This window comes from Helianthus annuus, chromosome 5 (assembly GCF_002127325.2).
Source record: "Helianthus annuus cultivar XRQ/B chromosome 5, HanXRQr2.0-SUNRISE, whole genome shotgun sequence".
NCBI classification, from domain to species: Eukaryota; Viridiplantae; Streptophyta; class Magnoliopsida; order Asterales; family Asteraceae; genus Helianthus; species Helianthus annuus.
Window position 1 is genome coordinate 154,601,841 of NC_035437.2, and position 50,764 is coordinate 154,652,604.

The 50,764-nt window shown below is 39.5% G+C and overlaps 4 protein-coding genes across 9 annotated transcripts; 1 reads left to right on the forward strand and 3 right to left on the reverse strand.

Annotated features, from left to right (window-relative positions):
* Nucleotides 1-2,763: 2,763 nt before the first annotated feature.
* LOC110941922 (shikimate O-hydroxycinnamoyltransferase) lies at nt 2,764-7,413 on the reverse strand. Of its 4 annotated transcripts, none has more exons than XM_022183613.2 (4): nt 7,323-7,413; nt 4,981-5,419; nt 3,119-4,075; nt 2,764-2,799 (listed from the first exon to the last, which is right to left on the reverse strand). In XM_022183613.2, the coding sequence occupies exons 2-3, from the start codon at nt 5,386-5,388 to the stop codon at nt 3,179-3,181; spliced, it is 1,305 nt and encodes a 434-aa protein (XP_022039305.1). In that variant the 5' UTR covers nt 5,389-5,419; nt 7,323-7,413; the 3' UTR covers nt 2,764-2,799; nt 3,119-3,178. The 4 variants fall into 4 exon arrangements, with proteins under 4 accessions (XP_022039305.1, XP_035846187.1, XP_035846188.1 ...); XM_035990294.1 differs by having other exon boundaries at nt 4,981-5,531; nt 7,323-7,411; XM_035990295.1 differs by having other exon boundaries at nt 4,981-5,471; nt 7,323-7,401.
* A 3,543-nt stretch (nt 7,414-10,956) lies between these two features.
* Nucleotides 10,957-13,830, reverse strand: LOC110941923. Of its 3 annotated transcripts, none has more exons than XM_022183614.2 (2): nt 13,676-13,830; nt 10,957-11,521 (listed from the first exon to the last, which is right to left on the reverse strand). In XM_022183614.2, exon 2 carries the CDS (start codon nt 11,473-11,475, stop codon nt 11,167-11,169), a length of 309 nt encoding a protein of 102 aa, XP_022039306.1. In that variant the 5' UTR covers nt 11,476-11,521; nt 13,676-13,830; the 3' UTR covers nt 10,957-11,166. The 3 variants fall into 3 exon arrangements, with proteins under 3 accessions (XP_022039306.1, XP_035846190.1, XP_035846189.1); XM_035990297.1 differs by having other exon boundaries at nt 10,957-11,529; nt 13,676-13,827; XM_035990296.1 differs by having other exon boundaries at nt 10,957-11,538; nt 13,676-13,827.
* A 5,317-nt stretch (nt 13,831-19,147) lies between these two features.
* LOC110943980 lies at nt 19,148-20,260 on the reverse strand. The gene has a single exon (XM_022185708.1). It carries the CDS (start codon nt 20,258-20,260, stop codon nt 19,148-19,150), a length of 1,113 nt encoding a protein of 370 aa, XP_022041400.1.
* A 6,129-nt stretch (nt 20,261-26,389) lies between these two features.
* Nucleotides 26,390-30,106, forward strand: LOC110943981. Its single transcript, XM_022185710.1, has one exon. It carries the CDS (start codon nt 26,390-26,392, stop codon nt 30,104-30,106), a length of 3,717 nt encoding a protein of 1,238 aa, XP_022041402.1.
* Nucleotides 30,107-50,764: the final 20,658 nt, after the last annotated feature.

Genomic DNA, 50,764 nt, shown 5'->3' on the forward strand with positions numbered 1-50,764 from the left:
AATTTCGGCTATTTTCAAAATTTGTTATCAATGGATCCTCCTCAATCCCCCGCCTTCGACCCGTTTGGTTTTCGTTCCCCACAAGTTCCATCTACACGAGGAAATGTTGAACGTCCTCTACCTATTTACGACGACGAGGACGAGGAGGTAGTGCCCGAAACTCAAAATTTGGGCGACTATGAAGATGACACCGGCGACGATAAATATAATGTGGATGAAGACGCCGGCAACGAAGAAGATGACGCTCGGGATAAAAAGGGAAAAATGGAGAGCCAAAAATGGACAAAGGTCCAAGAAAAGGCGTTGGCGAAGGCGTGGGTACATTGCTCTACCAACAAAAAGAAGGGCAATCAACAAAACCGCGATAGTTTTTGGCGTAAGATTTTAGATCATTTTAACGCCACCGTTGGTGGAAGTAACCGGACCGTGCATCAAGTACGTTCGGCCCGATGATGACGAAAATAAACTTTTTCAACGGCCTATACCAACAAGCGGTAAAAATTATATTTTTTAACGTTGTATATTTTTTAATTTTGTTTACTAAGTTCATATTTTTTTAACACTTATTATTTTATAATATGTAGGATCGCACACGAGGAAGCGGGTGTAGCGATCTCAACGTGATGAAAGTCGCTTTAAAGGAATTTAAAGATAAATATCCGAACGGTTTTCAACATGTCGAGGCATGGGAGGTCGTTCGAAAACACGACAAATGGGCCCAAGTCCCATTGTTGGGTGAGGAAGGGGAAGGTTCGGCACAAAAAAGAAAGCCCGTTGACGTGGACCCTTCCATACCCGATATGAACGAAGACCCCTCGCCACAAAGAACACAACGGCGAGACAAGCGTCAAGCGACATCGTCCGAGGGCTCGGCCGAGTTGGCGGCACAATTCAAAGAGTACACCGCCATGAAAGAAGCGAAGCACGCGATTGAATTGGAGGTGATTGAATTGAGGAAGAAAAGAGAGTCGGAGGCTCGCGAGCTCATATCGGAACAACGCGAGACGATGAGAAACTACAATTACGATCTATGTGTAACACCCCAAAACCCGAATGTTTATATTCGTTAAATGTTATGATATGGTACATCAAGAAATAAATGACTAGGTTATTTAACCTAGTTAAGAGTATGGTAGAAACAATTAAAGGATGAGAGTTGTGCCAATTATAATTAGTGGCAAACTTGAGGGACTAAAGTGGGGTAAATGAAAGTTGAATTTATAAAAAAAAAATGCACACATACACACACACACGATGGTGTGTTCTGGAAGAAGCCGGGAGCTCCATGAGAGCTCAAGAACCCTAAGCATGAAGAATCATCAAATTGAAGGGTGAATCGAGGTCTAAATCCATAAATAAACACGGATTAATGATCACCTACACGAGGAGAACACAAGGTATGTTTTAAAACTTAGATTGGCGATCTTGCACGAAGTAGGTTATGTTCTAATCCGTGAATTGGTATGAAATTGAGTATGAGCATGTGTTAGAATCATCATATATATTATTTTCACGAACTTAGTAAAATAACGTTAAAATTAGTGCAATTTCACTTTTGCCCTCCGAACGTCCATACATATATATTATATGCGCATACCGCAAGTGGGGCGAATATATGATGTTCAATGTTTATAAAAAAAATATATAATATGTGCAACATCTTAGGTAGCGTTCGTTTCATGGAATGGAATGGAATGGAATGGAATTAGGAAGTTTTTCTTTGTAAAATTGATCTTAGTTGGGGGAGGGAGGAATTTGAAATCCTTCACTCTAATGAAATTTGTGACTATTTCAACATTCCTTAGAAATCCTTCACTCTAATGAAGGAATGGAATGGAATGTTGAAATAGTCACAAATTTCATTGATTAAAGAAATTCATGGGATTTCAAATTCCTCCCTCCCCCAACCAAGATCAATTTTACAAAGAAAAACTTCCTAATTTCATTCCATTCCATGAAACGAACGCTACCTTAAATGTTTGTTATTAGAATCAATTCAATATTATGAATAAATAAGAAAGATAAAATACCAAGGGAAAGAAAGCATTATTTAAAAAATATCTTTAATTTATAACTTAAATTTGAAGATAATATATTATTAAAAAAATAGAATATTTATAGCTTAAATTTGAAGATAAAATATTATTAGAAAAAATAGAATGATTCTATCCGACATTCAAAGTAAGATAAGATTTAATATTAATTGATTATTTATTATTTAATTAATTGATATAAGATAAGTATGAAAAGGCAGAAAATTACAAATGTAGACGCCTTCAATGAATGACACGTTTCACTTATTGGTTTCTTTTATTACATAGTATAGATGAGTATACTTGATACCCGCGGGTATACCTGATACTGGATGGGTAATTACCCGACACATACATGATGGGTAATTGGGTATTGGGTTGGGTATGGGATTGGTATTACCAATACCCAACCTGAACCCGGCCCATTGCCATCCGCATCAGGCATTTCTTTCGTACGTCGTTGCATATATTTATGACGCTAATGTCTTTAACACCTTCATCATACAGAAAGAGCAAAGATGGTGAGAACCTGTGGTCACACGTTATATTACGTTGCACTTTGTCACCATGAACGTAAACTGGCAATAGACCAATCTAACCACTGAATATTTCTAAAGTCGGTTCTTTTTTACATTGAGCATGTTAACATGTATCTCTTCTCAGCGTTTGATAAGGCGAAGTCTGTAGATGTTAACATTTGTTTTAGCCAGTGGCTAACTTATTGTTGAAATTTTACAAATTAGTCAAGCTATATATGAGCAAGAAACTTAGGTAGCGTTCGTTTCATGGAATGGAATGGAATGGAATTAGGAAGTTTTTCTTTGTAAAATTGATCTTGGTTGGGGGAGGGAGGAATTTGAAATCCCATGAATTTCTTTAATCAATGAAATTTGTGACTATTTCAACATTCCATTCCATTCCTTCATTAGAGTGAAGGATTTCTAAGGAATGTTGAAATAGTCACAAATTTCATTGATTAAAGAAATTCATGGGATTTCAAATTCCTCCCTCCCCCAACCAAGATCAATTTTACAAAGAAAAACTTCCTAATTCCATTCTATTCCATTCCATGAAACGAACGCTACCTTATTGTTGCAATGAAGATACATACTGATTTAGTATTGCATACAACAAGTTGCCAGAAACTATAAACTACTGATAAAGCGATCGTTTATTGTTGCATATAACAGCTTGCTGAAAAGCTTCATTTGCTCAACTTCCAGCCCAACGATGATCGATAAGCTCCCATCATTTATCGGGCTTGGTAACACATAAAACCTACCTAGTGATGGGATCCCTACACGCCGCATGAAGATGGGTCGGCCCCATCCAAAGTCCACATCATGAATCGGGAGCCTAGTCCAACTAGTTATTATAAGATTCGTGTAGTTATAATTAACCTCCGGCTTTTGACAATGGCGTTGTTCCAGATAATCGAGTGCTGACCTTAGATAATCGTTATTCATCCTTGTTACAGCATCATGGATTTTACTTGCAGCGTACCAGATAGGTTTTGATTGAACGTCGCCTGCTGTCGCTGTAACAGCACCTCTGAAGACAACATTCCCAAAATAGCCAGGTGGAAGTGGCGGTTGTAAACGGTCCCGCCCATCGACTGCAAAGTGGAGCCTGATTTCCGCATTGTCTGGCAGACCACGGGCTTTACACACGCACTTCCAAATATGGGCCGAGAGAATTTCAAAAGAGCTGTAGCGGATCGTGTTACCTTCTTCCTTTGATTTTGCTTTGAGTAGATCGAGTTGGTTTCGCGTTAACTTGAACATTGAGAAGCTGGTTTTGGTTTTATCTAAGGGGGCTTGGAGTGGTGTTGGACCTGGGTGGTATTCGATGTGCTCAAAAACGGGTCGTGGTGGGTCCCGTGCACGGAGGAGGGTCCGGTCTATGAAGGGTGGGAGAGTGATGTCAAGGCCACGAGCCATATCGGACCATGTGTTCATGAAGTGAAAGAAAGACTTCCCATCTGAGACCCGATGATCAAAAGCATATCCTAACGAAACCCCACCACATTTGAAGTAAGTTACCTGCTCAGAGACAATATTACATATATATGTGTATATATATAAGTCGGGGTGGATCAAATGAAAAGATTTTTCTTGTAAGAAGAAAAATAAATTAATCTACCCCCTACATTTTTTTATCAATGGGTATGAATCAAGATTTCATTTGTGTCCACTTTTAATTAATGATTTAATTGATAAGGGTATAATAGACAATTTGATATAGAATATTAATAAATATTATAAACGGTTACTCAAATCTCATTAATACCACCATAATTTCCTCCTTCACCCCCAAATTCATCATCATTAACGTGTTGGGTCCAACACCAATTTTATTATAAGTGACAATTATTTTAAAGTGTTGGGTCCTGCACATATTATATTATGAGTCGCAAAATTATTTAAAAGTGTTAGGCCCTACATCAACACATTTACATAATCATACTCAACTTGATGTGTGTGAAGTGTTGGGACCTACACATATTTTATATGAGTTGCAAAATTGTTTACAAGGGTCCTATACATTCTATACCCTACACTAAAACATTTACTTAATCATAGTTGTTTTTGGTAGAACAATGGAAAATATAGGATTACATGCAGAATTGTTTTTTTGGTAAAGAAAACATTGAATATGTAAAGTGTAAAGGGTCATGATGTTTTGTATTGATTGGTTAGTAAGTTTTCTGTCTTCATGTTAGGCAAAATGATATGTGTAAGGTGCACAACTATGATAGACTCGTTAAATGATTAGGGTTATTTAACTTGAATAGCAAAAATAAAGGGTAGACTTATTAAATGATTTATTCAAATTATCTTTGTACCCTTTATTCTTTTTATTCGTAATTTGTAATTTATTTTCATTTGAACTCTACAATGTACAAGTCAGTTTTAAGTAGAAATAATATATGTAACATGTTTTATACCTGCAAGACCAGCAACGGATATGATTCAAATCCCAGCGAATTATCGACCACCTGAATGAGTTTCAAGTACTCCAATGTGGGTGAAAAGTCATCGAAATCATCGATAACACCATCGGACTCAGCTTCCAAAAACAACACCCCTTGTCCTTGACAATTGATCTCAATCCGGCCATCTTGGTCGCGTTTAAATCGCCCTGCCATTGGATAAAACGCAACCAACACCCTGCTCAAAGCGTCCTTCATCACTTTCGTATCAAAGAAGTTGGGAGCACCATTAGGCCGGTAAAAATACACCGACAGCGTATAAAAGTTAAAAGCAGTGAGATCAAGGCAAGAGTTCCATAGGTGTACCGCTGGTGTCTCCTCCACTGGCCTCACCATCGTCGATTCTCTTACCACCACCTTCATCTGCCTTTTTTCTTCGATTCCAGATGATGTTCTAAAATCCACCCTCAGTCAACAATTTATACATGCCAACATACTTTTTCATCCTACCATATATGAATGTATATTGTAGTGCATTTTATACACCTATACATATGAATCATTATCTACAACAACACAGTTCTTTGTCCAGTGACGATTCCAGAATTTTTCGTCAGTTGGAGCCAAAAGTGGGTCAGGTCAGAAATGATCGGGTTAGAACAAATAAGTCAAAAAACATTAATTCATAGAAAAAAAAAATCGAACTCTTAAAATTATGACATACAAACTACTTTGTAAAACACACCTTTTACATAAAAATACACCTTGAGCAAGAAGCAAAGGCACTTTTTACTACTTTAGTTCTACAAAATTAATATAAATTTGTAACAAATCCAATACTAATGATGTTGTACATGTGTAGTATTTGAGTTACTTAGATTGAGTTAGAAGTACAAAAAGAATGACTGCTGTTTATATCCAAAATATAACTTAGTCACACCTAAGGGTAAGCAAATTATCCACCATAACCGATAACCGAACCATAACTGATAACCTACATAACCAATGGGTATTGTTATGAAGCTTTGTTTAACTGAGGGGGATGGTTAAATCATGCATCATGTGGTGGCGTTGATAGCCGAAAGACAAGGGAATACATACACTAATTGGCCTTTGTAATTGCCAAGTGTTATGTGTCTTATGTCCAAGGCTTGATGCAAAACTACCATCGAGCCGGGGGTCTCACCGGAAGCAGCCTCTCTATTCCTACGGGGTAGAGGTAAGGCTGTCTACATCGTACCCTTCTCAGACCCTACCTTAGCTTTGCTATTGGTGGGATTTACTGAGTATGATGATGATGATGATGAGTAACTATATATATGTTTTTTTACTAAGATAAAAGTATGTTAGTAACAAGATGAAGAATTGAGGTGTTATAATCATATGAATCTTCCGTATAACATTAGAAAATTCCACCGTTCCACTTCGAAGTTTAAGTAGATTTTTTGTTGAGAATTAACTTATTATAATGAATCCTAGATCGGTAGTGTAATCTTAGTTAGGGTTGTAAACGAACTGAATGAACACGAACAAGACCTTGTTCGTGTTCGTGTTCATGTTCGTTTGTTAAAAAATATATGTGTTCGTGAATCGTTCACGAACACTTATCGAACAAGATTTTATGTTTGTGTTCGTTTGTTAAGGAAATGAACTTGTTCGTGTTCGTTTGTGTTTGTTTGTTAATTTTAGGAAACGAATGTTGACGGACAAAAATGAGCACAAACTAATGTTCATGAACACAAATGGAAATAAACGAACACAAACAATCGTTCATGAACAGAATATACAATACACTGACACTTATTAGATATTTAATTTGTCAGAATTTTGATATATTTAAATAAATATAAAAACTAAAAACACTAATGAACTATCGAACACAAGCGAACACGTTACCGAACGTTCACGAACATAAACGAACGAACGCGGCCTTTGTTCATGTTTGTTCATTTAACTAAACGAACAAAATTTCTTGTTTGTGTTCGTTTGTTTAATAAACGAACGAACACAAACGAACTTCTCGCCGAACGGTTCACAAACTGTTCGCCGAACATTTGGTTCGTTTACAGCCCTAATCTTAGTTGTTTTATAAAAAAGACCCAAGCTAAGTCCAGACTGTGCACACCCTTGTTTATTTCGAACTTTACTTGGTTAATTAACTAACATTAACCAAAACCGAACAAATCGACTTTATAATCGATTAACCGTAACCGAAGCTAACGGTTATGATTATGGTCAAAACCGAACCAAACCGACCCATGAACACCCTAATCACACCTAATGGAAACATATAAATACAAAAAGAATTGCTTCTACTTATATCCAAAACATAACTTAAAGATTTAAGAAAGAAATACCTGTGATTTGGTGAGCTTCAGATTATGCGATTTGAAGAGCTGTGATTTGGAGAGAATTGATAGTTTGATTCTTAGTTGATTTTGTCATACTATGAATGGGACATCCTGCAAGTGTGAACCTCTATAAAAATATAAAATATAAATAAATATACAACTCAATGATTGATATCTACACTCGATTTTGATTGGGCCGGAAAAAATATGGGCCATGGTGTTATACATCAGGTCAACGAAGTCAAAGTTGCTATGTTACGTTGTTTTCCCCTACAAGCCGTGATTTTCATGAAGGCCACTATGTTCCATTTATGTTATTTCAATTCCTTTGTTTTCATTTTCCATGCATGTGTCTTTTAACTTTTATTTAATTAAAACCCATGTTTTAGAGATCATGGGTTAGTGGGTCAGTTTGTTTTTTAGTTCCTAAAAATACTCTTATAACTGTTCTCTATATATGATCGGATGAAATGAAAAAAAAGAGGAGAGAGTTTTAGATTATGAACACTTTTGTGTTGATTTTATCTCGTTGGATTATGGGTTAAAATTAATGATCTATGCTAGCTCAACCGTAGCACGTTGGGTAGTGAACTTAGACACGAATTTATAACGGGAGTGGTGATTTCTGTATCTTCGGGAGTGATTCGCAGCCCTACTGTTGGTTTTGGTGGTGTATCTGTATCCAAAACGAACCATAGATCTATCTTTTATTTTACCGTTTTATTTGAACCGGTGATTCGGGGTTTTACTCCTATCGCATGGGCTTGTAGAAAGTATACAAATCTCATCTGTCCTAAAGGGACACCCCCATGGCGTTAGGATTGGCCGATGGTTAAGGTGTGTGTCTCATAACTAAAAAGGTTTAAAGTTCATAACCTGCGGAATGTATGTTGTGTATTTATATTGAAAAATCTAGGAATTATACATATGAATTGAAAGTGACGATGAACAGTAATAATTATTATTTAGGTATTTGTTTTAGCACAGTAATAATTACTATTTAGGTATTTGTTTTAATTGCTTAATAATATATTCATTGATACATTTGATTTTAAAGAGCCAATGAACACTAATGATTATTTTTAGGTATTTGTTTTAATTGTTTTTTTTTTTTTTTTGAACGGCAATTTGTTTTAATTGTTTTTTTCTTTTAACAGCAATTACCTATATATTAATTGAAGGAACAGTAACATCACTAAGTGATGAGTAAATGGTATCGGGTACCGGTATCGGTGTCAAATTTACCAAACCAAGTGTATTTTCGTTATCGGTTCGGCACCGGTATTCATCGGTTTTTACCCTCAAATACCGGTGCTATACCAGTACCGTACCGTACCAAGTACATTCGGTGGTACCCACTTTTGGGGATTTCGGCGACGGTATTTTCGGTACCGGTTGGTACCGAGCTCATCTGATCCTGTAGAAACGTAACAATGCAAGTAACTGCACCGTTTAGATTACTTTTGATACACACAGTAAGTAAACTGTATTTCGTTTGAATGAAGTTTTAGATACACAGCAACTAATTTTGCTTTCTTTTTTGTCATTTTCTGTAATGAATGAATTGTAGCATGTAAAATTAACTTTGATATTTAGATTATTGATAAGCAAATCATATCAAATCCTGTAATCAAACCGGTATCGTATCGGTACCAAATTTACTATACCAAATCATTTTTAGTACCAATTTGGTACAAACTTTTTGGCGTTTTCAGAATCGTTACTTTCGGTTCGACACCGGTCTAGCACCATACCTGTATTTATTGATTTTTATCTTCAAATACCATACCGTATTGTACCGATCATTTTCGGTGCCGGTACCTAATTTCGATGATTTTCCGGATCGGTACATTCGGTGCCGTTACCGGTACCGAGCTCATCCATATTTTAACGTGTTAGCACCGTAATAATTGAACTGAAAACAACCGAATTTCCAACGTGTAGGACGTGTGGGTCCTATTATTATATATTAGGTTATTTAAAATCGCTTTTTTAGGACGGAGTGACTATCTTTACCACGTCATTTTTATTTATGTTTTGATATTCGGTATCTGCTTGCCGTTGCTGACACACGTTTTGCAGTCATTGGGTCCCTGCCGCAACGCGCAGGGGAATCAACTAGTTATAGTTCAAGAAAAATATACAAGCTCATATGTGTTCCTGAGCTTAATAAAGGAAAGAAAAGGGAAGAAAGAAAGTATAAGGATAAAAGAAAGTTTGTCTTTCCAATTTGGAAAGAAACAAAAATTTTCCATTCTCCCACATCTCCGTCTCTTCCTCTCTTTCTTTCTTCCCATCAAAAAAAATCTCTGAAACACCATAACTCTTTTCTTTCCTTTCATATCTCTTCTCTTCTCTTGAAAATAAAACTCTGGAACACCATAACTCTTTTCTTTCCTTCCATAACTCTGTTCCTGAGTAGGGGTCTCACCTGAAGTTCACGATTTTTTTACCAAACAGGTTCGGTTTGAAATTGGTTTGTTTTAGATCAACAAAAGTCAAGACTGAATCTTGTTGAACTAGTTCGGATTTGGAACTGGTTTTGAAGGTGGAAACCGTGGTCACACGTTATCTTACATTGCAATTTGTCATCATGAATGTAAATTGACAACAGACCAATCAAACCACTGGATATTTCTAACTGGTACTATTTTTACACTGAACATGTTAACATGTATACCTTCTCAACTTTTGATAAGCTTAAGTGTTGGATGTTTTCACCTAGCGGTCAATACTCACGATATGATGCAAGGAGCTTATACATTGTCAAAATACACCGATGTAAACACTTAGGTGTTGTTTGTTTTTTAGAGGTAAAATGCCCGCAGTCTGCGGATCACATTTGCAGACATCTGTAGCAGAAGAGGTGGACCAAAGCTCTGCAATCTGCAAGAAGAAGACTGTTTGTTTTGGGTTTAATCTGAAAACAAACTTCAAATAATCATAAAACATACCATACCAGAATTGTGAAAACAAATAATCATAAAACTTCAAATAATCTGAAAACCAACAACAAATAATCTGAAAACAAACTTCAAATAATCATAAAACATACCAGAATTGTGTCGATTTTTGGCTTTGAAGGTCGGATTTGAAGAGGGTGGCCGGCTGTGAAGGGGGTGGCTGGTTGTGAAGTATGGCGGCTGAGGAGGGAGGTGGCTGGGGAATATGGCGGTGATACTGTCGGCGGGGATGATAACATCGGCGGCGGTCAAGAGGGTGTCGGCTGAGGAGGGAGGCGGCTAGGGGAAGATGGTCGTCGGTGGGGAAGAAGACGACGGTGAAGGGGGTGGCGGCTGGGAGGAGAAGGGTGGAGGAGAGGTTCTAGGGTTTTGATAAGAAATGTCTGTTTTTGAGATTAGGAAAAAAGAAGAGGTTGGAAGTGTTGGAGAGAGGGTTGGAAGAGGTGGGAAGACATTAGACCATGTCTGCGTGGGGAAGAGGTTTGAAGACATTTTTTTTAATGAAATGTCTTCTAAAAAAACAAACGGTCTGCAGAGCTAAACGTCTACGCGTGGTCTGCGCAGCGCAGACATAAGAGGCCGGAAAATGTTTTCAAGCCATGTTATGCTACTAAGGTTACATAATCTTTTAAACATCGGTCGCTAATTAAACAACATTATAGCTTAAACACAGATCATCAACCAACCAAAAACTATAACCACCTTAGAAGTGGTTATACATAAATTACTATACTTTAATCGTCAAAACCACCCGTTAACCATAGCCAACCGGACGATCAAATTTTACACGGTAACAACTTTCAATCCCGTAAAAAACAACACTAACTTAGTAAGGACACAATCTAGTTTCTTACACATAGACCACACTATTATAATTTCTTTGAACATTAAATAAATTTCAGTTTTCCTTTGGCTACTGTCTTTTTAACATGTTGAACATGACATAATGCTTTCTGAGTTCCGGTCAACCCTGAACACAAATCATCACCAGCCCCTAAAGTAACAGCAAAATAGAGATAAATAGTGCACAGGAAAGCAAGGAGGGCGAGGGCGGTTAATAGGAAGCGGTGCCGCCTGATAACTGTGGAGAAACTACCCAACTCATTTCCTGTTGTGAAATTCTTTCTGGATGAGTTTGAAGAAAACACTGTTTGAGTTCTCCGGTGAGGTGACGTAATTACACCATCTAGAGCCATTAATCTTGTGCGATATGGTGATTTAACGGCGGCACCGCTACATAACCTGCAGAACCAAGTACTCTAATTTTTCATTAAGCAGAAAGATCCCACAAAATCAAAAGACTCAATTGCACCAAAATGTAACGATTTTTAAACTTTTGTCATTGTGTACAACATACGTTCTTTTTCCCCATTGTATGCGACTTACTTAAATTTTAATGCATTGTATGTAATGACGCCTATGCAGTTAATATCGGTTATATATCGGTTATATCGGTCCCTTAGTAAAATATCGGTGTCAAATATCGGTCAAAATATCGGTACCGATATTATCGGCGATATTGACCAATATTTGACCGATATATCACTGATATTTGACCGATATATCACCGATATTTGACCGATATTACCGATATATCACTGATATATCACTGAATTATTGGTGTTAAATTGTTATATATATAAATTCTGCATTATATTAAAATTACCGATATCCCACCGAGATAACCTATATTTCAAATATCAGTCCTTGACCGATATCCGATATTTTACCGGAATAACTGCATAGAATGACGCTACAACATTGTATTTTACATGCAATTGCATCCAAATGTAAGCATGTTACATACAATAGAAAAAAAAAATTGTATACAATGACCAAAGGTGAAAGCATGTTTACCTTGATGCAATTATTTAAATAAAAATGATACCTCATATGTCAAAAGATAAATGCAGCATTTCACTTGGTACATAGCTTATTTGGCAAATATTTTAAAGTCACATTCAATAAAAAGCACACCAATTAACAATATTTTTCAATTACTATTATACATCAAAAGGGAAAATTTGAACCAGCGGCGTCTGGCTCAACTCGTATCTATCAACTCTATAAAACTGTTTGTAGTTTGAAAGACACTTGCTTAACCAAAAAGGTATACGAACCAGTGGCATTTGGCTCAGCATACTTGCCGCCGCCGCTGCCGCCACCACCACCACCACCACCAACAAGGCAACAACAACAACAACAATAAAGTAGCATGATAAACCACTCAAGAAATCATCCAAATCAAAATGTTGGTCCACCTTTTTTCCGAACAACAGTTCCTAAATTTTCTAGGATCAGTATACCACAAACTACACCCTGCAGGATTTGAACTCCCAACCATTTGGTCGTAGAGCACACCACTTAACCACCAGGTTCTCCCCTTCGGGACAAATGTTGGTCTACTATGATACCAAACCACATCACAAACTTGGTTTTGAAATGCGCGAATCTAAGTAGTTAATGCGGTAAAATATCGGATATCGGTCAAGGACCGATATTTGAGATATCGGTTATCGCGGTGGGATATCGGTAAATTTAATATCATGCTAAATTTATATATATAGCAATTTAACACTAACAATTCAGTATACTCTCCTACCATTAACAAATAAAGTTTTTGCAATTAGCAAAACACTAACAATTGTAGCAAGTAGGAACTTACTAAGACTTAAAACAGTAACAACTAACAATTAAGACTTAAAACACTAATAGCAGCAATAAATAGAAAGACAAATGGTAGAAATAAGTAGGGTACTGATATCGGGAAAATCAGTAATACATCGGTCAATATCGCCAATATTATCAGTACCGATATTTTGCACCAATATCTCGACAGGGGACCGATAACCAATATATCACGGATATATTGAGATATTAACTACATAGGTCTATATTTTTAGATATGGTTGTTTGTCTATTATTTGTTACTGGTGCCGGTGGGTCTCTCTAAAGTCTAAACGGCCTCTATGTCCCTCGGGATAGAGGTAAGATTCTTTGCTATTTGTGGGATTTACTGGGGTTGTTGTAAAAAACATACAGAAAGGGTGAAATAGATCAATGGTTGTCAACTTGTGTTATATTGATTTCTTCACTTAACCTAAAACTATTGATTATAACAGCTTAAAGTAGCTAAAATTCAACATAAAGACCTTCAAATTTAGGCTACAACTGTTGCCGATTGTCAGGATACATATAGATGTTACAGATTTAATAAAAACCCTAAATTAGTAATCGATCATACGCACAAAGAGCCGGCAATTATGAACCCTAAATTTGCAAATACAATTTGTATAGCACAATCGGAAACAAGAATCATATCACGTATACAATAAGAATAATAATATATGAAATTGTGGATGAATGAAAAAGGAAAATGGGGAGAAAAGGTGATACCTGAATCAGAAAATGAGAATGACGGTTGATGGCAACAGAATAATATTATTATGATAATTTATTTATTATTATTGTACTTTTGCAGGCACATCGAGGAAGATGGTATTTAATGAACAACCGAAAGCATCTTCGTTCTACAAGGTTTACGAATATTAGGGGGGTGTTTGGGTCATTGCAGGGGCCTAAAACAATATGATTTGAGTTTAGGGGGTGTTTGGTTTCATAACACACGTGGACCAACCCGACCCGGCTAAGTGACCAAGTCAATCTGTCAATGTATACACGGGCAAGGTGGGTGACCGTCCAAGGCCCACTCTCCGATCTAGCCCATAATTTTCTACACTTTAAAGAGTTAAGATCAGGTACAAACTATCTTAACTCTAAAAACGGTGAGAACAGATCTGAGTCGTCTATATATTTAATCAATGATTGGTATTGATTACACATCAAGCCCTTGGTAATTTAATCAATGATTGGTATTGATTACACATCAAGCTTTTGGTGTTAATAATGTCTAATACTAGCTTCAAAGGTATTTTAGTAATTGTGTTATTATATTAAATATCAGGATTAAGGTTAAAATTTTCTTATGTTGACTTTTTCCTACTATTTCCACCATTTTTTTAGAGTAAATTACAAAACTCGTCTTTTATGTATGCTACTTATTAAAAACTGTGTCATTTTCCTTTAATAATTACAAAAATCGTACTCGATGTTTGCAAACCCTTGCACATTATGTCATTTAACCCTAACCCAATTACTTTCTATGGTTAAATATGACCAATTAGACCCCACATAAGGGTATTTTGATCATTTTACATGTTCAATTATTATTTTTAAATAAAACCAATTTAATCCCACCTAACCCACCATCAATAAACACAGTCCAATCTTCTTCCCCTTTTATCATTGACTTTCTCATTCAAGATTAGATCTTGTTCTATCTTCATTGGTTCTTCAGCGCTCACTAGATTTTTTGGGGTGGGGAGGGGGGTTAGGTTTTTTAATTTTTTTTTTAGGGTGGGAGGGGGGTGGTTTAGGTTTTTTTTTTAGGTTTTTGGGTGGGGTGAAGGCAGGTGTTTAGGTTTTGGGTGGTGGTATAATGGGTTTAGGTTTTAACTTATTGGACATTTGTCACTCTATAAACCTTCTTATACTTCTTACAATTAGGAGGTTTTTGTAGAATAACTTAACCCTTATTTTTATATTTGTAGAATTATTTTTAAGTACATTTGTAATTCAAGTTATAGGTATAATCATATTTATATACTATTAATTTGTAACATTTGTATGCATGTATGGTTGTAAATTGTGTTTAAGTGGTTGTACCCTAATCAAATAATAGTTTCATTATCTTACAAAATTCAATCGATTTGATATAGGGATGAGCATTTGGTACCGGGTACCGGTACCGAATCGTACCGGGTATATTCGATACTGGTACCCAATTTCCCCTTTTTCCGGTACCGGTACCGTACCAATCTTACCAAATTCAATCGATTTGATATAGGGATGAGCATTTGGTACCGGGTACCGGTACCGTACCGAACTGTACCGGGTATATTCGGTACCGGTACCCATTTTCCCCTTTTTTCGGTACCGGTACGGTACCGATATTTATGGGTAAAACACCGGTAAATACTGGTACCGTACCAGTACCAGTACCGAACCGGTGTATTCAGTACCGGTACCCACTTTTCTCGTTTTTCGGTACCGGTACTTGCGGTAACAAACGGTTACCGTGCTCATCCCTGATTTGATCCGTTCAAGTAGTAGTTATAATTAAAAACAATCAAGTTGCAAAACTCGTTTTTTTTTTAACTTAATCCATTCATGCGTCTCCCCCGTTTTTTTTCTTCTCAATTTCGTATCCTCCAAAAAAGGAGTGGATTGCGAACAGAAATTGTTATATATTGCTTTTCCGTCTCACCGATTTTGCCTCTCCTTCAACAGCTGAAGCTACCCTAATTTGCTGTCAATAGTTTCTATTTGACATAACTGTAATTTGTAAGTGAATAACAGAAGTTAGTTCGAAAGTTGGGTTTGGCGGAATCACATGATATATTTTTGAAATGAAAATTAGGTGTTCAGTTTGAGTTTGGCGGAATCACATGATATATTTTTGAAATGAAATTGAAGTGTACGGTTTGAGTTTGGCGGAATCACATGATATATTTTTGAAATGAAATTGAAGTGTTCGGTTTGAGTTGGGCGTGTTGAAATGTGCGCCAACAAATCAAGTTTCTGCTTCGGAGGTTAAGACACATGTTTCCAAGGTACGCTTGTTATATATATTACTAGACGTGATTAGGCTCGTGAACATAATCAAGTTTGTTAAAATGCTACAAATTGCTTGTTAAATAAGAATCAAGTTAAAATCTCTCACTCTACACCCGCCAAATTACATCACTACATCTCGAATATTAAAATCTCTCTACCTATCCCAGTTTAAGCCTTAACCGACCCGCCAAATTAGATCTACTTTTAAGCCACAAAAACAAGTTTCTTTTATAACATCAATCGCACACAAGAAGGGAATGTGGTTATTATTAAACTTCTTATCGTTTCTAACTTTTCAAATCTCCCAAATGGTAGTAAAAAACACAACCTCAATTATCATTTTCCAGTCCGTTGATCTGGTCATATTCGAAGCCAAACGAAGAAGATCGTGAAGATGCACTTGGTATATATATAGTTTATTAAAGTTATAGAAAAATGTTTACGAGGATTTTTTTAATGAAAGGACCACTGACAGACAACATCTATCAGGACGAACTCAATCCCATCACGTATCACGCTAGATATGTACTAGCAAACGTTTGATAAACGTTTGAAGAAAATATGATATCCAATGAGTTGTGAAGGTTATAGTAGGTTTTATAGAAGACTTTAACCAATGAAATACAACAATTTAGAAATTAAATATGACATCCAATGAATTGTAAGAATCAATGACAACTCACGATTTTCTTATTAAATGAAGTATAGAAAAATCTTCAAATTCAAGTTGAGACTCATCGCCACGTCCTTCGCACTCGCGCTCCTTCCAACCCGCTTATTAATCCAAACACATCCAGTCTTCTGGAGCAGGGAATGTGCATAATCTGAACTGTTAAGTGTTTTCTAGTGTAAAAAATAATAACTAAAAACTTATTATGCCAGATGGTATATGAACGAATACTCAATAGTTTCTATAAGTGGCAAAACGGATGGGTCAGGAATGTGGAATCAATAATGGATTAAAACATATGCTGGTCGAAACGAGCAAATTTTTTAGACAAATCAAAACAGGTCGGGTTGACCCCATAGTATTTTTTTTTTTTTTTTTTTTGCCTCTTGCATTAACGTTATAAATAATTGATAACTAAATATGATTTTAAACACTGCTATTACAAAAATGATCCACTATTTTTACTTAAATGATCCGTTCAAACTGTATACCTTTAGTTAAATTGTACGCCTTTAGTCAAATTTTCCAGTTTACCCGTTCGACCCATTAGCATAAACTAACCCCTAAATCAACCCATTTACCAACGAAAACTCAATCACGCGTCCATTGTATTCACTAATCTATGGGGGTGTCTGGGATTGCTATAAGCGGATAAAACAGTTTTAATAAGCAAAAACCCAAAAACACCCCAAAGTTCATGAACCCCATACCCAATATGCACACAAGTAAGATAAAACGTAAGGAATGTTGAGAAATTCACAACATGATGCATTTTAGTATATATATATATATATATATATATATATATATATATATATATATATATATATATATAGAGTAAGGTTAACATACAAAAAGCCTTATCATACATCACGTAGGAGACAATGGTAACCGTTGGATCAGAGGTATAATCACGCATGGGACCACATAATTACACATGGGACCACATAATCACGCATGGGACCACATAATCACGCATGGGATTATAATCACGCACGTTCTATGATAATAACGCACGTTATATTTTTTGTCATGTATGTTAATGTAGGTTAAGCCTTGAAGTACATTATACTTTCTCTCTCTCTCTCTCTCTCTATATATATATATATATATAACAGCTTCACGTATAAATATGATACCTTGTTAGTAGTAAATTCCTTCTTATGAATATTAGTATGTGAAAAAAAAGAGGTTTAGAGAAGATGAGACCTGATAAGAATCTCGGACCATATCATGTCAAAAGATGCCAAAGCCTTCAATTGCAACCTGGATAGCGCAGTGGTAAGCACATGAGTCCTCCTAACAGAGTTCTCGGGTCCGAATCGCTACCACTGGTTTTTTGCCTTTAACCTCTTTGAAGACCACCTACCCAGCACAAGTTGCGTTTTACCTGATCCCATTGGTTAACACGGTATTGGCGAAAATCTGTTAGTTTACCAGTAACGGGTTCTCACGGTCACAAGAAAAAATGCCTTCAATTGCAGAAGATATTTATCCATCGTGTTTGGGCACAAATATCCCTCATCGTAAACAATCAGAAGTGGGTGAAGAATACACAAGTAGGACCCAGGGGCGGACCTACCCCAGCGTGGGTGGGCGGTGCACCCCTTGAAAAAAAAATAGTGTATATTTTAGGCAAAAAAACCCGACCGCACCCCTTGAAAATATGGTTGAACGCCTTCATCCGCACCCCTTGAAAAAAAATCCTGGGTCCGCCACTGGTAGGACCGTGAGATGTGGTTTATTACGATTATCTTAACAAAAATAAGTACCAACTACCATGTAAAAAATGGTTTACCTCATCAACATTGTGGCACAATTCAAGAATAAAAGGTATCAGCTTTAACTAACTCTCGGGGCGAAAACACCATTATATTAACACATAAAAGTTATAAAAAAAAAAGTGGCATGTAAATTAGTTGCAGACTTGCAGGAATCACCTTCAAAACGAAGAGCATATCGAGTCTCCCTGAATCTTCATGTCTTCAAATGTTACCAAAGCAATTAATAGCACGTCTTTATCACCTCAATGATACATTTAACTCTTCAAAGAATTCGACTTCAAAAAAAATATTATTGCAAAATACCATGGAATTAACACCAAGAAAAACAACTTACCTTTAAAGAGGACCATGCTTCACTAGGAATAAACTGTAACTAAAAAATCGTGCCGTTAATATTTAATATTCAAATAAATGCATAGACAAGAACCCTCAGATTATACATGTATTATTCCTGCAAAACTTTTCTAAATTATCTCATCAACTAAATTACAGAAGCTGCAGAAAGTATGCAGTGAGACATGCTAATTATACAACAAGGCAACCGTACATTAGCATTCGTTTTTCAACTTTTCGTTCTGTTTTTGGTTGGTTGCTGACAAGGCCCAGGAATATCGATAATGATGTCATACTAAACAGCTTCATTAGAAGGCCATAAACGGGTCAAGAGGTAACGTAGAAGAACTGGACCCCACAAGCCCGATAGAGAATTAGAATGAAAAACGTTGACCCGAAGCCAATTTATTCCTCAAAATCATGTGTACAACATATCTTTTCTAGAAGTATGGGCCAATCGTCCCCAAGCTGCTTACGGTTAAGCTCCATAGCAACCGTAAAGTCTAGCAAATTTACTAACCGCTTCGGTTTCTGTTCCTGTTCCTGTTCTAGTTCTTGCATTTGATGATGATGACCCGGCAAAACATCGTTTACGGGTTGAATAAGATTCAGGTGCTTGACCGAATCATTTTGCGTTGGCTTGTGAACGGATGATCTAGATCCATTTAGTTCAACACATGACCTAATCAAACCCTTTAAATAAACATCTAATCCCCTGTTTAACACGTTTGCACAATCCATCGACACATGTTGAATCCCATGGAATGTGGTAATTTGCTCCATACGTTCCTTTAACGTTGTTGTGTCTAACAAACCGTCAATATGCAGCACACCAACACATTTACTATTATTTCCCATGTGGGTCCCACCTATAGTGATAGGAAAATGCGGTACCCCGAGTGGAGCATGTATGATTTTCCCATCTGTTTTACATAATGGTTCGGTCTGTTCTACTCGATTTACGCTCACAAGTGCACCGTTTTCCGCTTGTTTCATGAGTTCTTGATGATTAGAGGAAGAAGATTCCCCGTTCTCCACAACACAAAAATCACCCGTTTGCGGGGTAGACGATGAAAAAGGAGTGAAATTTGTCGACCCATTTGGCCCGAGAGCACTTTTACGGTCAACAACTCTTCGATCACGGGCTCCGGTTCTTGCTTTTCGTACGGATGGAGGAAGAATATCACCATTGGCCAAATTTAACGGACTTGTAACACGGGTTACAACTGGAACCGACCCGTTTTCATGGTAAACAACATCTAAAGGTTTTTTACTTCCAACCGTTACTAACCAAGCATTCTTCAAAACAGCACAAATCAACTGATTATGCAGTCGGATATTATCTTTCCCGATCGTCGTCAAACAAAGCTTATCGAACTCACGTTTGCTCAACTTCAAACTCAAAAACCGATTCAAGTAATCAAAATACCGGTTCGATCTCTCCATCCCAAGCTTCTTAACCAACTGACCTTTAACTTCCACAAGATTGATCCATGAATGCTGCTTCGGCGGTTGCATTTCTCAACCCGAAAATCCCATAAAACACTCACACAACAATCAATTTCCAACTTCACTAACCAAAAATTTAAAAATCCCAACCCCTAATATCTCCAACTAATTTAGGGTTCTACTTCATCTACAAAAATCCCATCCTCAGAAACAATCTTGATCCATTTAATAAGAATAAAACCATACACACCCATGTAACAAACACTGATCTTGATTATCTTTGAATCAACTAACTCTCCCTCCAAAACCAAAATTTCCCAAATTATTTACATTCCAAATTAACCCAAAAATCACTCAACTAAACTGGTCCCAAGTTCAACAACTTTTTACAAAAATTCCCAAAAAGGGAACTCAAAAAGCCACAAATTAATCAAAAAAAGTGAACTCTTTTCAAGATTCCCATCAGCAATTTCAAGATTGAAACTTTTGAATAAGTATTAACAATAAACAACAATGGGAAACTCTGACCTTATCATTAACACTTCAAAATTGAGATTCAAAAACTGAAGTCTTTGATTTCACAATCTGAAATTGGTGTCGCCGCATTTATGTTTTTCCGGCTTATTTTGTGTCAGTGTCGCCGGAATTAGACGCCGGCGAGGCCTCTTTGTATCTCTTTGATCTCTGTTTTCCGGTACCCCATACACACACACACTCTTTCTCTCTCCTCTTTCTCTCTCTAGACTGATACAGAACTCGTTTTTGTGTCTGTGTAACGAGGGTCATTTGAGTTGCTAATTACCCTCTTGCTTTGTTCATGTATACACAAACCATCCCCTAATTTTTACTTGCATGGTGCTAAGCGGGTCATGTTCATGGGTTGATGGGTTTAATCTGACTTGACCTGAACCCAGAAACTCTAAACAAACATGAACAAGACACGAAAACGAAAATAGTGTCAGATGTATGAACCTGACCACGACACAAATATTTGCGGGTAGATCCGAACTCAACCCGTTTAACATTGGTTTTTTTTTTCATATTAATAGTTTAAAGTAAAAAAATTTACGGCAAAAAAATACAAATGTATACAAAAAAGTACATTTTAATTATAAAATTTTATATCAATTTCTCCTTTAGGTTATAACTATGACGTAAAATACCCAACCATTTTAAATTTAACTTACGACAATAAAAAGACACATAAGAACAAATAAAATATAAATAAGCTAAACGGGTCAATCCGCCAACCCAATGGGTGGACACGAACCCAACCTGTTTAACTAAATGGGTTTGCGGATTCAACCTAAAACTAACCATGGTCTCGTTTAGACTAAATTTAAACCCGCAAATTTCATGTCAGATTCATTTTGTGTCAGAAATTCACACCCCTTATTACAACTCTATAAGTTTATATATATTTTCATAGTCGTAAAAAACAATAGACAAGATAAATAAAAGAATCATATTTTTCATAATTTTTATTACATAATGGATTATGATATGGTTTCAGCAATTAATCGTTCGATAGAAAAGATGAAGAAACTAGAAGAATACACAGAGAACTATTTTATTTATTTCATTCATATTCATAACATAATAATACAAACACCGTATATAACTCAAAAGGAGCATGTATAGAAATGAATACTAACGTCGGAGGGTGTGGGAGGGCGTCACCCCGTCACCTCACCACCGATAGCGTTCTCGGGACGCCACCACCCGTACTGACCAATTTAAAGGGGGCCGCTATAGGTCTCTCGCCAGCATGGTAACAAAGAAAAATTGACAAGATCGAGGTGGCTTTGGTCAAAAGTTACTATTGAACGGTAACATTATAATTAAAAAAAATTAATTTCAAATTTTATAAATTTCACCTATAAATACCCCACTTTTTCCATAATTTTCATCCCTTCTACCTCAATCTTTATACAAAATCTCTACACTTTTTTTATATAATCACACAGTGTTTCCCAACAACCAAAACCCGTGGGATCCGACCCATCCGTTTTGGCAGAGTGCGCCAAACAACGAGCAAGAAGACCGTTATCGAGGCAAGTCTCAACAAAATAATCTCGATGAAGGAAAAAGAGCAAGAACTAAAAATGAAAAAACAAATCCAGAAAGACATGATATTTCTCGCGAAAGACTTTTCACATCTAGCGAAAGAGGACTGAGTCATTTTGGAGGCTCGTAAGGCACACATTCGGACGAAATATATGTAGTTTTTATTTTCTAGTACTTTATTTTTTAACTTTGCATTTTTTAGGACTTTGTAATATTTTTTTTTTAATGAAATTATGTTTTTTTTTTATTTTCTAGTTATTAAAATTGGCATTTGATTTAAAAAAATAAAATATATAAATAAAAATAATAATTAGATAATGATGACGAGTGCTTTATCCCACACCCTGTAAGTTAACGGTGTGTTCCCGAGTTAAAAATCCCTCCCCTTCCCTCCCCTCCCCTCCCCTCACCTCCATGTCTTTCCAAATTGGAAAGACTATTTTCAGGCAAAAAAAACCCCATTTTCCCTCCCCTCCCCCTGTTAAGTGGATCTCTGGAACACCATTTTCCCTCCCATCCCCTCCCCTCCCCCTGTTAAATAGATCTCTGGAACACAGCGTAAGGGATGGGGCCTTAAAGCCCCCTGTCTGACATGGACGTGACGTGACGCTAACGTGACGTGATAGCCTAACCCATACTAGATTATTGCTTATCTACAGGGCCTGCCTAAACATATTGGGGACCCAAAGCCAAGCATTAATTCAGGTCCCTTTCTCAAAAAATCTGGGTTCTTACTTTCTATTTAGCATGACGGGATATATATCACCTAATCGATTTATAAGCTAGGTGGTTGTTTTTTTCGAAACAAAGTTGGTTATCTATAACAAAGCCAAAAGGGTTATATCCTAGTTGTATCAACTAGTATAGTAAATATGTTTATCCCAAGTAGTTGATGGTAGGGGTATTCTTTTGGTTGTTTTTCGGGTTTTTGGCTGAGAAAAATGACCAGATAACCAATCCATTTAAAGTTCGGCCTGGTCCGATTCAGGTTAGTTCAAATCGGGTTGTTTGGGTTTTAGGTTTAGATGTAAAATTAAAAAAAAAATGATTTTTTTTAAATATCATCAAAATTCATATTGATACTAAAAAAAATTCATCAAAATCCAAACATCACTTGACAATATGATATGATTGTGTTCAAAAAAATGTTTCAAATACCAGAGATTTCAACCCAAAACACATCTATAGTAAAAAAAAACAATAAATGGTTGGGTTTCGGGTTACGGGTTTTTTAAGTTAACGTGTTCGGGTTTTTGGCGGGGAAAAGTGACCCGACAACCAACCCATATAAGGTTTGGGTTGGCCGGGTTCGGGTTTTTCATGTATTCTCTAATTCAGGTTTGGGTGACTTTCAATTCGGGTTGGGTTTCGGGTAGTAATGGACAACCCTAGTTGGTGGTTCTAGTCCTGTGGTAATTATTGATACAGAGTTAGGAACATATGTATGAGGTGTGTAAGTTACATCGTTAACTTTAGTTAATATACTAAAAAACAACTTTATAATAATATAATAAAATAACTAAGTATCATCCTACATAATAAGAGAAAATAAGAAAAATACCAGCAAAAGAGCGGAAAAAATAAGAAAATACAAGGAAAGTAAGGAAACAAGGTGTGCTTAAAAAAATTAACAATCGAACCTTATACACTAGGCTATAAAACGAAAGGCTTACCACTGATCATTAGCGACATTTGTTTCATTATAACAAAAATATTTTAGTATATACACTACATATAAGGCCCCTGACGAGGTGTGACCCGCTTCGGTCAACCCGACCCGGTTACAACCTTTTATATTTATATAAATGCAAACGTTTATTCTAGAACCTTCCATATCTACATGGAAGGTGCACAACTAAATCTCCAACTTTTCGGGAAGATCGTGTAAATCTCTAATTTATCGGAATACATCCTGGGATAAAGGAAACCCTAATGGAAAACCTATATATAGAGACAAACGTATAAGGTATGATCATCTAGTTCTCATACATCTCCTTCTCCAAAGCTTCTCTCATAAACAAATACTTATTCTCACGCCGGAGGGTGGTTACAGGAATAACCCCATTCCTGTAACGAGTCCTAACGGTGTTTCTGTTTTGCAGCCAAGTGTTCGAGTCACTAATCATTGAAGCCGTTGGTACTATTCAGGTCAGTGTTTCTTCATTGGCGCCATCCGTGGGACCTATTTAGCGACAAGAACTTCATGACAAGTGAGGAGAACATGGCTGGTCAGACATTGACAAGTAACAATTTGGCACTAGGGACGGGAACCAGCACCGTTCCACAGCCTTCCCCGGCCGTCACGAGGTCGTTAGATCCAGAGTTCGAGGCGGAAGGGCCACCTCTGGGTTTTGACAATATCACCACCGTCTCTTCCCAGACCGCGGTTACAAACCCTTTCCTCTATATGCCCTCACAAACACCACCAAGGAGGTTGGAGGGGACAGGCGGCAACACATTCGCTCCGGGAACAACTGTTTTTTCACAGGCTTCACGCCTCTACTCCACTCCCGTTATCACCTCGGCGAGCCCCAGTATCTTAATATCAGAAACCAGTACTCCCCAATACTACCAGCCGTTGGTTTCTAACCCAATGCCGCCGTTATACTCAGCCGCGCTTACGGCGGCGTTATCTACACCACCTCATCAGCCGGTCATCATGCCAACGGGGGTAATGAATGCCCCTGTCACACCCGGAAATCAAATGTATTTCCCGGGGTATTGCTATGCGCCCCCTTTTGGGTATTTACCCTCATACGGGGGAACAGCTTATCCGTTTCAGGGAACAGCGCAAGGAAGCTCTCAATCGCCGTACGCGGCTTACATGCCGCCATGGTGGAACTTTCCAACTCCACAACCAATGTATACCCAAGCGCCAACGGAACCTGTGCACGACAGAGAAAATGCGATCAGACCCCGGATGACCCCTTTGGAAAACTCCGGTCTGGGGACAGGACCTGCCCCGGGTGTAAATGTTCCACCGGCACAACCCGTGAATGTGGAGGAAGACGAATTGACCAGGCCGTACAAGCCGGTAGACGCGACATTCCGATCCAAATTCACTCGTAGGATCGCCGAAGCTCCTATCAAAGAAAAACCAAAAATGCCCCAAACGGTCGGTAAGTACGATGGCCTCACTGACCCGGATGACCATCTCAATTTATTTAAGAGCGCGGGGGAAGTGGCCTGCTGGCCCATGCCCTTATGGTGTAAAATGTTCGTACAAACCCTAGTGGGAGCGGCACGAGTATGGTGGGACAGCTTACCCACGGGCGAGATAGACAGTTTTGAAGATTTGGAGTCAAAGTTTATCCTACAGTTCAGTCAGCAGCGCCGACACACGAAGGATAGGAACGAACTCCTTCATATTCGTCGTCGAGACAATGAGACGGTAGAAAACTTTATCATCAGGTTCAACAAAGAAAGCCTGGCGATACCAGGCGTCACCAACGATCTGGCATGCGGAGCGTTCCTCCAAGGGGTTAACGATGACGAACTACTGAGAACACTGCATGGAAGGGACGGGGTACCCCCGACCATAGATGAGATACTGCGAATAGCCAAAGTATATGTGATACAAGAAAAAGCGGTAGCGGCCAGCCACGCGGCCAATAGAAAGAAAGAAGCCCTAAAAAATCAGGAGGAAAAAGATCACCGGGGGTCAAAAAGCAAGCACAGGGGAGACCGATATCAGAGAAACGACAAGGACTCGCGGTATGACAGACACCGAAGCTCCTATTCAAGGAATGAGACATCAAAACCTCGGTCTGAATATCCCAATTTAAGCAAAACTCCGACAGAAATTCTTGCCTCAGAAAACCTCAGGCTCAACCCACCAAAACCACTGAAAGACAACCCGAACAAAGATACGAGTAAGTACTGCGAGTATCACAAGGGGAGCGGGCACGATACCAACGATTGTTTCCAGCTTAAGAAACAGATCGAATATTTCGTGAAGTCGGGAAAATTGGCACACCTAGTGCGAGATATCAAACAAGGCCCGCCCGTGGTCAAGGAAGAGAACGAAAAGGCGGCAGGCAAAAGGCCGCGCGAGTTGAACATGGTTCGTGCCGACATAGGAAGGGGGCGAAACGGAGTTTCTCCACGCTCGAGCCTTGGATGTTGGCAACAATGACTATAGAACCGCGAATGGAAGACTTGCATCTCACCACAGACGCCATGATCATCTCCGCGGCGGTAGGAGACTACCGCATGAGGCGGATCCTAGTCGACACCGGAAGCTCAGAGGATATCATCTACGAACATTGCTTTAACAGAATGCAACCAGAAGATAAGAAGCTGCTTGAATCAGTACACGCCCCTATCAAAGGTTTCACAGGAGAGAAGGTCGATCCTATCGGTCAAATCACTTTCCCGGTAACTTTCGGGCAATCACCCAAAGAAAGAACCATACTACTAACCTTCCTTGTGGTCCGCGCTGAGTCATACCACAATGTGATTATCGGAAGGTTCACTCTGGGAAAGTTAGACGCCATAGTCTCCACGGCGAGAGGTTTTATGAAGTTCCCAACACCGCAAGGTATCGCTACCGTATTTCGCGATAGAATCGGAGAAGTATTGGACACCAAACGATGTCGCCAAGGGCCCACGGGGGCCACGGGACCAGAAAGGTGGGTATTGAGCACGCGCCACCCGGACCAAATGGTCACAATTGGGGACACTCTGTCCCCAGAAGTGAAGAGCGATTTGAAGCAATTGTTAAAAAGAAATGCGGACATCTTCGCTTTCGAGCACTCCGATATGACGGGAGTCCCCCGCGATAAAGCGGAACATAAGCTCGCCACACTCCCAGGCGTTAAGCCAGTCGCTCAGGGTAAACGCAGCATGGCCCTGGACCGCCGAGCGGCGGTCGTTAAGGAAGTACGCAAGTTAGTGGAAGCTGGAATTCTCAGGGAAACGCAGTACCATACTTGGGTGTCCAACCCGGTCATGGTAAAGAAACCAGATGGCACATGGCGAATGTGCATCGATTTCAAAGACCTAAACAAGGCGTGTCCAAAAGACGCGTACCCGTTGCCCGAGATTGATTTAAAGGTCGATTCCCTGGTACCCTATCGATTCAAGTGTTTCCTAGACGCGTATAAAGGGTACCACCAAATCAAAATGTCCAAAGAAGACGAAGAGAAAACGGCGTTCCACACTGACGTTGGCATCTTCTGTTACACCAAAATGCCTTTCGGGCTACGAAACGCAGGGGCTACCTACCAGAGGCTCATGGACAAGGTGTTCGAAACACAGATCGGGCGAAATTTGGAAGTCTATGTAGACGACCTCGTAATCAAAAGCAGCGAAGAAAAACAAATGTTGGCAGATATAGAGGAAACTTTCCAGCGACTCAGAGAGTACAACATAAAGTTAAATCCAAAGAAATGTTCGTTTGGGGTGGAAGAGGGGAAGTTCCTGGGGGTAGTAGTCACCCGAGACGGTTTTAAAGCTAACCCGGAAAAAGTATCCGCCATATCGCGAATGCCTTCTCCCCGAACGCTGAAGGAAGCTCAAGCTCTAAATGGACGACTGGTAGCAATCAACAGGTTCTTAGCAAGGCATGCTGAAAAGTCATTGCCATTCATAAAAACGCTAAAAGATTGCCTCGACAAGAAGAATTTCAAATGGACCAGCGGAGTGGAACAGGCTCTGCAGGAAATGAAGCGTTTTATAGAAAGGTTACCCACGTTGACCGCGCCTAGACCCGGTGAAATGCTAAAAATGTATTTAGCGGCAGCTCACACGGCGGTGAGCGCCGTGCTCATGGTTGAACGAGAAGGGAAACAAACACCAATATACTACATAAGCCGGGTGTTAGCGGGGCCTGAAACGCGCTACCCTACACTGGAAAAGCTAGTTTTAGCATTAGTGCACGCCACGAGGCGATTAAGAAGGTATGTTCAGGCACACCGTGTACAAATCTTAACCAACTATCCGCTACAGCAGGTCTTGCGCAAACCAGAGGTCTCGGGCAGGTTGGCTAAATGGGCCATCGAGCTAGGGGCCCTAGATATCGAATATCAGAAGCGAACGGCGGTTAAGGGGCAAGTGATTGCTGATTTTTTAGCCGAAATACCAGAAGGAGAGGTCGTTACAGACCCGGTCATCCAAGATATACCAGAGTCCAGCACTGCGAGGCAGACTTGGAAGTTATACACGGATGGATCATCTAGTGGAAAGGGGTCCGGTGCAGGCCTAATGCTGATAAGTCCAGATCAAGTCAGGATAATGTACGCCTTACGTTTTGACTTCGAGTGCTCTAATAACGAAGCGGAATACGAGGCATTATTGGCAGGGTTACGGATGGCAAAATCCATGGGGGCAGCCAGGGTAGACGCATACGTCGACTCGCTGCTGGTCAACAATCAGGTCAACGAAACGTACGAAGCCAAAGACGAGGCGATGGCAAAATACCTGGCAAAAACTAAAGAACTCATGGATTCCTTCGACAAGGTCACACTCAACCATGTGCACAGAGGGAAGAATCAAATAGCAGACGCCCTAAGCAAACTCGCTACCTTAGGCATGGAAAAGGAAGTCAAAGTCGAAACGTTGCAGACACCTTCAATAGAACCGCGGAGTGTTTCCGCTGTCACAACAGAAGAACCTTGCTGGTATACTCCGATTCTACGCTTCCTCGTAACAGGTGAATTACCTCCCGCCAAGGGCGAGGCGCAAAAGATACAAACGAAAGCGCTGCAATATGAAGTCAACGATGGTATCCTATACCGAAAATCTTACTTAGGTCCGTTGCTGCGAGGCGTTTCCCCAATAGAGGCAAAGTACCTCATCGGAGAGATCCACGCGGGTATATGCGGCATACACGCCGGACCTAGAGCAGTGGTGGCCAAAATCCATAACGCAGGATATTACTGGCCCGGGATGCATGAGGACGCTGTAACGGAACTGCGAAAATGCCGCAGTTGCCAAAAGTTTGCTCCTCAGACGATACGGCCAAAAAACAGCCTGGTACCGGTAACAGCAGCGTGGCCTTTCCAGAAATGGGCTGTGGATATCGTAGGACCTTTCCCGCCGGCCCCCGGAAAGTTGAAGTACCTAATTGTGGCGGTCGATTACTTCACCAAATGGGTGGAGGCAAAACCTTTGGCTAAGATAACGGCGGAAAACGCCAAAAAATTCCTCTGGGAGCACATCGTGTGCAGATTTGGGTTACCGCTCTACCTGGTAAGCGACAATGGGACACAGTTCACAGATAGAATTTTCCAGGAATGGTGTACTGACCTCCACATCCAGCAGATTTTCACGTCGGTTGCACACCCACAGGGTAACGGACAGGTGGAGCGGGCGAATAGGAGTTTACTAGAAGGAATCAAAAAGCGACTGGGGCACGAGGGAAGCTCGTGGGTGGAAGAATTGCCACATGTACTTTGGGCGCATAGAACAATGCCCAAAACTAGCAACAACGAAACCCCATTCAGCCTCACCTACGGAATGGAGGCAATGATACCCGCTGAAGCAGGGTTACCATCATTACGCCGTCTAAGCATAGGGAATAACAACGACCAATCGCTGAGAGAAGGTTTAGATCTGTTGGAAGAAAGGCGTGAGGCGGCCGCCATCAGCGAAGCACGATACAAGAAAACGTTGGAAAAATATTACAACAAACGGGTGGCTAAACTAAGTTTCAAGGCGGGCGATTACGTCATGCGTGACAACGAAGCAAGTCGGATGGAACCTTCGGGAAAGCTGGGTCCCAACTGGGAAGGCCCTTACGTCATTCAAGAAGACCTGGGTAAAGGGGCCTATCGCCTATCCCGACTAGATGGCACGCCAGTCCCGCGCAGTTGGAACATCGCCCAGTTGAAGAAATGCTACCTGTAAAACCTTGCTCCTAACAGCAAGAGTTAACTATCTTCTCCAATTGACATTTGTAACCCGTGTCGGGATTTTTTCTGCTTTTCTTTTATTTCTTCATGCAAGTTTAATAAAGATTTAAGTTTATTTGTTACAAAAGTTACCATCGCACGATGAATGCATCAAACGGTAAAAACACAAACAAAACCCTTAAACACGAAATATTTTTCATTTATATAAGTCATAGAGCTAACGATAACAAGCGCTTACGGCGGGTATCTTGGTAATAGATACATACACCGCCTCAAAACAGATAGGCATCATCACATGCACATGACCTATCTCAAAAAACAAAAAACCAAGTACTTGTCCCTGTTTCTAAAAACCAAACATAAGGGAACCAAAATACAGAACATGTTCACAACACCTACTGAGGAAGGCTGGGTGCCATTACCACTGCAGGGGTATGCACCACCACCTCATCACCATCATCATCATCATTCACAACCACAACGGGATGGCCGGCCAAATGGTTAGTTGAGCCATCAACCATTGGGGCCACCATACCTGAGCTATCCATCTGCTGCCTCCTCCTCCGACCACCAGAATGGCGCTGGTACGTTAGACGGTATCGCTGTTCAGGGTCCACCGGAATTAGACCAGACAGCACATCAGCTGATAGCTGCACTCCGGGATCCACTGGTCGAGGATCCTCAATAACAATGCTCTGACATGCTCGGTTGGCACGAACCGGAGCAGCATTAGGAATGGGTCTTCTCCCCCTAAGCATCGATTTTGTCACCGGGTGTTGCAGCATTAGCAGGCCATCGGCAGCGTCAAGAACCCGGAAGATCTCGGAGAGGCTTTGTCTATATCGTTTTCTTTCCATCATAAACACACAAACAAAAAAGGAAACGAAAGGTGAATTTATAGCAGTAGTTAAAAAGTTTTGACAGTGGTGACGTCGGATGTATTAATGAAAAACAATCATCACAAGTCACAGAGCCATATTTTACAAGTCGGCGGTGTCAGAAATCATGACATTTGCATTAATTTAGCTGTCAAATCAAAACAGAAATGGGCACTAAACCCAATTCAAACAGTATCATTAACAAGGAAATAAGAGTACATAACAAGCAACAAAAAGAAAAACGGAGCAGTCATTCTTCTTCAGATTCATCCACGGGGTCCAGCATTAGGCGTAGCGATTCTATTCCATCCTCGTTGACTTTATCCATTAAATCGCCATAGCAAGGCAGCGGCTCGGTATACGCCGCCTCAAGGGCGCTCGCCATATCTGTCTGCAACTTACCCTTGACAGCTTGAAAATCAGGCGGCACTCTCTCCAACTGCTGACAATCCATGTAGCCCTTATACACACCATCATGATGCCCGGATTGGTACGCAGCCGCGGAGAGACGGTCAATCAGGCTAGTAAAGTGGGACGATTCACGCAGATACTCAAACGCCCCCACAAGCCCATTAGTTATCAACCAATTCCTATCTCCCCGCATAGCCGCTAGCTGGCTGGTCAAATCATCGATTTCTGCATTGGAATGTGCCAGAGCGTTTTCCACCTCTTTTAACTTAGAGGACGACGATACAACAAGTTTGTTGTTTTCAGTGACAAGTGAGTCACAATGGTCCTGCAACTCCTTGACTTTGCCCTCACGCTCCTCCAGCTCTCCTTGCATCAGCCGGAGCTTGGTCTGGGAAGCTTCTACTTCAGTTGTCAAACTTTGGTACCGCTCCTGAACCTGAGACACAAAATCAGTGTCAACACGAAATTTTTCCAATTGAGCTGATAACTCGAGTCTCACCTTCTGAGCCTCCGCTATAGCCTTACGCTCCAACTCCTCCTGTACATTCTTAGCCTGAGCCAAAACCCGATCTTTTTCCGCCATATCGCGGGCCCATAAGATCCGTTCCTCAGCAAGATGGTTAGTCACCCTCCGCAAATCTTCCTCAGCCTTGTTTTTCTCCGACAAGAATCTGGCCTCCCTTAACCCCACAGTTTGAAGTTGACTTTCTAGGCGATGCTTGTCGTCCCTCAGTTCTTGAATAGTCGCTCGGGCCTGATGAAGTTGGGTGTTATCATGCATCCACCTGCGACGGATCTCTACCAACCTTCGTGGTAGGTTCACAGAATCAGATATTGAGGAATTCATCAAATCTTCATTGTTTAAACCCTCAACGTACGCCGCTTCGGCAGGAGGATACGCCCGCTCGACCCAGTGTTGAACCACAGGGGGGAAGATCAGTCTTGATGATTCAGCGATTTTCCATTGAGGATGGTAGCGCCTATCTTGAGCATGGGGATCCCAACGAACAGTTGGTATAAATAGGTCGTCAATTAGACGGACACCTTCGTCAGCAATACCGCTGCTTGATCCCCGAGTTTCGCCACCACCCACGCTGGTCACCTCCTGCGCTGCCGACACGGTAGCGACATCTTTATCCAGATCAGCAAAATGCCTCTGGGCGAGTCAATCACAGGTGTATCAAGACCGTCTGTCCGTAGTGAAGATAGCGGATCAACAGTTACAGCTACTGATAATATAGGAATAGGGAGGGGCATGACACAGCTCACAGCGGCAGTAACGGAGGCCAAGGACTTCGGGGCCGTGGACATACTAACACTAGTTCCAGGGCACGACAACCCCACAGTGGGCACAAGGGTTGGTATCGCAACTCCAGCTGACACTCCCACAGAGGTACCTGTAGAATAAACATAGTAGGGTGTTAGCAACGTGAACGCTAGTACGCTATAATGGTAGTTAGCAATAGATACCTGGTGAGAAAGCACAAGCAACCTGTACCGCTTCAAAGGCGCTTAGAGTAGGCGCGACAAAGGTTTTTCTTTTCTTCGAGGCACGACTTGGACTAGTCAGGTCGGCGATCAAGGGAACATCACGCCCCACACTGGACGTTTCCTCCATTACGGGCACACTCCCATGAATTGCTGTGTGTTTCTTCCCGGTCAGCTTTATTCGGGCAGGTTTTTTCTCCGACATCGACACGGCGGTAATCGCCGCTGTCACACCCCAACCAATGGCGGAAACATCGGTATGAGACGAAGTGTGAAGATTGCTAGAGACATCATAACGCTATTTGTGACAATATTTAGAGAATCCAAATTTCATTTCATTTCATAACTTCAAATAGTCAACATTACAAGAAATTCAAATACAACAAGTTTAACGAAACAACATGATAACATAACAAAATTTGATACAACATATTAAACCCTAACGTCTATATGTGTATCTAGGCATCAACGCTATTTCTTTTCTTAGCATCGTCCTCATCAACCTGTAACATGTTTAAAATAATTCAATGCAAAAGCAAAGGCGAGTATACAAGTTTGGTACATACATAGCATAAGATAAAAGTGTGAACAATTCCTCATAGCAAGCATGCGATTCAAGATAAACATTAAATATGGCATGTGTATAACATATCAAACCAAGAAAACGCAACTTGCTCATGACATAACCAAAGTTTCAGTAGAGGCGGGTCGTTAATCCTATAGCGCTACATATGTCAAGGTTTGGCTCGTACGAAGTTAATGATAAGTTCAACACATAAGAATCACCCAAATTTAAAGTATCAAGTCATCACATATACAAGCATGTTATAGGAATGTTCATGTGTTTAGACAAAAGTTCATGTGTAAGTTTCAATAGGTAAACATGTTACACCCCAAAAGTAGTAAAAGTAAAAAGGGGAAAAGTACGAGTATACTCACAGTTTACAAGTGGTGACTTGAAATTCCGAGAGCAAGTTTGTAGATGAATTAGTTCGGAGCACCTTGTCCTTCTACACAAGGAAACGTAGGTGTGTGAGTTTGGCGTATAACGGAAGATTATAGATTCGGAGTTTTTAATATATAGAAAGTAACATAGGTGAAAATAATCATCTTGTACGCATAAATCTTGTTCTTGACACTATTGAAACTCAAAAGAGTTGGTATGATTTCATGGATTCTAAGATCCATTAGAGTCGTAACAAGGGCATGGTCATAGATGATGTAACGTCCACTTAACAAATAACTATTAAGTCATCATCAAGTCTTAGTTACTTAGATGTATACATATAGAATAACTTAGATATTATATAGTTTACAAGTCTTATGATTCAAGCATGAGGTAGGAGATTAATGTCTCCATTTAGGTACCTCTTAGTGTCATAGAATACATACATGAGGTAGGAAGAACAAGCTTCCATTTAGGCACCTCTATTGTTCACCACTACACTTGTTGTTATAAACAACAAGGAGGGTCATGAACATACAAGTATCAAGGTATTAACAACAACTAATCTATAGCAAAACATCAAGTAATGAGTGGATTCTTATGAAGGATAGCCCAAGCTAATCCAACCATCACACATTCAACAAGTTTCACACTTGAACATTACTTGTGGGTAAAACCCTAATTAAAAACAGAAAGTTTATGAGGTTTTAACCTCTGATTTAGATGTCTCAACCTTGTTTTTAAGCTTAACCAACCATGGGATAAGTTGTAAGCATTAGGACATAGGTATGAGATGTGTTGGACACAAGTTGCATAGATTTAAACAAGTTTTTGATGAACATAAAAACAAACAGAAAGTTTATGGACTATTTCGGGGCATTTCCAGGTCTGATTTCTCCAAGGAGAAGTCTAGGAATCGAACCCCATGATTATACAAGCAAGTAGGAAAAAGAATCGAGTGAATCGGATAAGAATTGAGTGAGTTATGCTCATTTTCGTGAAGGGGTGTCAATCTACTCGAACCTTTGCTTTCAGCTACGGTTTGGAGGATGTTTTGAGAGTTTTTAGTGTTGCAAAAGTGGTAGGGAGGCTGGTTATAAGTGGTATTTATAGGGGGAAGGATTAGGGTTTCAATGGGTTGGGCTTTGGAAGTGTTTAGAAGGGGTTACACCTTGAAACTAGCCCACAAAACCCAACTATATGGGGCTGAATTTTGCTGAATTTGGGTTGCCATGTTTCTTTATTTTTTTATTTTTTTTAAAACATTATAATGAGTAATTTTATTAGTTAAGTTGTGTAATAATATGCAACAATGTTTCCCCTAACTTGTAACAAGGTGAAATATGAAATAAAACATGATTTAACTAGGTAAAAAGTGTAATGTACAAGTATGTAACATGTTTGTAAGTGACAAGTATATGTCACATATTTACAAGTTCAACATATGTTTGTAAGTATCACAAAGAAGTATCAAATGATCTCATGATTAATCGTATTATGGTGTATGTATAGTATGTAACAAGGAAATGCAAGTTTTCATTCATGATCAAAATCTCGAGTTTACAACGAGTACTAGAAGGAACAAGTACAATGATACAAAGCTTCCAAAATTAGCAACACGAGTAAGACAAGCTATAAATAGAAAGTACAAAACACAGGGCGTTACCGTCTCCCCTCCTTTAGGAAATTTTGTCCCGAAATTTAGGAAGACTCAGGGAAAAGATGAGGATATTTCGATTTCATTTCGCTTTCGAGCTCCCAAGTAAATTCAGCGCCACGTTTTCCTTCCCATCGAACTTTGACAATAGGAATTCGACTGCGCCTCAATTGCTTGGTTCCTTGGTCCATGATTTCGACCGGTTTTTCTACAAAGTGAAGTGTTTCGTTGACTTGCAAGTCTTCGAGAGGAACGTGGAGTCCTTCGTCAGCTAGACATTTCTTTAAGTTGGACACGTGGAAGACAGGGTGTACATTGCTGAGCTCTTCGGGCAGGTCCAGTCTATACGCAACCTCGCCAATCCTCTCGAGAATTTTGAAAGGACCAACGTAGCGAGGTGCGAGTTTCCCTTTCTTGCCAAATCGAACCACGCCCTTCCAAGGGGATACCTTGAGAAGCACGAAGTCACCTGTCTCGAATTCCATAGGTTTGCGTCCTTTGTCAGCGTAACTCTTTTGTCGGTTCCTGGCTTTCAATAGGTTGTCTCGAACCTGTAAAATCTTGTCCGTCGTCTCTTGTATAAGCTCGGGACCGGTGAGTTGAGCTTGACCAATCTCGTGCCAACAAATAGGCGAACGGCACTTACGACCATACAATGCTTCGAAAGGTGCCATTTGAATACTCGCGTGATAACTGTTATTGTACGAGAATTCGACCAAGGGCAAGTGTGAATCCCAGTTGCCACCAAAATCTATTATGCATGAACGAAGCATATCCTCTAAGGTTTGGATGGTACGCTCGGTTTGACCGTCAGTCTGAGGATGGAAGGCAGTGCTAAGGTTGAGTTTAGTACCCATAGCAGATTGAAAAGTTTGCCAGAGACGAGACGTAAAACGAGCATCACGATCAGAAATGATGTCGATGGGAATACCATGACGACAGATTATCTCCTTCATGTAGACCTTAGCCAATTTCTCGACTTTGAAATCTTCACGAATAGGGAGGAAGTGAGCTGACTTGGTCAATCGATCAACGATTACCCAAATGCTGTCATGACCAGCAGTAGTGCGAGGAAGCTTAGTGATAAAATCCATGGCAATGCTCTCCCATTTCCAGATAGGAATCCTGGGTTGTTTGAGTAAGCCAGAGGGACGTTGATGTTCAGCTTTCACTTTGGAACATGTGAGACATTTTGAGACGAAAGTGGCTATATCCTTCTTCATTCCAGGCCACTAATAGGATGTACGCATATCATGGTACATCTTGTCGGCACCAGGGTGAATAGAATACTTCGTGTTATGGGCCTCCTTCATCAGGAATTTGCGAAGATCATCACGGTCGGGAATCCAGATACGATTGAGATAGTATAAAATGCCATCAGATTTGGACACGAGACTATTTTCAGCTCCACATTGCATCTCGTTGTAGAGGTTACCCTCATTAACGGATGTATACTGAGCGTTGCGTATACGATTTTGAAGATCGTGGACGAGTTGGAAACAACGAATACTTTTGACATGAGTTTTGCGACTAAGAGCGTCGGCTACTACATTCGCTTTACCTGGGTGGTATTTGATTTCGCAATCGTAGTCGTTTAACAATTCCACCCAACGACGTTGACGCATATTCAGTTCTTTTTGGTTGAAGATGTGTTGAAGGCTCTTATGGTCGGTGAAGACCACACATTTAGTACCATAGAGGTAGTGTCGCCAAATCTTCAATGCAAAAACGACTGCACCAAGTTCAAGGTCGTGGGTAGTATAGTTTTTCTCATGAATTTTGAGTTGTCTCGATGCGTAAGCGATAACCTTGTCACGTTGCATAAGGACGCAACCAAGGCCAAGGTTTGAAGCGTCGCAATACACGACAAAATCATCGTTACCATCAGGAAGCGTTAGGATAGGAGCATTGCAAAGCATGTCCTTGAGCGTTTGAAAAGATTCCTCTTGTTCGGGACCCCAAACAAAAGGTCTCTCTTTTTGAGTCAAGGAGGTCAAAGGAACAGCGATTTTTGAAAAGTTGGAGATGAAACGACGATAGTAACCAACAAGACCAAGAAATGAGCGAACATCAGACGGAGATTTAGGTGCGATCCAATTTTTCACAGCTTCGATTTTTGCGGGATCAACGTGAATTCCAAGTTCGTTGACAGTATGACCAAGGAATTGAACCTCTTTTAGCCAAAATTCACACTTGGAGAATTTGGCGTATAGACGTTCAGCCCGGAGGAGTTCAAGGATAAGATGCAAGTGTCGCTTATGCTCTTCTTGCGTCTTGGAATAGATGAGGATATCGTCGATGAAGACGATCACAAAACGGTCTAAGTATGCTTTGCACACGCGGTTCATTAAATCCATGAAGACAGCAGGTGCGTTGGTCAAACCAAAGGGCATGACCACGAACTCATAATGACAATAACGTGTACGGAAAGCGGTTTTAGGTACATCTTCTTCGAGTACTCGAAGTTGATGATACCCAGAACGAAGATCGATCTTTGAAAAGCAGGTCGCGCCTTGCAATTGGTCGAAGAGGTCATCAATGCGAGGAAGAGGGTATCGGTTTTTGATAGTAAGCTTGTTGAGCTCACGATAGTCGATACACATACGAAATGATCCATCTTTCTTTTTGACAAACAAAACGGGAGCGCCCCAAGGAGAAGTACTAGGGCGTATAAAGCCTTTGTCAAGAAGCTCTTGAAGTTGACTCGAGAGCTCTTGCATCTCAGAGGGTGCTAAACGATAGGGGGACTTAGCGACAGGCGTAGCACCAGGCACTAAATCGATGCGAAAATCGACAGAACGAGCAGGAGGCGGACCAGGAAGATCGTCGGGGAATACATCCGGAAAATCGCGTACAACAGGAACGTCGCTTATGCTTGGGCCTTTGTCCTTCTTTTCCACAATGTGGGCGAGAAAGGCGAAGGTACCCTTGCGTAAGCATTTGTTTGCTTTGATACACGACATAAGCTTAAGGCCTTGAGAAGGCTTTTCACCATAGACGTGTAGAGAATCACCGTTTGGAAGAGGAAGGCGGATAAACTTTTCAGAACAAACAACTTCAGCGCGAACTTGCCTAAGCCAGTCCATGCCTACTATGATGTCAAAGCTACCCATTTGCATAGGTATAAGGTTGATTGAAAACGTATGATCGTTGAGAATCAAGGAACAATTTACAGTGACGGTTTTACCATTAGCGACTCCGACAGCGAAAGATTTTGGCAACTTAGAGCGTTTACACTGGAGCAAGGACTCGAATTCTAACGACACAAAACTTTTATCGGCGCCAGTATCAAATAAGCATGAAGCATAGACATGGTTAACGAGAAACGTACCAGTAATGACGTCGTTTGCGTTTTGAGCCTGAGCTGTGGTGAGGAGGAAAGCTCGACCCCTAGCGGGTTCTTGAACCTGTTGTTGTTGCTGCTGGGGTTGTGGCTGTGGTAGATGCTGTCGAGGCTGTTGTGGTTGATATCGTTGAGGACACACATTGGCCATATGGTTGGTATCACCACACGTGAAACATGCTCGCACAGGAGCGACTTGGGTTGGAGCTAAGAGAGCTTGGTTTTGGTTGACATGAGTGGTGTAGCGGCAGAATGGGGCGGTATGCCCACCTCGGCCACACCTGTCGCACTTCCGACATTGAGTGTTTAGAGGGTGATGATATCGGCACTTGTCACACTTTGGGTGCGTTCCAGTATACACCTTGCGTGGAGTTTCATTGTTGGTAAAAGCAGGCACAGTTTGTAGAGGTTGTGGGTTTGGCGGAGTGACGACCGCACAGTTTTGGCTTGAAGCCTTCCGCTTCTTGCCTTGGTTCCTCTTAGACTGTTGGGAGGGTTTGGGCTCATCAGAAGAGTCAACAGTAGCTTGGTGTGCATTCTTTGTTGAAACCTTGTCATAGGTTCCATGAAGAACGCAATTGTTGTTAAGTTCGGTGGCTATACGAAAAGCATCTTCAATGGTTTGGGGATTGGCAGAGGCAAGATGGTTTGTCAGGGAAGGTGCAACACAACGGACGAATTTGGCTATGGTTTTGGGTACGGTTTCAACTTGTCCAGGACAGAGAACACTGAGTTGTTTAAAGCGCGTAATCAGGCCATCCATGTCACTCCCCTTCTGAGTAAGGTTCCAAAATTCGTTCTCCAATTTTTGGAGTTCATGAGGAGGACAGAAGTGGTCTTTCATAAGCTGTTTGAGATCGTCCCAAGGCATAGCATGTGCAACCTCGTTTCCCCTTTTGTTGCGTTCAGTCGTCCACCACTCGAGTGCCTTTTCACGAAACACCCCAGTTGCATTCAAGGTTCTTAGTTCGTCAGGGCAACCACTTTGCAAGAAGGTAAGCTCGATGGCATCAAACCAGTTCATCATGGCGGTAGCGCCATTCTTGCCAGTAAATTCTAAGGGTTTACAAGCCATGAAGTGCTTAAATTGGAAGGTCGATTTGGGTTTGTCTGCCTTTGAGTCAACGGAGCCATGTGGTGAATCGGTTTGAATCTTGCTAACGATGTCGGGTAGGACTTTAGCAAATTGTTTGGCCATGAATTTCATGCAATCTTTTTGAGACATGGCGGAGGAAGTCGAACCCTTCTTAGACTTGAGTCTCTTGGAGGAACTAGACGACATCTAAAAGATTGAAAGAGAAGGAAAGGATGAGACTTTGATCATTAATCGAAAACAAGGTTTGTGTATGTAAAAGCAAGTAAATGTTCATGTACCAAGTAAAGTTCACATAGAGCATAAGTTTCCAACATACATTCAACAAGAGTAACACATAAGTTGCGTAAAGGGGTATAAATTTAGTTTGTTCACGAGGATTATTATTGTTTGTGATTGCGGTAACGTGCGAAATGATTTAAAACGACATTTCGAAACGAATGAACGTTCAAGTATAAAATCACATATAAATTGAGATACATAAAAGAGAGGCTCAATAAAACATAGGAATGTTTCGGGTAGAGAAACGTCGACAATTCCAAAGTGGGTCGAAAGTCCTTTCGATATAGAGATATTGTGCTTTGGCCTATAAGTAAGATACTCTCGTCGAGAAGCGATTAACGGTATCTTACCCTTCCGGTTACTACACATCTCTAAATGATTGGAACATTCGGGACTTTGGCGAGAATAAAAATCAAGGAATGGGACTTAATCGACAAGATGCGGGTTTCACCCCTAACTTGACGATTTCGTACCCTAAATGTGGTTGGTACTTGTCGGCCAAAATAAAATTTTGACACTTTGACAAGGGTCCACTAGAGTTGAAATGGAAATTACCATTAAGTTGTGGATGTCACTCCTAGCTTAATGGTGAAATTTCGTGCAAAAATAGTTTAAAGGTAGAGTGAGAGTCGTTTACCAAATTGTGGGTTTCACGCCTATTTTGGTAAAGTTGTCTCGTTGATGTTACAAGAGTATAAAATAGCATAAGTGTATTCGTGTTAGCCTTAGGAAAGGCGCATAAGTTTAATAACAAGAATTGTAGCTAGGAAGCATGCATGGTAGAGTACAAAAGTTTTAAACAACAAATAAGAGACAAAGTTCCTAAAACTATAGACTAGGGCAAAAGCATGGCAATTTTCCTAATTCCCTATAGTTATGGCTCTGATACCAATCTGTCACACCCCAACCAATGGCGGAAACATCGGGATGAGACGAAGTGTGAAGATTGCTAGAGACATCATAACGCTATTTGTGACAATATTTAGAGAATCCAAATTTCATTTCATTTCATAACTTCAAATAGTCAACATTACAAGAAATTCAAATACAACAAGTTTAACGAAACAACATGATAACATAACAAAATTTGATACAACATATTAAACCCTAACGTCTATATGTGTATCTAGGCATCAACGCTATTTCTTTTCTTAGCATCGTCCTCATCAACCTGTAACATGTTTAAAATAATTCAATGCAAAAGCAAAGGCGAGTATACAAGTTTGGTACATACATAGCATAAGATAAAAGTGTGAACAATTCCTCATAGCAAGCATGCGATTCAAGATAAACATTAAATATGGCATGTGTATAACATATCAAACCAAGAAAACGCAACTTGCTCATGACATAACCAAAGTTTCAGTAGAGGCGGGTCGTTAATCCTATAGCGCTACATATGTCAAGGTTTGGCTCGTACGAAGTTAATGATAAGTTCAACACATAAGAATCACCCAAATTTAAAGTATCAAGTCATCACATATACAAGCATGTTATAGGAATGTTCATGTGTTTAGACAAAAGTTCATGTGTAAGTTTCAATAGGTAAACATGTTACACCCCAAAAGTAGTAAAAGTAAAAAGGGGAAAAGTACGAGTATACTCACAGTTTACAAGTGGTGACTTGAAATTCCGAGAGCAAGTTTGTAGATGAATTAGTTCGGAGCACCTTGTCCTTCTACACAAGGAAACGTAGGTGTGTGAGTTTGGCGTATAACGGAAGATTATAGATTCGGAGTTTTTAATATATAGAAAGTAACATAGGTGAAAATAATCATCTTGTACGCATAAATCTTGTTCTTGACACTATTGAAACTCAAAAGAGTTGGTATGATTTCATGGATTCTAAGATCCATTAGAGTCGTAACAAGGGCATGGTCATAGATGATGTAACGTCCACTTAACAAATAACTATTAAGTCATCATCAAGTCTTAGTTACTTAGATGTATACATATAGAATAACTTAGATATTATATAGTTTACAAGTCTTATGATTCAAGCATGAGGTAGGAGATTAATGTCTCCATTTAGGTACCTCTTAGTGTCATAGAATACATACATGAGGTAGGAAGAACAAGCTTCCATTTAGGCACCTCTATTGTTCACCACTACACTTGTTGTTATAAACAACAAGGAGGGTCATGAACATACAAGTATCAAGGTATTAACAACAACTAATCTATAGCAAAACATCAAGTAATGAGTGGATTCTTATGAAGGATAGCCCAAGCTAATCCAACCATCACACATTCAACAAGTTTCACACTTGAACATTACTTGTGGGTAAAACCCTAATTAAAAACAGAAAGTTTATGAGGTTTTAACCTCTGATTTAGATGTCTCAACCTTGTTTTTAAGCTTAACCAACCATGGGATAAGTTGTAAGCATTAGGACATAGGTATGAGATGTGTTGGACACAAGTTGCATAGATTTAAACAAGTTTTTGATGAACATAAAAACAAACAGAAAGTTTATGGACTATTTCGGGGCATTTCCAGGTCTGATTTCTCCAAGGAGAAGTCTAGGAATCGAACCCCATGATTATACAAGCAAGTAGGAAAAAGAATCGAGTGAATCGGATAAGAATTGAGTGAGTTATGCTCATTTTCGTGAAGGGGTGTCAATCTACTCGAACCTTTGCTTTCAGCTACGGTTTGGAGGATGTTTTGAGAGTTTTTAGTGTTGCAAAAGTGGTAGGGAGGCTGGTTATAAGTGGTATTTATAGGGGGAAGGATTAGGGTTTCAATGGGTTGGGCTTTGGAAGTGTTTAGAAGGGGTTACACCTTGAAACTAGCCCACAAAACCCAACTATATGGGGCTGAATTTTGCTGAATTTGGGTTGCCATGTTTCTTTATTTTTTTATTTTTTTTAAAACATTATAATGAGTAATTTTATTAGTTAAGTTGTGTAATAATATGCAACAATGTTTCCCCTAACTTGTAACAAGGTGAAATATGAAATAAAACATGATTTAACTAGGTAAAAAGTGTAATGTACAAGTATGTAACATGTTTGTAAGTGACAAGTATATGTCACATATTTACAAGTTCAACATATGTTTGTAAGTATCACAAAGAAGTATCAAATGATCTCATGATTAATCGTATTATGGTGTATGTATAGTATGTAACAAGGAAATGCAAGTTTTCATTCATGATCAAAATCTCGAGTTTACAACGAGTACTAGAAGGAACAAGTACAATGATACAAAGCTTCCAAAATTAGCAACACGAGTAAGACAAGCTATAAATAGAAAGTACAAAACACAGGGCGTTACCGCCGCACTTGGCAACGGAGTAATGTACGCGGCGGGGTCCGCCGGAATAGCGGGCAGAAGAAACTGCTCAAGATGCACCTTTAGCACATCTGGTTCCCCTTCGTCCAACACGCGGTCGGCAGGCTTCAACGCGAGGTGCCGCGGTGGATCAATAAAGTCGAACATACCCCACTCCCCTGCGTGACATATGAGGATAATAAAAAACAACAAAATAATAAACACTGCAAAACTAGCAAGGCATGATGATGTAAACATACCTGCATCGTCTCTTTGAAATGAGGGATAACGCTTAATATCAGGCCACAATAAACTTATGCCGGCCATCACCAACGCACCTTCTGGGATAATTGTGCACTCAAAGGGGCGGCCACATAGCTTCACATAAAGGGCATTTGATGTGTACGAATCCTCAGGAGGAGCATCGTCTCTCACTTTATCCTTTGGCCCCTTCTCTCTCCAGTGCATCTCCCCAGGGATAACAGTGGCATCAAGATAAAAGAATTTTTTCTTCCAATCTTTGTCCCTCGAGCTGGTGGGAATATCCCTTAAGCACGACGCATCCGTATCTCTCCGATCGAAAGTAAAGAAAGGGGATTTCCACACAAGCACAAAGAAAGCCCTAAAAACAACCAGCAACCAGTTCTGGGATATGGCCCAGCGCTATACAAGCATACTCAAATTGCCGAAGTTTCACTAAGCCAAGGGGATGTATTTGAGAGATGTGGATACGGTGAAAATCGAGAACTGATTTCAAGAATTTGGTGATGGGTAGCCGGAAATTGCAGAATTTGAAAAAATCACTGAACAACGTGATTTTACCTCCCTTCAAGGGAAAGGCAGTGTCGGTTTTCGACGGCAAAACAGGGTTCCATTCGGCCCTAATGCCGTAATCATAAACAAGGTTATTGAAGGATGTTACGCCCCACTTACAAAACAGTATGTCGGCAGGGGCGGTAGCGGTGGAAGACGATTCATTCGTTTTCAAAGCCATTGAGTAGAAAGAATAATGAAGGAGTAATTTGGGGGAAGGGATTTGAGCTCCTACACAAGGAGTCGTTATTTATACGCAAAGGCAACTTTTCAAATTCAAAAAGATGTACGAACGGACACACGTGTCCACGCGGGGTACAAAACAGCTGTCACCAATATGATGACCCAACTGTCACATCCTGTATTCTCGCCGTCATTTCCCAAAGCCGTTGTAACAATCATCATAGGCTAACTTTTTCTTTTTTCTCTTAGTCCGACCTAATGGATTTTTTCCATGAGCTCGGACTGGGGGGACATGACGAGGTGTGACCCGCTTCGGTCAACCCGACCCGGTTACAACCTTTTATATTTATATAAATGCAAACGTTTATTCTAGAACCTTCCATATCTACATGGAAGGTGCATAACTAAATCTCCAACTTTTCGGGAAGATCGTGTAAATCTCTAATTTATCGGAATACATCCTGGGATAAAGGAAACCCTAATGGAAAACCTATATATAGAGACAAACGTATAAGGTATGATCATCTAGTTCTCATACATCTCCTTCTCCAAAGCTTCTCTCATAAACAAATACTTATTCTCACGCTGGAGGGTGGTTACAGGAATAACCCCATTCCTGTAACGAGTCCTAACGGTGTTTCTGTTTTGCAGCCAAGTGTTCGAGTCACTAATCATTGAAGCCGTAGGTACTATTCAGGTCAGTGTTTCTTCAGCCCCAAATATACACTACATATGACATTAGTTAATACAATTGAACAAAAAGTGTTAACCATCGGACTCCTTCTTCCCCCAAACACTTCCATACCGATTGAGGCAAACGAAGAGGAAGAGGAAGCGGAGGCAAACGACGGCACCAGTTAGAGTAGTGGAAACTCTTACTGTGGAGGGGAGGAGAGGAAGAGGCAGACCCAAACTGACATGGGATGAGCAGATTAGGCATGATTTACTAAAGTTGCATCTTTATGAGGACATGGTCCAAGATAGGACTTCGTGGAGGCATAGGATTAGGGTTAAGGACTTCTAGAGGATATTGTAGTAAGGTCTTAGGTGTATTTTAGGGACGTAGGTTTTTCTTATTCTTTAAGTGACTTTACCGGTGATTGTGTTCTTCTGTTTATGCCCAAATGATGTTGTATGCTATTATACATGATTTACATTATATTGTGTCACTCTGATCACTTTCTTGGTCTTGGTATTGGTGACTTCTTATTTCTATATTCTTTGACTTGGTGTGTTGGTATGCTATTCGTTTTGGAGCTGAGGGTCTCTCTGGAAGATGACTCTCTATCTCTAAGGATAGAGGCAAGGTCTGTCTACATCCCACTCTTCCCATACCCTATAGATAGCTTTGCTATTTGTGTGCTTTACTGGGTATGGTTGCTTTTGTTGTATGACATTTTTCTTTACGAAATAAGGCCCCAAAAATTTGGAGTCCGTAAGCCAGTAGATACATACACTTCATGGCAAGTTTGACACTAGCTATTAACCATAATGTTATTTTGATACTTGCATGGTCTAACTTTGTAATTTGTGTGTGTGTATATATATATATATATAGAACATGTAATTATGTATATGTAGGGCCAGGATTTAGAGAAAACGGTAGAAAGTGCGAGAACGGTGAGAACGCTTATTGATCGTCCGATCAAAACAATCTATGTACTAGATTGGCGCAGTGGCATTTTAGTAAATAACACCAATTTTATTACGTTGACGCGCTTCACTAAGGGTAAAAAAGTAAAAAACCATTTCTCACATAAAACGCCATTGAAAAATAAAACGCCAAATAAATACAAAACACCAATTTTATCACTGCGTACTTTTTTCTGTGTTTTTATTTAAGCTCTCTGGCTACAGAAACGCCAAAAAATATCAAACGCCGTTATATATAACGCGAAAGCTTACATCCGGATAAATGTTAATTACATTTTTTGTTATAAAAATAACATCCCGCCTAAACTACGCGCCAAAAAATCTATAAATAGAAACGTATCACCACCTTCCGTTTATCACACCAAAAAAACACACAGTGGTTGCTAAAAAAATTTACAACTCAATGTAAAACGCCAAAAAATACAACGACGGCAAACATCTTTTCTTTCATCCTCAGTAATGTTCTGCATGAAGCTTCATTTAATGATTTGTTACGTGAGTGTAGTAAGATTTTGCTGCATGAGATGGACAAAATTGAAAAAAGAGGGACTGATGACACACATATGTCATACTGTCATCTTTGTTCCTGAAGAATGTTTGGATGATAAGAAGAAACCTATACCAGTGTAAATGCTACTTTAGCCTCGATGATTATAATGAAGACGACAGGCATATAGCATCCACCCACACGAGGTCGATCTATGTCTCCAACATCCACAAAGAAACTTCAACACAAGAACAAAGAAAATAAACAATGCCAAACCCCAAACGCCATTTATTTGTCACATTTCGTGTAGTTTCAAAAGAAAAAAGAGACTGATGACACTGAAGATTTAAAATCATAAATTGCTTCTACTTTGTTTTTTTTTTTTTTAATTTTCTTTATCTATTGTTTGTTTTGTAATGTCAGTTAATAAACAACAAAAGAATATTAATACTATAATGAAAAATATAATAAAACATCAAAATTAGCAAATGCGTGTAAAACGCCATAATGCCATAAAAACGCCCCCAAAAAACTACCAAACTATAATAAAATTAATTTGAACAACTAATATTATAAAAAAGCGTGAAACAATGTGCAAAGAATATAAAACAAAAGAAGTCCAATAGTTATTTAACCGCCATTGGAAAACAAAACGCCATAATTACAGCCGTAAAAGATTTGACGTGTTACACCATTAAAACAGTTGAGTCTGAAAACAAAACACGGTAAAACTGCAAAAAAACAGTAAAATGAAACGACGGAAAACATAATTACTAACATTTATTATATTTATTTATCTTTTTTCAAAACGTCATAATTACCTGTCATACGCGGGGGAAAAAGTCAATATAAAAGAAGACCACGAGAACCCAAGCTCAAACACATCAAAAAAGTTGGCTAAAACGCCACATGTTGTACAAAACGCCAAAAAATTTAAAAATGGCTAAGGTTATTGCATGGAGGTCTGAAAGGAAAGAGAAATGATTCATCATAAAGTTCTCTGATAGGAGAAGGGTAAAGGTAAGAACAAGCAAAGCCATGCTTGAAATGAATGAAAATGTTCAGAATGATATCCTGGCCCTTGGGGTTCCAATAGACAATGATTGTGAAAGAACGAGAACTGTAATAAAAAGACTGAAGAGAAAATTTCCGGCAGAAGATGATGATGATATTGAAGATACTCATATACCAAAACATAGCAGTTGGGTATTGCATGAGGAAGAAGGAACACTTGAAGTGACTTATAAAAACGGGGTGCAATATTCAAGGCCAATGAAAGAAATGTTGAAGACAGGGTTGCTATCTATCATTGAACAACTCTGTGATTTAACACCTTTAAACGATCCAAAATCCAAGGACGCGGTGATATTCAAGAGTAGGCTGCAGCAAAGAAGAGACGAGCTAATGGCGTTATACGCAAAAATGAAATTTGACGATGAAGAATCTGGAGAAAGTGATGAACAAAGCGATGGGTACATCTCTAATGTAATCCCACCTACGGAAGACTATTAGTTTATTTTGATTTTCGTGTTATTGTAATTTTATAAAATATTAATCTATGGAAATCAATTATTAACAAAAAGATACAAAACGCCAAAAATGACATGGAAAAAGCCATAACGCCAAAAAATTAACTATGTGACACAAAAATAATTAATTCAAAGAGAAGAAATCTGAGAAAAAACAGTAAAACGCCAAATAATTAATAATTCTACATAACGCCAAAATTATCTTGCACGCAAAAAATAAAGCAACATGTCAAATGCGAAAATCGTGAAAGGAGAAGAATACAAAAAGACAAAAAACCCCTCGGACCCGGATCATGCCCCGCGCCACGTGTTCGGCCAGGATGTGTTCTCACCGTTCTCACACTTTTTGTCGTTTTCTCCTGATCCCGTTTCTGTATATGTATTATAACTTGCTATCTGTTCGCGCGATTTGGCGGGAAATCAGTTGCTATCGGTTAAGTTCGTTACACAGGGGAATTTGGTTGGTACTGATTCAGTTCGTTACAGTATCGGTATGGTATTGACACTCGGTTTAAAGTCATTATATGTCCAAAAGAATGTGTTTTGCATTGAAAACCATAAAAATGAATATTGATGCCAGTTCCAGTAGTAACTGTACCGACATTGATGTTAGTATCGGTTCGGTTCGTCGTTGTACTATTTTGAATAAAACTATTTTTTCAACAAAGTTAATACAAGAATGGTGAGAAGAAAAAACTAAACACGGTCTCTTATTTAGCTTTATAAAAAAATAATGAACACAAGTTACCAGAGGAAAATCAAATTAAATAAAAACCAAGTTGGTTAAAAGCGTATATATTTTAAAGCATATACCAATATCGGTTCTGATAATGATACTGGGTATCGAGGTTGTTCGGTCAGTATTAGTTTGTGTCCCGATACAGTTATGACACCGTCACTTGTTCTAGCCTATGATACCGAAAAAAGACTCTAATTCGAACACAACCACATTTTAAATAAAATTATAAAAACAAACACTACGTATTTAGTTCTTTTTAACCAATGAACGCAAGTCATAAAAAAAACATGTTGGTAAAAATCAAACGTATTAAAAGCGTATTATTAGAAAAAATAAAAATAACTAAATATTGTTAGAAGAAAACCCGATTAAACAATTAAACCGTCAAACCAATTAAAGTAAAACTAGTATCAAGCAACCCCGCGTTGCGGCAGGGGCGTAAAAACGTGTCAAATAGCATTAATGTCACACCACCGCGAGCGACCACCAACAGTGAATTTATGGCGTGTTAACACGAAGTAATTAGACTGAAACGTAAAACATAAAAGATAATAACTAAGTCAATCTATGACTCGCACGTTATGACGAAACGGGAAAAAATATATGACATAAAAAGTTGAACCACACATGCACGTTGCGTCGTGTTAACTCGCAAAACTTAGAACGAAGCGTAAAATGAAACGTAAAAACGTTGAAACCATAAACGCACGTTGCGCCGTGTTAACTCGCAAAATTTAGAAGGCAAATTGGAAAATAATAATCACATCTTTCTGAAATTGGCCGATAATAATCCCAAGTCAGTTATTAGCCAATAATAATCCGACCCCGTCCAATTTTTTTTTTGTAAAATAGGCTGCTGTTAAAATAAGTTTAACGGAGTTAAGTGTTTTTCCGAATTACAAACTGATGTTTTAGGGCTTTTGATCAGAACGAGGATACGAGTCGATTGATGTAAAACTTACCTCGAAATTGTGTTCGAAATGGTTTGAATTTTGTTAAATGGAAGTTAAACACCCGAATTGAAGCACCGTTTTCGTGGGTTGGGGGCAATATTTCGAGGTAAGTTTTACATCAATCGACTCGTATCCTCGTTCTGATCAAAGCCCTAAAACATCTGTTTGTAATTCGGAAAAACACTTAACTCCGTTAACCTATTTTAACGACGGACTATGTTACAAAAATATTGGACAAGGTCGGATTATTATTGGCTAATAACTGACTTGGGATTATTATCGGCCAATTTCAGAAAGATGGGATTATTATTTTCCAATTTGCCAATTTATAAGGAAGTGTAAAACGAAAAATTTGTGAAGGATGAAAAGTATAGGGACCAAAGATAAAAGTAAAAAGGTTGTGAGGTTAAATTGCAAAAGATGAAAAGTTTTGGGTTAGAAGTAAACACTAAATAGTTTTGGGTTAAAGTAACTTATCAAATACCTTTGGAGTAAAAGTAAAAAATAAAATTATTTTTAAAAAGCTCCCAAAGCATTAAGTACAACACCTATATGGATAAATAAGTTGGTAATTTATAGCATTTTTAATTTATTTTTAAATAATGGTATCGCCTCATATCCGACCTAGCCGGGTCATAATTTACATTGAATGATAATCATAGGATGAGTATATTGATCATGTCGTCAATCACCTCTAGCTCAAGTGGTAGGAGGACTTGAGTTTTTCTTTGAAGACTCAGGGACTGTTTGGCAACTTCTGAATAGTTAAATGCTGAACCAGTAAGAGGTCTGAACAATTAATTGTTGAACCAGTAAGAGGTCTAAATCATTAAGAGCCAGTATGATACTTAACTGTTCGGAGACAAATGTCTGACCAATTCAGATTAGAGGTCTTAACCATTTTGACTCAAGCATAAAGCT

Excerpts from the sequence above, each read along its gene's own strand:
- LOC110941923 (XM_022183614.2), bottom strand. The coding sequence starts at position 11,475 with ATGGCTCTAGATGGTGTAATTACGTCACCTCACCGGAGAACTCAAACA.
- LOC110943980 (XM_022185708.1), bottom strand. The coding sequence starts at position 20,260 with ATGCAACCGCCGAAGCAGCATTCATGGATCAATCTTGTGGAAGTTAAA.
- LOC110943981 (XM_022185710.1), top strand. The coding sequence starts at position 26,390 with ATGACTATAGAACCGCGAATGGAAGACTTGCATCTCACCACAGACGCC.
- LOC110941922 (XM_022183613.2), bottom strand. The coding sequence starts at position 5,388 with ATGAAGGTGGTGGTAAGAGAATCGACGATGGTGAGGCCAGTGGAGGAG. Across the intron at positions 4,076-4,980 it reads ATCCGTTGCTGGTCTTGCAG|GTAACTTACTTCAAATGTGG; the intron begins GTATAAAACATG and ends GTCTCTGAGCAG.